Source organism: Cupressus sempervirens, chromosome 3 (assembly GCF_028749045.1).
Source record: "Cupressus sempervirens isolate cs-2001-9-10 chromosome 3, ASM2874904v1, whole genome shotgun sequence".
In the NCBI taxonomy this organism is placed as follows: Eukaryota; Viridiplantae; Streptophyta; class Pinopsida; order Cupressales; family Cupressaceae; genus Cupressus; species Cupressus sempervirens.
The window spans coordinates 43,076,780-43,148,868 of NC_143120.1; the positions used below are offsets into that span (position 1 = coordinate 43,076,780).

The following is a 72,089-nucleotide window of genomic DNA, read 5'->3' on the forward strand; positions in this document are numbered from 1 at the left end:
AAAAGAGTGACAACTTTGAGCTTAAAGTTTACACAGATGTTGATTGGGAAGGAAATATTGATGATAGAAAGAGTACAAGTGGAGGCATTTTCTTTCTAGGTAGGAGACTAAATTCATGGAAAAGCAAGAAGAAAAACTATATTTCTCAATCCACAATTGACATTGAGTATGTTTCTGCGGCAGTTAATTGTTCTAACATTGTGTGGATCAAGCAATTGTTGAAAGGTAAGAAGGAACAGGTTATTGAAGTTGTGATGTATTGTGATAACACAAGTGTTATAAACATATCAAAGATTCATGTGATGCATAAAAATACAACATTGCTATCAAGTATCATTACTTGAGAGAGTTTGTACAAGACAAAAAAAGTAAGATTGGAGTATGTGAACACAAAGGAGAAGATAGATGATATATTCACTAAGGTGTTAACTAAGGATGCATTTGAGTATCTGAGAGGTAAGTTAGGGGTCATTATCCTATCTAAAGCAAGCTTAGAAGTGATGTTGCATTGCATCAAATGTTACCAAAATATCTTACACATCGATGCAAGAATTCACACTAGAAGCTACCTAAATATTATGAAAAAATAAACTAAAGCATAAGTAGGTGAGACTACAAGGAGTCAAGGTAAATATGAAAGAGGAAATGATCTTGCAATATGAGTTAGACAGTGACATAGAGATGATGTTATGTATGTGAATGGATGATGTCTTTGGCATTGTTATCAATGAGGGAGATATATGTGAAGTTACCATTGTATATCAGAATAAGAGAGGGAGAATATATGCAGTATCTAGAGGAAGAGTATGTGCTAAGATATAAGAGGGAGAATGTATGATCATAGTTAGAAGTTGAATCAAAAGATGAATCAAAAGCGAAGAGATATGATGGAGCAAATCAATACAATTGGTATTACAACTAGTGTTAGTATTGAAAAATATACAATTGGTATCATAGAGGGAGAAGTGTAAGTGAATGCAAGATGAGAATTTGAATGAAATTAAGGGTATTAATGAATATCTATATCAAATCAAAGAGGGATCTCTTAATGACAAATCAAGTGATTTCTTTTGCATTTGCATGGTAACTAGAGGTGTTGTCATCAATGTCAAAGAGGGAGATTGTAAGAAACTACAATTAGAACAATTTTTATCTTGTTATTGATGCCAAACCTACTAGAGAGACATTTACTAATAGTGTAGAGTGTCGTATATGTTGATTGATGAAAAGGATTTGAAAAGAGAGAAAACTAGATGAACTAATGAAGTTATTGAGTGAAGAGGAGCAAGTATGTTAGAATTACAATAGGCACTTCATTAGTTACTCTTTCACAAGATAATGTGTTGTCTAATCATCATATGAAGTGAAGAAGATAGTTGAGCTGATGTTAAGAAGAGAAAATAAGAAGTTGAGTAAAATACTAACTTTAGCCGAATGAAAATTTTACTAGGTTAATGAAGCATAAGATTAAGGAACTAAAGAGTTGGCCGAGTAAATAGTATTAGTTGAGTATTAGTTACAGCCAAGCAAGATGAAAAAGGAAATATTGTACCAACCAAGCAAGTTAGTGTAAGCCAAGCAAGACAGAATAGTAGAGAACAAGCTACACAGTGTTGACCAAGCAGAGGAACACAGTGATGACCGAGTGTCAGCAAAATAATAGTTTGTAAAAAAATTGAGCTTGAGGTCGACAGTTGAATTTTTAGATTAACCAAAATGCATGGATGATAAGGATTGATGAGCTAGCATATTTCATGCATGAATTGAGTTTGTTATGCGATCAAAGGCAAGAATTTAAAGAGAAGTTTCTAGAAGTATCAAGAAAGTAGTTGAAGGACTAAAAGATGAATAGATTTGTTGAATCTAACCAAACCCTAAGATCTACAATGATATTCTAAGTGGAAAAAGATCATAACTACCTATTTAAGGAGGCATAAGAGATGTTTTCTAAGGTTGATTCATTTTTTATTGGCAATTTTGAGGAAAACTTGTTAAGAACATACTAGAAAAGTCGAAGTGAGAAGATTGGTGAAGTGTGATTGCTTGAAGGATTGCCAAGCATATCAGAGAAGGAGATTATAATGAAGTCTAGTCAATGAACTAACAAATGAGTTGGATGGAGATCTAAATTTGCAAGTGATTTGTATATAAACATATTAAATCTGTTATTACTTTCTAACCATTGTGGCAGTCAAAATCTTTTAATCAGGATTGACCTAATAGTCATTTTGTAAATCCTTTAATCAAGGTAACATTATAATGGAATGATCCAAAGTCCTCTAATAAGGCCAATCCTAGCAAGTTTATTAAATCATTTAAAAGGGTCACACCTAACAACATGTTTTGTAACCTTTAATAGGGTTGGCTCTTAATCGAGCTCACTTCAAAAGAGTGAAAAATGATAGCATGTTACTTGCTAGTTTTTTCCGAATTGAGTTTCTACGTTAAATCTTGGTGTCATAAATGTGTGAATGTTATATGTGTGATGCATGTTATTTACTGTTAGTTGGCATATACTGATTTGAGAGTTAAGTGATGAATGAATATGTTAAGTTGTTGATGAGTTTTCATATGGACCAAGTGGTTTTATGTGTTTGAATTTCATAAAAGTTGAATTGGTATATCTAGACCTGAGGATAATTGTAATGTAATAATGAAGAGATATAAGGTAGATAATTGAATAAGGGGGATTATGTATAATGTAAAGATGGTATATAGTAAAAAAGATCCACATTTTGAAAATTTTGCATCTCCACGTGAAGAACTTCACAATTTTGAAATTTTGCATTTTGGGACTTGGCCAATTTTCTCATATGTTGTAATCAATGCCGAAGGGGGAGATTGTTGAAAATTTGGCTAAGAGGTTAGTATGGAAATGTATTGAGGTTTTCATTCATGAAAACATATCATCCCTATTAGTCAGCATATCATGAAGACAAAATTTTGGTTTGAAGACTTCAAAATTTGTCCAAGTGTCACAGAGTTTAACTGTCAACATAGACACCTTTTTGGTTGGTGAGCTTTACAGACAAAGTTTTGGCACGTGCCAAGTTACCTGGAGGAAGTATTGAGTGTCGAGATTTTGTATCTATGTGTGCTAGTCATTATGAGAAGCACTAACGAAGATTAATAATTGAAGGTTTAATAGTTATAGGTTTGCACAGGCAGAACAAAATAGAGTTCAGGAAAGTGGTAATTTAAGTTATTTAATAAAGGACAGCATCCTAGATATTAACTCTAAGTGAGAAAATTTTAATTTTTTGTTTTGGGACACGTGTGAAGACATGAAGGTCGACAAAACATAATAACTTGATATAGAGGATAGAATTGGATATGGGAAGTTTTGTAATGTTTTTGTGATTAAAATGCTATTGTATTGTGATGCAAACTTGATGTTAAAGAAAAGTAAAGGTAGAGTATGTGAAGTTATGTGTGTATACACTAATCTAATATGCTAAAAATACTAGTTTAATGAAAACAAAAGCATTTACACATTAAACTACTATAACATATATGAGAGACTAAAGAGGAACCCCTAATTAGGAATGTGAGCCAAATGAATGGACTCTCCCAATAGGATTTCACTCTTTACTTGGTAGATGAGTCTAAGTAAAGGACTGGTATGTATGCTCAAAGGGCTTCAAATTTGCTTCAATGGATGTTGGAATTTGGATGTGGATGTATGTAAAAAGTATGGATTTTGGCTTCTCAAAATATCATTATAACTTTAGTTTAAGGATTGTGATTGAAATGGCTTGGGAGGGGATTCAATTTATAGGCTAAGGGCTTGAGGGCTTGAGGGCTAAGATGCAAAGATGGGGAAAAGCTCATGAAGGGCTCAGATTGCATGATAGGAGAGCACATGGATTGTGCTTCCTTACAGCCAATCAGGGAGTGATACATGTCACAAGGTGAGTGGGTGGAGAAAAGGGCAAGGATGAGTCAACAAAGGAGGCTCAAGGCCTTAAAGACCCTCATAATGGCTTGTAAGAGCAATGAATGGGTTTGTAAGAGTATTTTATGGCTTTGTAAGAGCATTTATGGCTTGGTGGTTGGGATATTTTGAGGGAAGACTTTGGCTTGGCTTAGAAAAGTCTTAAGCTTGTTTAGGATTGTGCAAATGATTAAGGGTAGGATTAGAGGTGGTTTAGGATTAGATTAGGGATGTTAGAGATGGGCAAGTGGATGGCATTTAATGAGGGTGGGTGAGTTAGTAGCTAAACTTGGTTAGTATGGGTGGATGGGGTGGATTAGGCTAAATGGGGAATTAGAGATAGGCTTAGGATGAGGATGAAGACTTTCTAAAAGAGTCTAGAACTTCCTAGGATGAGGATAAATAAGGTTTATTTATCTCAAAAGTTTGGGTTGAGGAGATATTCATTAAAACATTTTTAATAAACATGAGGATTAATATTTAATCTTAATTAAATATTTTGAGTTGGTATTAGGGGTAGGAAATGATGGGATTAGCCTTTAATCGAAATTAAAGAAGGATTAGAAGATTTTGGAAGAGGTTAGTGGTCTTAAAAAAATTGGCCAAGTTTTGGGCAAAAAATAAATAAATTATTTATTTTGGGATTTTTGGTCAATTTATTAATTAAATAATTAATAAATAAGGAAATAATCTTTAAATAAGATTTAAATATTTTTGGGAAGGATTCCTTAATTAAATTTTTTAATTAAGATAAAGGGATTTAATGGCATAAAAATTAATTAATTAATGATGATGTCATCAGGGATTTTTCATAAAATAAAAATACTTTATTTTCTAAAGGATTTTTAGGTGTCTTCATTTTGCCCCTCTTTGATGTGATGCCGCAAGTGGCATGGCATCAAAGATAAGAAAATAAGATGCCCAAGGCTAGAGCAGAAGAGGAGAGAATAGACTGCGAGATGCCCCCTCAAGAAGGTGACGGGGAGAGAAAGCGAGGCTCGATGGCTTCTTGAAAAGTACAAGAATCTTGGCGGGTGGGAGGACGAAGAGTGGCTTAAGAGAAGAGGTTTAGTTAGCTCAAACTCTCACTATGGGAGAATGATAAAGGCGAATCAGATGCACAAGAGGAAGCAAGCTTAAGACTTTAGGGAAGGTGGAGGATGAAGGAGCGAAGCACTATTAAAAGGAATCCAGGATAGGGAGAAGGATGAGGAGATTTAAAAAGCTGATGCAACAGGATTTCAAAGAGTTAGATTGGCAGAATATGGGTTTCAGAGATCCCTAGGACTAGGATTGTGGATCTCGAAAGATGAGGCTTGGTGGATTGATTGGATTGGTGGATCCCTAAGACTAGGATGGTGGATCCCTAAAGCTAAGAGTGATGATTGAGTTCAAAGAGATACTGATGCACAAGCTGGGGTAGGAGAGACAGATGTCGGATATGGATGGGGGATAATGGAGATGAAGGGAATCCATTGAAGCTTTTTGAGTGGGAGGATACTTCAAAGAGAAGTACCACCATGTAGTTGAGCACTAGATTTTCTATAGGACTGTTGGTTAATTGCCAAGGTTACCAAGAACATCAAGGCCTTTTCACCAACTATCCAGAGGACTGACTGACTGACTCAAAACAAACACGCAAGGATTGCCCCAGTATCACACATGAATCTCGAAAGAATCAGAGTGGAACCAACACTGGGTAACCCACAAGCAGAAAAGAAAAACAAAAAAAAGACTTGATCAAGACCTTATGCCCAGATTGCCTCATTCATAGTATACCATGATATGGAAGATCGTGGCAACCTTGAGGAGGGAACAAAAAGATTGTTTGGAAAAGATACTTCAAGACCCAAAAGGGAAGATTCCAAATCAAAAGAAAGTAAAAATCCAAAAGAGAACCATTTTCCAACGAGATGGGTAGCACGAGGTACTAACGGACCAAGATCAAACATGAGTAAAGCTGTATCCTGCAAAGATCTATCAGAGAGCACCTAGGCTGATGGATCTGGATGAGTGATGTGTTTGGCAAGCTGAACTAAGAAGGATAACACTTTTGTGACAGGAGATCTAGCTAAAGGATGCATTGGAATAGCTAACCAAGGGTTGTGCGATGTGTGCAAGATGTTGATCAAGGAGGAACTAACACGAAAGCTGGATAGATACAATGGTACTAAGCTAAAGAGGATGTACAAGCTAATAGACCAAGATATGTTACAAATGTACAATGTTTTTCATGTTTTGGTTTTGTGAGATGGAAATGTTTGTGAAGGGTGGGATGTCTGTAATAGTTGATAGGCGGATAGGTAGATGGTTTGATAAAAACTTAAGTGAGAATGGGGTTCTTTGTGTGCATGTGATAGGATACAAGCTTTGGTATATAATACAAGCTAGAATATGGTACAAGTGTTGGACAAGATTTGGATATACAAGCTATGATACAAGGAGGATACAAGATTTACAAGCTAAGGTACAAGATTTACAAGCTATACAGGAGGTATTTACAAGCTTCATTAGATTTTGGATATTTGGTTGGAACACCAAGGGAACAAGCAGGTGTTTTATGGGATGGTGGGTGAATGGATGAGGGATAGGATAGTGATAGATAATGGATTAGTCTTAGTACACAAGGCACCTGAATTACCAAGTTTTCACCAAGGTACCTATCCAAGGTGCTGGAATTGCCAAGTTTTCACCATTGGACGCTTATTTCTCTTTACTATTTTTTTGTATTTTTCAAAAGCTGGGTACCAAGGAACTTCAAGCATAGAACTTCTTTAGATGAATGATGTTAGTAGGATCATTCAAGAGTTCTCCTTCCGGTGTAGATAGCTGATAGGCTCCAGAGCCAAAAGATGCAATGACAATATAAGGACCAAGCCATGTAGGTTCAAACTTGCCTTTCTTTTCTCGATCGGCTTGGACTTTCATATTTTCTTTGAGGACCATGTCGCCTGGCTGAAAGTGTCATGGGAGAACCTTCTTGTTGAAATTCCTTTTGAGATGAGTTTGATAGACTGTGAGATGATCATAGGCTTGTTGTCGCTTCTCGTCTAAGAGATCTAGCTGGGTGAGCCGAGCTACTCTGTATTCTTCATCTAATATTTTCCCTCGAAAAGATATGCACAAGGAGGGAAGTTCAACCTCTATGGGTAGTACCGCTTTAGCGCCATAGACTAGGGAGTATGGATTTATTCCTGTGAATGTACGGAAGGAGGTTCGATAGGCCCATAGGGCTGGATTTATTTGTAGGTGCCAATCGCAGCCGAAATCATTGACAACTTTCTTTAGGATTTTGAGGAGGGTTTTATTAGTTGCCTCTACCTGGCTGTTACCTTGTGGGAAATATGGGCTAGAAAAGTGGTGATGGATGCGGAGGGAAGTGCATAGTTCTTCCATGTTGAGATTTTCAAAGTTACCTCCGTGGTCGATAAAGATGGTGGATGGGATGCCAAAGTGGCAAACAATGTGGTACAAGATGAACTTGGAGACCTGAACTCCTGTAGCTGAGACTAGGGGGACTGCTTCCACCCACTTAATGAAATAGTCTATAGTTGTTATTATCCATTTATGTCCATCAGATGAGAGAGGTGTGATAGTTCCAACTAGATCAAGGCCCTAACAAGCGAAAGGCCAAGATGGTGCAATAGGCTGTAGATCTTGTGTTGGAGTGTGCACAAGATTTGTGTGCTACTGACATGGGAGACACTTTCTAACAAATTCACAAGAGTCTTCTTCAATGGTAGGCCAAGAGTAGCCTGCTCTAAGGATTTTTCATGCTAAGACAATATCACTCGTGTGGGCACCACAAAGTTTGGAGTGTACTTCTTTTAACACCATCGTGGCTTCATTTTCATCTAAACATCTAGAGAGAGTATCATGATAACCCCGACGATATAGGGTATTGGCTATGATAACATAGCGGGATGATTTTCGAATGAGTTTTTAGCATTGGGTACGTGTGATGTGAGGGGATATGATACCATCGTTAAGGTAAGCGTGAATCTCATGGTACCAAGGGGATTGGGGACCAACCAAGATACAAACACGGTTTGAATCCTCATTCGCATAGGCGGGTGTGAGGAGCTGTTCGACTAAAAACTCATACTGTGTAGCTGCTTGGGGAATTTCCAACAGCAAGCCGATAGTAGCCATAGCATTCGTTGCTTTGTTCTGCATTCGAGGCACTTGTGTAAATTGAAGCTTTGTAAAATGTTGGATTAGCTGATCAACTAGCTCTTTGTAGGGTAAGAGCTTTTCGTCTTTGGTTTGATATTCATTGAGGACTTGCTTGATGATGAGCTGAGAATCGCAAAAGATTTGTAACTCAGTGATGTTCCATTCTACAGCTATCTTTAATCCTGCTATGAGAGCCTTATATTCAGCTATATTGTTGGTGCTAGGGAATTTTAGCTTGAAGGCTTTTGGAATGTAATCTCCTTGAGGTGTGACCAACAATATTCCTGCCCCTGATCCATGAGATGTGTATGAGCCATCAAATTAAAGTTTCCATGGGGGTTGTTCTTTAATTAGACAGATATGCTTATCTGGAAATTCTGTGATCAAAGGATATGTATCTACTAGAGGCGCATCAGCTAGGTGATCCGCTATAGCTTGCCCTTTGATTGCCTTTCTGTCCACATACTGGATGTCAAATGTTTTAAGGATCATAACCCATTTGGCCAAATGGCCTATAAGTTCTATTCTAGAGAGCATATACTTGAGAGGGTCGATCTTGGAGACTAGTTGGATGGTATAACTTAGCATGTAGTGGCGAAGCTTTTCAGTTGAGAAAACAACTGCCAAACAAGCTTTTTCTATAGGAGTATAATTGAGTTCATAACCAACTAGGGTTCTACTAATGTAATAGATGGCTCTTTCTGTGTCGTAGTCATCGAGCTATTCTAGAAGTGGCCCTAGAGCAGTAGGCATTGCTGATATGTACAAGATCAAGGGACGACCAAGAACTGGTGGAACCAAGATAGGGGGATTGATGAGATACTGCTTGAGATGATCGAAGCTACATTGACATAAAGGATCCCACTTGAAGTTTTCATCCTTCTTTAGTAAATGTGCAAATGGTGTACACTTATCTACAAGCTGGGAGATGAAGTGTCGGACGGATTGAAGCTTTCCTTGAAGAGTGTGAAGTTGTCGCAGTTTATGGAGAGGAGGCATGTCCAAGATAGCCTTGACCTTCTTGGGGTTGATCTCTATACTTCGTTTAGAAACTATAAAGCCTAGAAGCTTGCTAGATGTGACCCCAAAGACACACTTTGGGATTCAACATGAGATGATATTTGGCTAACCTATCAAAGCCTTTCTCTAGGTCAGCAAGATGATCCATGAAGGTATGATATTTGACCAAGATATCATCTACATAATCCTCCAAAATGCTATGGATAAGATCATGGAAAATGGTTTTCATAGCTCTTTGATAGGTAGCCCCAGCATTCTTTAGGCCAAAAGGCATCATGTTGTAGCAAAAGGTTCTCCAAGGGGTAGTGAATGTTGTCTTATGTTGATCCTCTTCTACAATCTTGATTTGATTATACTCAGAAAATCCACCCATGAAGGACATAATTTCATGTCTAGCCGTAAGGTCTACGATCATATCTATGTTGGGCAAGGGAAAATCATCCTTTGGACAAGCTTTGTTAAGATCTCTGAAATCGGTGCAGATTCTGATGTCACCAGAAGGCTTAGTGATGGGGACCATGTTGGAGATCCACTCTGAGTAGTGGATAGGTCGGATAACCTTAGCAGCTAAAATTATTTCTAATTTAGCTTTGACCAGTAATGCCACCTTGGGATGCATTTTTCTAAGCTTTTTTCTGACGGGCTTGATCTTTGGATCGACTGCAAGATGATGAACTACAAGCTTTGGATCAAGTCCTGGCATGTCCTGATATGACCATGCAAATCAGCCAATGTTCTCTCTTAAGACCTCAAAGAGGAGGTTAGCTTGGTCTTGTGATAGGGATGCAGCAATGTGAACAAGTTTGGGGATCTCTGAAGAACCAATGTTGACTTCTCTAGTATCCTCAATTAGAATAGAAGACACCTTTGGTCGATTATCTTGAGGAGGCAATGCTAAATCCTCATGTTCTGCTTGTGACTCTGGATTTTCTTACTGAGGGGTTCTCTTCGCTGCCTTAGCTAGTTCCGGATTCACCTTACTTCCAATTTTGGGTGTATCGGAACTAGGTTGGGGATTTTCTCCAAAATACCCCTTAGGATCTAGCTTATAGATATAAGCAGAATCTAGCTTTGTTTTCTTGTGAGGAGTTTCGGCTCCCATGAATCTCAGAAGTGCTTCCTCTGATGTGAACTCATCAATGTGCATGACGCTTGGTTGGTCCCAATCTATGAGTTGTGGATGGGTGAGTGGTAGATCAATGAAATGGATGGATAGTTCTTGGAGAATAGAGTCTTTGAGGGAGATTTGGTCTGGGAAATTGTCATAGGCTCTCTTTTCAACTTCCTCAGGAATGTCTTCAATTTCAACAAGGTTGCGATGAATGTTCGAAAAAGCGTGACCGTTCTCATTGGTGCCCCCAGTTGTGGGTATGCCAAAGCCAAGACCTAACTTCATTTCCCACTTGTGTGCTTCAATGGGGCACTGCATGCCTCTTTCTTCTGGTCCTAGACCACCACCTTAATAGTTCCATTTGTTAGTGATGATTTTATGTTCTTGGGGATACTTCTGGCTGATGTGATCAAGGCGTGCTTGATTTCTTGGAGGTGCATCCTTATGTAACCAATTGTTGATATCTGGAGTGAGCTCCTCATGAAGAGGGATTTTCGAGGATACAAAAGGTTTTTGGGCCAAATTGTTTGTATCGAGGAGGTGGAATCTCCTTAGCTTTGTGATATGTCAGTCATCCATGGGCATGTGGATCAAGTGGGAGTGCCCCGACAGCAAATGCATCTGACAAACTATACTCTCCACAGCCTTTGTTATTGATCTTCACAGTGGATAGGGTGGAGGTGAGGATGGTTTCTAGGTCATTACAAGTGTGGGATGAATTGGCGATGGTTGTGCCGATATCAATTCTAGGGAAATAGTTTGCATATGAAGCTTCAACCGCATTACAGTAAGCAAAAGGTTTTGGATTGGCATGGATGGTTACCTCAGTGCCCTGATGCAAAAATTTGACGCACTGATGGTAAGTGGATGGAACAACTTTCACAGCATGAATCCATGGGCGACCGAGGAGGATGTTAAATGGTAGGTTTAGATCAATAACATGGTAGGGTGTTTCTTGGATGACTGGCCCAACCTTGATTGGTAGCAAAATAGTTCCTTCTGTGGTTCTTTCCAAGTTGTCATAAGCTTTGATGGTGATAACCTCGCTGATGATATTTGCCTCAGTATACCCAGCTTGTTTTATGAATTTTAGGGTACAAATATTCAAGACTGATCCATTATCTATCATTACACTTTTTACGGAAAAATTGGATACCATAATGGCTATGCGAAGCGGAAGGGTGTGATATGGCTCGACCATGGGTATGTCGGTGGGTTTGAATGATAAGGCACATGAGGAGGATAGGTGTCCAACGAGATTACAAAAATCAGTAGCGTTGATATCTGAAGGCACACAAGATTTTATGAGAGCACTGTCAAGGATGCTTTTGTACATAGGATTGATGTGGAGAAGGTCTAAAATGGAGATTTGGGCTAGCATGTTCCTAAGGTGTTCCAAGATATTGTGCTGGATTTTTGATGGAGTTGATGGTGTTGGTGAAATGGGTGGGCCTGCGACGTTAAATTGTGCTCTTCAAGTGGTGACTGCACACTCATTGTTTGGTCCTTCGATATTGATAACATTGACAGAAGGCTCTTTTGTGGATATACAACCTATGAGGCTACCATAGTCTATATAGGATGGAGTGTGGTCATTGTTCTTCCCATGCTGTTGGTTTAGCTAGCGGTTGTTGGTGTTGTTGGTGTTGGTTTGGGTAGGTGCTTTTTCAGGATTTTGGTTGTTGTGAGGAGGAAAAGCATTTTGATAGATCTATAAGCTTGCATTGGGAGAGGTTTGGGCACCAACAGTGATTTCTTTCCAATCAATGAGGTCCTACACATAATCTTTCAGTTTCATGCATCTGAGGGTAGTGTGACCTTTTACCCTATGAAATTTGCAGTACTCATTATCGTTGTACCATGCAGCTTTGGATTGACCTGGGTCAATTTGCTAGGTAGGAGGAAATTTGATGAGGTTTTCCTTAGTCAATTTCTCAAAAATGACATCCAAAGGCTCACTAAGGGGTGTATAATTTCTAAGTGCAGGTTGGAATCTGGGCTTTGGTCCTGCAGCTACATTGATGGCATTAGCTTGATTGCTAGACCCTTGAAAGTTGGGTCTTGGATTGTGACTTCAATAGCTTTGGTGATTCTGTTGTTGGTAGTTGATAGCTTTTTGATTGTTTGGTTGATACGGTGGGTTGGGCTGACTTTGGGAAGGACTAACAATATTCACATGTCTCGTATCGGTAACCCCATCTGTTGCAACATGCTTGTTTTTGTTCCAATACCTAGACTTGTCATTGGAATGTGATTGATTTTGGTTGGCCTCCTTGTAAATCTTGACCACACCATCTTTAATGAGTCCTTTCTCAAGGATCATTCTTTTCTCTTTGATATCCTTATAGGTCTACAAACAGTTCATGGTCATGTGGTGAGCCAAGCTATGATGGACATTATCAATGAACATTTTCACCAAATGGCGTTCTGGCAAGGTGCAAGATATGCGGGTGGTAAGAGTTTGCCATCTTTGCAGATATTTGAGAAGGTTTTCTCCACCTTTTTGCTTAGTGTGGACAAGATCAACTACTGATAGCTCTGTTTCAACAAGATGGGCATATTGGGCTACAAATGCCTCAAACAATTCAGCAAAGTTTTTAATTGTGCCATATGGGATTCTATAAAACCATTCAAGAGCTGGTCCGGCCAAGGTTTTGGGAAAGAGGTGCAAGAGGAAGACGTCACTGTATGCCACTTCTTGGCAGTACATGTAAAATTCTTTGATATGTGTGACAGGGTCTCCTTTTCCTCTGAATTTGTCAAACTTCGATATCTCAAAATGCTCGGGGAATGGGGTCATAGTAATGGCTCTATAAAATGGGTAAGGACACACATTCTCAAACTTGAAGATTTTTGGATCATTTCCCTCCTGGATGTTCTTCAAAGCTACCTTCGTGACTTCCCATTCTGAATTAATGGGTGATGGCTAGGGTGCCCCCAATGTAGGAGTGCCCTAAGGTAGGTATGTGCCAGATGGGGCAATGGAATATGCATGGCTTTGAGGTATGGGCTAGTAGGGATTGTACATGGCTTGGGCAACTGAATGGTGGATGATGGGTTGCTGAGGTGGAGGTGGCACATATTGCTACATGTGTTGCGAGGCTTGTTGCTGATATTGGATTTGAGGTTGGGATTGAGGAACATAAGCTGGCTGTGGGATAAATGGATTTCTTTGTGGAGGCAAGGTGTAAGATGGTTGTGAAGCTTTGGGAAAGGATTGGGGAGCTTGTGGAACTTGACTTTGGATTTGAGGAGTTTGACCAATATATGTGGGTTGTGCCCCCATCTGGGAAGGTATCTGCATGGCAAAAGAGGCCAAGTAATTGGTGGTTGGTGGTGGTGGATTTCCTCCTAGAAGTGGCATAGAAAAATAGTTAGTAATAAGAGGTAATGGATTAGTTGATGGTGGAGGTGGTGGGAATTGAAAGCTTGGAAATGGAACTGATGGGGTTTGATAGCTTGGTGGCTAGATTTGAAATCTTGGTAGAGTGGTGGCAGGAGCTTGGGTCACTTGAGAGCTTGGTAGAACATTAGTAGTAGCTTGTGGGGTTTGATAGCTTTGTGAAGCGAGGGCAGTAGCTTTTGGATTTGTGGTTGATGGCACTGAGCTCCAAGGTCCTAGTGGAAATGATGGAATTGTGCTCTGAGCTGAGGTAAACAAGCTAGGGGTGATGAAAGGTTGATTACTTGGCCCCATGGGTGGCATCCCGGTTGTATATTGCTGAGGTTGGCCAAAGATGCTAGCACTAATTTGGGAGATGGGTGGATTTGGAAGGCTGGGTTGGAGAGTAGCAGTAGCAATAGTGAAGGGAGTTAATGATGAGGTGTTTTGGGCGAAGGGGGTTTGGGATGGATTGGTATGGACCAATGGTGGAGTGGTGGTGGCTGGATTGGCTTGCGGAAGGGAGATTTCAACTTGAGTGGAGGCTGGTATGTTTGGATCTATTGGATCATAAGGATTAGCTTGAGGCTCTTCTTTTGGCACATATTGAGGATAATTTGAATCATAAGATCCTATCGGGAGTGGTAGTTGCCCAAACAACAAGTGAGATGGATCCAATAAGGGAGGAGGTCTTCCAAATTCGAAGGCTCCTATGTTGTGCCTTCAAAAGTTAGCCATGATTGTTTCTTTATTCTTGTCTATAATGGCATTCACCAATACTACATTTTTTGGTTGGTTTATGAAAGCTTCAATGTAAGTAGGTGATGGTATAGCGTTCTTTGGGCTAAAGGATGGTTGAGTGCTCAAGGGGAGCGATGTTGTTTGATCCAAATGATAGGGCTCCATTATTTCCTTCTTCTTCTTGGCTAATCGAGTGACAGGTGGCATGAAAATGCAGAATGTTTCCTAGGGATGAGATGCAACAATGTTGATGGGTGCAAAGAGGGAAGGCTTTTCTATGCAAATAATTTCCTAAGTTGAGGCAAAGCTATATGAAAAACCTAAGGAGAATTGGGTTGGGGATTCTAACTTCAAAGATATGTTGCCAAAGCATGAAAGGTCTGCTTTCTTATGTGCAAGCTTAGTGGTGATTGTGTCAACTTTAAGGATAGACTGATGATCTTTTAGGAAAAACATGAGATTGAACACTTATGGATCCCAACCTTTAGCTCAAGGTGATGAGGGATAACAAGTGACAAAGCTAGATTACCCTAGACAAAACTCTGTTAGAGGGATAACCTCAGTGAGGCTGGTGGATTTGCAAGATGGTCGGAATAACAGAATCTTAGCAAGGTGACAACAATTTTGAAGGCTTGGATGTGAGATTTAGGCTTTTGGGATGCTAGCTAGGTTTGAGGGGATTGGTTTGATTCTAAGGCAAAGACCTAGATGAGATGAATGAGCTAAAATGCTTAATGGGATGACTAAGAATGGTTGGCTTACCTACAAGGATGACTCTAAAGTGAAACTTATGCAAGAAGATGTGAAGAAACAAGGGGGTCTAATCATAGAAATCATGCCTAGTTGGTAAGGCATAAGCAGGGTTAACTCCTAGATGCTTGCTAAATTTGATAGTGCGATCTAACCAGGCGTCTTGAAAGGCTTCGTCAGCAGCTTTGTCTTTTGCTTTGTGGAGTTTGGCAATTCGAGGGCTTGGTGTTACTTCCTTTCTCTTGGCTGAAATTTCTTGGTATGCCTGAGATGGCTTGAGTTTGTCTTTGTGAAACTTCTGTTTGGGTTTGGGTTGTTCTGACATAAATTCTTGAATCTGCTTGGCTTTGAGAGATCTTGGTTGTTTTGCTTCAACTTGTTCAACTTCTAAAATAGGTAGTGACTACGCTAAGTGTGCCCTAAGCTAAGATTGACCAATTTTGGAAAACATTCATTCAACAAGTAAAAGATCAAGCAATAGATAGGAACAACCATATAGAATTTTTTGATTCTCAGAATGTGATACTTGCGTCAAAGAGTGTGTATGTTTTACAAATGTTTTGATCAGTCACTTCAAACACATTAACACCCTAGATGGTTGTCTGCAAGGCTGACAGTTGGTTTAGCTAGGGAGTCCTCGATATACCCAAGGTACGTGAGGTCCAAATTCGTAGATGAAACCAAAAAGATGTCATATAGCGGAGAGGAGCGGTAACCCACTTCTCCTCTTTCACTTCTCAAGGGTATAAAGTTCCTTGAGGCTTAGCCCGAGTGACAAAATCTTAATTCCAAGAGAGGTGTCTTTGGATTCAGCTCGCGATCTTTATACTCCGTCAAAATGCTGGAGTTGAGGTCATCCCAAGGGGTGATGAAATCCCCAAGAAAGCCTCCTAAAACTTAAACAAGATTTTGGATTCTAATCTTATGCACCCAAGATGGCCTCGAAAGACGACAAAGGGAGAGAAGACTTGGATGATCTTGGGCTAAAAGACAGAATTCTTTTCCAACTGACGCTTAAGTTTTCTGATCTAAACCTTGCAAAAACACATGTTTAGGATGCAAGTGTTCAATTCCAACTTGAAGCGTTAACAAAAGTAAAATCGATCGAAGAATGAATACACCAAGAAGATTTAGGGTCAACAAAAGTAAACTCGTGCACGCGAAGGCCCTCCACGTCAAGTATCGATTGATTTTTCTTTAAGGCATTCAAGATTGAGTGTGAGTTTGTTTTAAGCCCAAAACAAAGATGTGTGAAATTTGATTTCAAACACGCGCCCGGAGGCCCTCCACGTCAAGATTTGTTCAATTTTTTTATGCCCAAATGAAGTGTTAGCGAGACTAATATGCATTCAAGAAAATTTTTAACTTAGAAAAACTAATAAAAATACAAGTAAGTGGAGTTTGATTTTTGTGGAGCACTTAACACCCTCTTAGGTAGACCCATCCCCATATATGGCGCTGAGATTGCAACCAATGGTTAGAATGATGGGTGATTAAATGAGGTGAGTCCAACAACAAACTCACTCAAAGTGCCTTTATTTGGTTTTTATAACTTAGAATTTTTTTTAAATGTGGATTCTTTTTATACTTCAAAAGATGAAGTGTGAGATATTGTAATGATTAATTGACCTTTTGCATTCAAAATTGTGTTTGTTGTTTTAAGCATGCATTCCAAAAAAAATTTGATTTTAATCCATGGCATTCAAGATTGATTTAAGCGACATATATTCAAAGACAAGTGTTTAAACATTCAAGTTCATTTTAGCAACATGCATTCAAAGACAAGTGTTTAAACATTCAAGTTCATTTTTCAAGAGCATTAAACCATGTAAGGAGAACCTACAAGAAACATGGTTAGTGGTTTCATAGATGCTCCAACCTGCAAAGCTACAAAAGCCAATTTAATTAGTCACCCAAAAATCTCAAAAATTGAAGCTTAACTATGGAGAAAATAAAATCAACTTTTTTTGTTCTTTTTCATAGGCGTAAAAATGCTTAAAAAAACTTCTACTCTATGGAACTACCAAAAATTATAATTTGATTTATACTCTTTTTTTTTTTTTCAAAAAATAAAAATAAAAAGTGCAGGGATTAGTAAGTCATAGAGATGCTAAAACAAAAATGATGATGGTGCAGTTAGACAACAATAACAAGCGGAGACGATAGTTCACCAGGCGGAGACGCTGAACTACGGAGACGCTAATCTGTGCAGACAACAGAGAACTAGGCAGAGATGAAAATTAATATGGTGACACAAAAAATAGGAAACCAGGCGGAGATGCTGAATAGCGGAGACGACAGTTAGGTTGGCGGCGCAGACAACAGGAAACCAGGCGAAGACGACAGTTTGGTTGGCAGCGCAGACAACAGGAAACCAGGCGGAGACACCAAACTGTAGAGATAACAGTTTGTCGGGCAGAGACACCAGTTGTTCTGACAAAGATGACAATTCACCAGGTGGAGACGCCAAACTACGGAGATGACACTGGGCGAATAGAACGGATGGGCACGGGTTTTTTCAGAATTTTTTTTTTTTTTGTATTTTTTGGATTTTTGAGGATATGTTTTCTTCCCAAGTGCGTCCCTCAACCTGCTAACATAAGAAAAACACCCTACAACTTACTCAAACAACAACAAACATTAGATGGTTAATTTATAAGAACAAAACATGGATTGAAATGGATGAATGAATGACCCATAATGGAGTCCCACTGGGCGTGCCAAAATGTATACACTAATCTAATATGCTAAAAACACTAATTAAATGAAAACAAAAGCATTTATACATTAAACTATTATAACATATATGAGAGACTAAAGAGGAACCCATAATTAGGAATGTGAGCCAAATGAATGGACTCTCTCAATAGGATTTCACTCTTTACTTGGTAGATGAGTCTAAGTAAAGGATTGGTATGTATGCTCAAAGGGCTTCAAATTTGCTTCAATGGATGTTGGAATTTGGATGTGGATGTATGTAAAAAGTATGGATTTTGGCTTCTCAAAATAACATTATAACTTTAGCTTAAAGATTTTGATTGAAATGGCTTGGGAGGGGATTCAATTTATAGGCTAAGGGCTTGAGGGCTTGAGAGCTAAGATGCAAGGATGGGAAAAAGCTCATGGAGGGCTCAGATTGCATGAGAGGAGAGCACATGGATTGTACTTCTTTACAGCCAATCAAAGAGTGGCACATGTCACAGGGTGAGTGGGTGGAAGAAAAGGCAAGGATGAGTCAACAAAGGAGGCTCAAGGCCTTAAACACCATCACAATGGCTTGTAAGAGCAATGAATGGGTTTGTAAGAGTCTTTTATGGCTTTGTAAGAGCATTTATGGCTTGGTGGTTGGGATATTTTAAGGGAAGACTTTGGCTTGGCTTAGGAAAGTCTTAAGCTTGTTTAGGACTGTGCAAATGATTAAGGGTGGGATTAGAGGTGGTTTAGGATTAGATTATGGATGTTAGAGATGGGCAAGTGGATGGCATTTAATGAGGGTGGGTGAGTTAGTAGCTAAACTTGGTTAGTATGGGTGGATGGGGTGGATTAGGCTAAATGGGGGATTAGAGATAGGCTTAGGATGAGGATGAAGACTTTCTAGAAGAGTCTAAAACTTCCTAGGATGAGGATAAATAAGGTTTATTTATCTCAAAGGTTTGGGTTGAGGAGATATTCATTAAAACATTTTTAATAAACATGAGGATTAACATTTAATCTTAATTAAATATTTTGAGTTGGGATTAGGGGTAAGAAATGATGGGATTAGCCTTTAATCGAAATTAAAAAAGGATTAAAAGATTTTGGAAGAGGTTAGTGGTCTTAAGGAAATTGGCCAAGTTTTGGGTAAAAAATAAATAAATAAATTATTTTAGAATTTTTGGTCAATTTATTAATTAAATAATTAATAAATAAGGAACTAATGTTTAAATAAGATTTAAACATTTTTGGGAGGGATTCCTTAATTAAATTTTTAAATTAAGATAAAGGGATTTAATGGCATAAAAACAAATAAATTAATTAAATAAATAATTAATTAATAAATGATGATGTCATTAGGAATTTTTCAGAAAATAAAAATACTTTATTTTCTAAAGGATTTTTAGGTGTCTACAATGTGTAAAGAGCTACAAAGAAAAATTCAGATATTGCAAATATCAGCATTGCAAAAGGTTTTTGTATCTATGCCTTTTGTCTACAAAATATCATTATAATTGCATATTTGAGCAACGGGCTCATCTTGCATACATTTTGTAATTGTAATAACAACTCCTAACACGGTTGAGCCTTTTAACAAGGCTTAGTCCTCTAACAAGGAAAAAAACACTATCTAGATGTAATAGACTCCTAATAGGGTCAATATCTTTCAAGAGATACTTTTGATTAGTGGATCATTTTGTGGGTACCATCTCCACCAGGGTTTTCTCTTGGTCAGGGTTTCTCTCGTTAACAAATAATGGTGTTATGAGTTACATTGTTTTGTTTCTATGTTTACTTTTCAGTATAATCATGTGTGCAAGTTTTGAGGTTGTAAAAGATATCCATAGTTGGGGGAAAAAATTGTGAAATATTGATTCAACCCCCTCCCCTCTTAGTATTTCCTATTTCTAACCAAACCCCCTCCTTCCAACAATAAAAAGACAATCCCTTTATTTTGTAGGTTTTGGATCTCAAATCAAACCAATAGGTTGCAGATTTGGATACCCTTTCGGCTTTCTTCGTAAGTGTGAAATCAAAATCAACAACACTCACAGTCAATTAGGGTCATACTACACCCTTGATGCACCAATTCACCCCTGATAGATCATTGGAGGATTTTTGGGTTATGTTTGCCTTATAGATTTCAGCCTAGATCTCTTATTACAATGACTTCCTACATTAACCGATAGCCGATTTTCAAGTTTTTGTTCTACAAGGTACTATCTTCTCCCTTCTATTTCCATGCTTTCCATTTCATTATTTCTCTATTTACATATCCTTTCTAAAATCCTCATAAGGTGGGGGTGATCATGAAGTAAATCTGAGTCATTCATTCTCTTGTACATTAGGTTTCATATTGATACTCCTTGGGTCAATCAAACCTAATTTTAAAAAAAGGGTGGATCTTGGTATTCCCCCTTCTCATTAATGTAGGGTAGGGCTTTCTTCCATTTTCCTACCTCACAGAAAACCTTGAACTGAGATGAATAATCAAGTCATACAACAAACCAAACAGCAATGTCCATGCTTACCTCAATTGAAGATTATAGGAAGTGGTAGAAAAATCATAAAGACAGACTCTAGTGATACATCATGGGGTGTTGTGCTACTCAAAGTAGTCAAACAAGGAGATAAAACCAAAGAAAAAATAATAAGGTATGAATCTGGTTCATTTAAAGGTGCAGAATTAAATTATCATTTCACAAATATTATTAGCTATTTAAGAAGTTTGAATTGTGTAATGGGGATTAGAAGTTCCTTCTCAGAAGTGAGTTGTGCAGGTAAGATTATTGAGCGGGCACATTTTCTTGATACCTTTGATTTTTAAATACAACATCTTGAAGGCACTAAGAATGTATTAGCAAATTTTCTCATGAGAGAAGGGTATGAACCTAAAAGAATTGTTCAAAGTATAAATCAAACAATTGGACATGAAGATGGCATTACAATTTTCTAGCCACATCTCCAAAATAATTGAGACTTAGCTCAAGAAGATATTTTGATATATTAATTGGGTTTTATGGGAATTGCAAGGACCAATTAAATATTATGTGCAAAAAAGAGAAGTCATTTTGAGATAATTTTCTATAGGAGATAAGATAAGATAAGATAATATATTATTATTAATGTCCAACAAAAGACCACAATGAGAGTCTATGGGACTAGAAGCTTACATCAAGAAAATAGCAGACAAACAGAGCACCAAATGGTGACCACAAAAGAACAAGTGCAACAAACGAAGAAGAAGAAGAAAGCAGGAGACATCATGGAAAAGATTAGGTATTCGTTCTCGCAAGGAAAAATTCCAATAGTGACTAATCAATGCAGCTACCAGAGGCCCTGTGATGAAGTTGAGTGCTACGAGAGGAGTGTCATTGGCAAAGAGGTCCCCTACGGGGTCTCACAGATCTGGAATGGCCTGTATTAGGGAGATTGTATGGACGCTTCACACCCCGAGTTAAGGGTGAGAAGAAGGTTGTAATAAGCTATGTCTGGGCCTAACTCCTGGCAAATGAAAGCTGCAAAGTATGATCATGAAGCTACAAGGACTCACGGAGATAGAGTGCAATGCAACGCTAATCGGTGTACCTAAAAAAATTTGAGAGGGATCTACAATCTTTAAACAGATAGTAAAATCCCCCTCTAATCTTGTACTTTATGGGGCATCTAAAAAGAAAATGAGTCTCAAATTCTGCCTTAGTTAAGGTACAAAGTGTGCACACCCGATCCTCTCTAGCAATATGTTGATCGACCTGGATCTAGAGTCTGTGCGAACCCATCCTAAAGGAGCCAAGGGAGATACATAGGGCATGTGTCCAATGTCTGTGTAAGTACTTAAGGCGAACAATAATCTCATCCCAAATATCTAAGAAGTGCTTGGCATAGAAAGTCATCCTCAGACATAGTCCCCCTAGAGGATCCACTGAGGTTTGTATCATATACTGCCTATAGATGTCAAGTTTAACATGCCTATTCAACTCCTACCAAGAGGGGAGTAGATGAGTAGGAGCGTTTAATGAGAACTGGTATGGAGGCTGAACTCAGTAGGATAGTAGCCTGAGCATACCAACAGCGAGCTCTAGTAGTTGGATCAAATTTTGCAATAGCAACTGAGGAGTAGTAGGCTAAGTAAGGATATATGTGTTGGCCTTCAACCGAGTCTGCAAAACCACGAAGACGGTGAAGAAACCAGATTAGGTCAAAAATGGTTGCAAGCTTGAATGGGTGAGCTCCAAACTCAGCCAAAATAATATTGTGGGGGGTAGATCTATGACATTTGATAATCTAATGGAGGAGTAGAGTCTGGGTACACTTGATCATGGCCTCATCTAAGTCTAAAAGGGAAGGACCCCAAACCACCGCACCAAAGAGCATTGTGGGTCTTACTAAGGAATCTAGGAGGGATAGCTTAGATGATGTGTTCTGAAAGTGGTGTCTAAAGCACAGTCTCTCAAGCATGGCAAGGGAACCCAACCCTTTACTGATCTAAGGCTAAATGGTTGATCTCAAGCTGAAACGAGATCCGAAAAACTTAACCCCAAGGTATGTGTAAGATGATGCAATCTCAACTTCCTAACCCTGGAAGTGAAAATGGAGATGTGAGGTCTTCAAACCATTGAAGGCCATAACATGAGTCTTCTCAAGGTTCACGACCAGCTGTCTCATGTCAGAAAAAGATGCAAGTCTATCCAAAATCTTCTGAAGCCCCTCAAGAGAAGAAGCAAGAAGAACCACATCATTAACAAAGAGAAGGATGGAGATCAATACCTGGTGTAGATGAAAACCATCACCTAGAAGTGAGGAGTCACTGAGAAAAGCCTCGAGCTCATCAATGTAGATCCCAAACAAGGTGGGAAAGAGAGGGCAGCCCTACTTCACCCCAATGGTGCTCTGGATAGGGTCAAAGAAGCCCTCTGTGGTCCCGCTGAGTCTACCAATCACTGTCTCATATAACCCCATGATAGTAGTCAGTAAGATCTCAGAAATAACAATATCTCTCAGTCTCTGAAAAAGGGCCACTCTGGGGATGGAATCAAAAGCCTTACAAAAATCCACAAAATAGCAATAGACTTTCTTTGAGTGGTGTCGAGCCTCCTCAATAATAGCCCATAGTGTAAAGATATGATCCATGGTTTGGTAGTCTACCCTGAATCCTACTTGACCCTTAGCCCTGCAATTCCCCTATCGAGCTCACTAGATAAAATAGAATTCAATGTTGTAGCATAAAGTTTAACAAGTGTATGCCTAATCATGATGGTCCTATAGTTTCTAGGATCAAAGGTCAGCCCGGACTTATGGATCGGGTGAATAATGTATCTCAACCAAGAATCTGGAAAACCAAAACAAATCACTCTATTAAAGAGTGTAGAGAGATAAGGGCCTAGGATTGTGGTGTCAAGCTTGAAGAGCTCAACCTGAAAACCCTCCTCATCGGACGCCCTATTGCATCTCATAAGTCTAATGGCCTCATAAATGTTGGAGGTGGAGAATAAGTGACAATAAGGGGAGTGAGCTAGGAAAGGGAGCGAGTTGACTCAAAATATCATACAATGTAGAGACATGAGAGGCAAGGAGGCGAAGGTCAAGGGTGGATTGGGGTTGGCTACGCCGGGGGAACATGATGCACCAAAACAACTTGGGATACTAAATAAGCATGTCACGGAGGGATCTACCCTGTGAAGTAATAAATAATTGCTTCTTATGGTGAAGAAAGCATTTGTAGGAGAGTCGTAAATTGGTGAAAGTGGGGGAATGAGTATCAAAAGCCAAGCGTAAAGAGTGGTGGAAAGTTTTATAGGCCTCATCAAACCACTGGTTCATGGGACAAGTATTTTGTCGAATGGATCTGGGAGTGCTAGGAATGGAGCGGTGAGGGATAGAGAAGAGAGCTAACTCATAGATCACGACAGCTAGTGAGTGAAACATGGTAGACACATAGGAGAATAATTGGACCAACAAAGACAACAAAATCAACATTATGTTTGTAGTCTAAACCATATTGAACTTGGTGAAGGAGATCGACAAGTTGTCTATCAGTCAAACCTTCCTATAGAGCGGGAGCAGTCTCAAGAAGATGTAATTTATAACTGAAATTGCTTATTTAGAGACTTTGAAGATAGATGTACTTGGACTTCATGTGTAGAAGACTTATATGAAGGACAAAGAAGAGTTCTAGTCGAAGATTTCATCAATGCACAACATTAGAATCAACGTCATGTGTGAATGATCAAAGAAAGGAAGATAGAATATAATTTCACAAGTAACACTCCTTGGCAAGAGGATTTAGAAGCCCTCGTATATCATCTATATCAGGAACAAAGGGATGATCATTTTCAAGCCTCTAGGAAACTCTTAACAAATTATGTGATTCAACAACAACCTTGTCAACCAATAGATGATGAGATAAAAGTATATCTTTGTCACACAACTACAAGTCCAACATCTTTCAAATTGTGTACACAACTTATGGGTAGTACTCACATTCCATGGCAAGAAAGGTGGTTAAGCACTAATCCATTAGAAATGTATTTTAGAGTTATTTTCCCCCATGGCCATTGATTACAACCTACTACTTGTAATTATGGGTATTTACACAAAGTAACCTTTCATTTGTATATTTCAAACTCAATAAACAACTATATGTTTGATTCGTATTGTCTAGAACAACAACAACAACAACCAAACACAATTGAACTTTGAAATCTGCATCAATTGGTGCATCTTGAAACTAGAAAACCACTCTAGATTTTTACAATCTATCAAACAAAATCACAACCCTAACACAACAAAATTGGAAAATATCACGCTCACATCCCACCTATAGTAAAGAATTCTATCGAAAGAATAAATGCTCAAAGAAAGACTATGAGTTTGTAAAGCACACCTCTCGAAAAAGTTCTTATGATGAAATTGTGACTCTAAGTCACATGCACCACCCAAGTACCCTAGGTTGGTTTATCTAATCTCTGGGTTCGTCACTCATCCAATTCATCCACCACTTGGTTAGGAAATAACAAACATGCACCTAATCATGGTTTAAAGAGGCAAAGTTATCACCTTATTGTAACAACGTGTTAGCCTTCCAGTGATCAAAAAGAAATTTTACAAAGAATCTATCAGCATCTAGTCATCGTGTATTATTGTACAATATGATTTATTGATAAGACTTATAGATAAGAGTCATGTGTCAACTCCACATGAACAGACCTCAAAATTTATGTAAATTGCTTGAATTGTCGAGAGCACACTCCCTCTATATTAAGAGGTAAGAGCCTACACTCAAGGCAAGTAGTTTTAAGAGAACTCTTAGTATGTGAGTTAGAGTCTATAGTCTCCATAAGTCCCCATTAGTCTACGAGTGTCATGAACAAGGTAGAAAGTATGGTCTCTTCTTTCTGAGAGGATCAGAAATAAAACCCTTCTATAGATATTGTTTGTACTCATTATCCTATGTATAAGCATTCATACTATAAGATTTGTGTTGAAAAACATATGGTTTAAGTGATGATTGTCGATCCCAATCATCATTACATTACTTAAATCATGCAATGTTCAGCATGAATTTTACAGTGTGAATGCTTATACATAGGATAATGAGTACAAACAATATCCATACAAGGTCAAATTTCTAATCCTCTCAAAAAGAGGAGAGCATACTCCCTACCTTGTTGATGAAACTTGTAGATTGATGGGGACTTATGGAGTCTAAAGACTCTAACTCACAAACTATGAGCTCTCTTAAAACTACATGCCTTGAGTGTAGGTTTTGCCTCTTTAAATAGAGGGAGTGTACCCTAGGCAACTCAAGTAATTTACATAAACTTTGAGGTATGTTTTTCTAGAGTTGACACATGGATCTTATCTATAAGCCTTGTCAATAAAAGCACGATGTACAATATACAAGATGACAAGACACCGATGCATGAGGTTTTTTGGTTCCACTGTGCCAAGGTTGTAATTTGGTTTGATAGATTATAAAAATCCAAACTAGTTTTCTAGTTTCAAGATGTGTCTATTGATGCAGATGTTGAAGTTCAATTGTGCCTAGTTGTTGTTTTGGACCATACAGATCAAACATAAACTTGTTTATAGGGTTAGAAATATATAAATGAAAGGTTACCTTATGTGGATGTTGTACGGAAACTTGTAACAAAATATCAACATTTATGCATAACCCATAATAGATCTAAAACAAATTAGCAATTAAAGTCCATAAGCAAGAGAATAGACAACATACCCACAAGAATGTAATGCAAGATATATCATGGGAAACCCTCATGGAGGAAAAAACTCAGCCTCCAAAAGCTTCCATCGCCATGTATTATTCAACAATATATCATTGCAATACAATCATGGAAGCTTTCAAAGCTATAGCCACAACCAAGCAATCTATATGAACAAGCATAAACCCACACATCTTATGTCATTGCTTCCAACTTTCACAAATGCTCTCTTAGCTAACTTGTCTCGCCTATCTTGTTTGACTTTCATTTTCGCCTTTCCTTTACAACTACCCTTGTGGTTACTTTTATAGTAGAAACCTCCCACAAAACCACCAAGTGGTATTACATAAACCATGTGCTACCAAACCCCACATTGACCAACATTTAATATTGGGCATTTAATTATAGTTTCCCAATATTAAATAATTACATCAAATATTATCACAATGTGTCAATATAACTCATCAAAAATATTCCATGGGAATCTCTACATGTTGCACATCCATCTAGGTGGTCCTACGTGCAATATTACATAATAAAATAAAATAATACATATAAGTAGTATTATGCAATGTATGCAACACACATAATCTCAAAAATCTTCCACTTATTGTATATATTGCAAAGAGTCAATTTGTAGCCTCATAGATGAACAAGGGAACAATCCCTCCTAACAAATCCACTAACATGGATCAAAGTACACCATGTGCTCAATCCTTATGCTTGTAACAAAATCAAACAACTCAACATCTCAAACATGAATGACCTCACCTCCTATTATGTCACTACCACCGGACATACATAGAAGCCATCCAACCTATCATATAAGAATCATAAAATCTTGTACCAACTAAAATGTCAAGCACAAAGACATGATCTAAAGGTAATCACGTGTATTTGTATCTTTCACAATTCATGGCTAAGAGAGAACCCACAGCAAGTGCTAACCTATCCAACCATGCATACCTCTAAAAGTATACTAAGTGAATCTCACATCATCAACATATCCAATCTGTACCTACAATCACAAGCCTCAAGAACAATATATGTCAAATATACACCAAGAAGCTCCCAGTGCAAAATATAATGTAACAAATCCACTCACAACATCTCATAGAAGTAAATCATGTAGTATCAAGGACATCTATAACACATCAACCAATAACATGCAAGAACAAGTCTCCAACACTCTCCCAAATTCTTCACAAATGACAAGGGAAAGAGATAAAGGAATAACCATGGCATCTCTCACATGACATACATGAGCACAAATCAATGATCACAAGCTCCAACAAGTCCCAAATCCAATGTAAGTGGCACCGCACATCCAGGAAGATAACCAAGACCAAAGAAAAAGAATGCAAATCATAACATGTACCATTTCCTTCTACACACACCTTTAGATGCAAATTGTGCCAAGTATGATAAAAACCTCAACCAAGAAGCCACAACAACACCTAGACCATACCATATAATTAATTATGGATGTAGGTCTCTCACAAGAAGATCGAACTCATGAACTATTCCTATACCAAAAACAACTATTGCTAATTCAAAGAATATGCTCAATAAAACCATCTCCCAAACTCAACCAACATAACAACAATATATGCACAATGAGATAATTAATGTTAAGTCATCTTTCAAATGAACCCTCTAGGACTAACTTATGTACCATAGCACAACATCCATATCTTATGAAAGACGAACATAAATATAATGCACCTGAGAGAAACAATAGGTTATACCTCTCAAGTAGTAAACTGTCAAGTAGACCAAGAGTGGAGAATGAGAATGCTCATCAAGATATCCAAATCTCCAAACAAGACTAATACAAGAAAAATTTCCTCTCAAGTCCATATTAGCTTAATGCCCCTCGAACTTCTTGTTGAAACTATCAATTGTCCCAAAAAAACCTCTAATCACAAGAGAAATCAGCATCACCATCATCTCTAAGTATCCATGAGAACGTGTAACCAATTGATGAGCTTAAGGGGCTTTCTAACGAATGGTTCATAAGGCACAACACTTAGTGAAGGTTTTGCAAATGGGGTTGCAAGTAGAGTGGGTTTAACCATGGAGAAAACTTCATAGTTAAGCACACTCAAGTTAGAGTAGTACTGGAATGTGTGACCTCATAGGAAGTCTCGGTGCTTCACCTCTGTAAGCATCACCTAGATCTAATGAGTGCTAAGTGTTCCATTTATTCTCATGAGAGATGGATTCGTGTTGAATCACTACTCATGAAATATGGGTCAATGAGTTTGACTGAAAAACTACACAATTAAATCATAATATCAATATCACAATTTAACTTGCAGAAATTATCTCTTGCATATCAATTGATGAGCTTAAGGGGCTTTCTAATGAATGGTTCATAAGGCACAACACTTGGTGAAGGTTTTGCAAATGAGATTGCAAGAAAAGTGGGATTAACCATGGATGAAACTTCATAGTTAAGCACACTCAAGCTGGAGTAGTATTGGGATTGGTGACCTCTCAGGAAATCCTGGTGCTTCACCTCTGTGAGCATCACCTAGATCCAATGAGTGCAAGTGTTCCATTTATTCTCATGAGAGATGGATTCGTGTTGAATCAGTACTCATGAAATATGAGTTAATGAGTTTGACTCAAAAACTACACAATTAAATCCTAATAGCAATATCACAAGTATAATTCTTGTTTCACCATATTTATAGAATGTTATTTGCCTGTGTATTTATTAAATTCTTGTGGCTTAGGCTTGAAAACATCTAATATTAATGATTTCACATAATGTTGTCTTTAAATATTTCCAAAACTTCATTAGTACATTAAAAATTCTATTTTTTAAGCTAGGGCTTCTTAAGAGCTACTTTTAATTCATCTAACCAATAAATAACAACCTTTTCAACATTCTCAGGGTTGCTAAAAGGCTATACTTTTAATTCACTTAACGGACAAATAACAACCTTTTCAAGCTTCTCAATGGTTGTGGACATAGTATGCATGAAATGTTGATTATTCGCATATTGTTGGGAGTGAGCTTGCTTGACCGCTCTTTGCACTTAAGAAGTAGTTTTCTGAATTTGCTACAACTATTAAGACTGCTTGGCTTGGTTAGCCCACCAAGCTTCTGTTGTGATTTTGGAATCATAATAGTCTTTACGCAAAGCAATAATGTCTTAAAATGAGGTCATAAACATAACACTAGCAAGAGAACTTTCTAAAGCTTCAATGAAAACTAAAATGTCCTAGAAATTCTTATTTTGACTAGCTTTCATCTTTTGATGCTAAAGTCAATATACTTACACAAACACATATTAGCATAATTAAGCATCTTAGATTGGATAGTTGAATTAGGTTGTCCTTGCACAATTAAATGCTAAGACCAGTATGGGATAATGTATTTCTCATTTAAGGAACTAAGCATGAAATCATGAAATGGAGGAATGATGTATGAAAGTACTAGTTAAGCACTTGTAAATGCTTGCTCAGATGTTATAATGTTAGTCTCAAAAAATAAGGCCATGTAACAAAATCATGCATACTTGAAGAAGATGCTTGGCATATTTACAATTATTATGTTGAGGCTACCATCATCTAATTCGCTAAACTAAGGATGTGCTCACAATGATTGGTAGTTTGAATGAGAAGATTAAAGATAGACAATGCAGGTTCTCAAAAGGACTCTTTACACACTAATATAAAGATCCTTAAGGATCAAGGGAACAATCCATATGTTGGCATTGTAATATTGGTTTGGTAGACAAATTAGACTCATATCTTTGTAAACTTTAGTTGCTAGAGTTGAAAAAGACTAGAACTTTGAGGACTAGATTCTTCAAAAAGTATGCATGCTTTACCTATGTAATGTCAATTGAGCACATTTACTTGTAGTTTTCCATAATAATGAATACCTAGCCTTGGACTTGTCAAATCTAAGATCTTTTACAATTGGAAAACAATTGTCCATACAAGTCAAAGTATGAAAGCATGAGTTCTAGAGCAAGTCTTCGTATCTAGATAATGGGTGCCAAACTAGAACATTAGGACTTTATCTAGATGATCATCTAACAAGCTAACAACAAAATTTGCAACAACATCAAAGGTTGTTACTCATGTTATCATAGAGGCAAAGAGGTCACCCATTAGCATATCGTAATACCTACTATCTAGCATCAAGCAAAGTCACAAAGACCATTAAAAAATACCTTTCCTATACAGAACTTCTCCTCAATGGATAAAATTTTGATAAAATTATGGACTTCATCATTTTTCACCATGACTTGCAACTCTATTAACCCAAATTAGAATAGGTTTCATTCCATTGTTTAATAGGAAGTTTGAATTATTTTTCAAGTAATTCAAACTCATCCCTACCACCAACATGTATACTAGTTAGAAAGTTAAGTAAGAGGGGTGATCAATTAATTATGCATTTAAAACAACTCTCAATGTCTTTATTAATTTTGAAACATGTGAACCATAGAAAGATATCCATACATTACCAAACACCAAATATGTTAACTAGGGAAGCCCTTGATGATAGGGAAAAACCTAGTGAGAATGATGCCCACGAGATGATGTACTATATAAGAGTTCCTCGTGAAAGGATGTAATCAGTTAAGAGCCAAATGTAATAAGTACATGTAAGACCTTGTTATGAGACTTTAAATCCTTCTTATAGGAGATTCCAACCCTGTTAGAAGTTGTACCGACTTTACTAGGAATTGAAAGCGTTGAAAGTGGAACAATCGAACCCACTATTCAAATAAGGATATCATATACAAGTTATGAACTAGCTAATACAATTCCTTTGAAGCTCACAATACATCATTAACATCAACCTTTGCTCTAATCATAGCCAATTTCACATTCAAGCCATGCATACTCAATAATCATCCGTTGAATATTGATCCTCAAGGAAGCAATCTTTCATTTATACCAATTCCTAAAACAAGTGTTCAATTGGCCTTGAGACTTTCTCAATTTACGATGAATAATATAAAACATCATTAACAAGCATGTTGAACAGACTTCACAAGTCAACTCAAATTGAATATATAATTTTGACATCTTCAACATAGCTTCTTGACATTGTCTCTATTCTTCCTCTAATCATTTTAAACAAGACTTTCATCCCTACTACAAGATATAACCAATTCACTAGTACTCACTTTCCAACATAATTCGGACATATCTTCACCTCTGTTTCTGTGTACATGTTTGTAGCAATTGTACACATCACTAAATATTTTCCTAAGCACATAGACTCCAACTTATTGATCGGTGACCGCACCATTCGTTTCTTCCTCTGCAATTTTGGAAATGTTCATATAACATCATATATGTTGACATCAATGACAAACACGATCATGAATGCAACACATAAGCACATAAACATCTCTCCAACAATGCTAACACTCCCCCATAGGAATATCGTCAACATTCATGCTAACACTACTTTCATCAAATGTAACATCATTTAAAGGATGAAAGGCAAAACCAAGACTCAAGTTCTTCAATTTCATTGCCTTTGAATTTGTCAACAATATATTGTGCTCCTACCATTTTGTTCTACTTCACCGCAATTGTCTTTTAAAGCTACTCTCCCTACTTCTAATAATACCTTACAACAACTTCCTTTGTAGTATATTGTGCTCCTACCATCCTATTTTGCTTCACACCAATTATCTTTTTGGGCTACTCCCCTTGCAAGAAATCAAGAATACAATATTTAATCATACACAAACAAATACAATAGAATCAAATTTTATTATCTTTTATTTCTTGCGATCAATTTTAATTATATATACATACATAAGATTTAACAATACTATAACCCCTACTCTTACATATAAAAATAAATTGCTAACATTGAATTTTTCACAAAGATTTTTAAAAATTGAAAAAGAAAAATTAGACAAACAAATTACTAGCATTTAATTTTTGACAAAGGTTTCTGAAAATTAGAAAGAAAAAAATTTATATGCATAGAAAATGGACCGCGAATAGCTTTTTTATTCTTTAATAATACTCATGATTTGCAAATAATTTTTAGAAAAACTACTAGAAGTTTAACTAATTTCTCTCATTTAATATAACAACTCCAAACTTGACTAGTTTCTCCCATTTAAGATGGAAGTTCTAAACTTCTATAGATCATGTCCTTACATATTTTGGGGAGTAAGTTTAAGTCACTAATAAGACCAAACCAACTTCATTTTTACTAGATAAGGATATACCAACTTCACTATCACTAGATTTGGAAACCCTTTGTAGATAATGTACATAATATAATTAACAAAGCTCATTGAGCTTGACGCTCTAAACTATTGTGGGTCAAGTGGCAATTCGCGTAGAGAGGGGTCCCATGGGAGGGGCTTGAGCTCTAAGGGGGTCTCTCAATTTGAGGGAGCGAAAATGGTATGAGGCTAGATTTAGTCCCACCAACTTAGGGATTTTTTTGTCACATGTCAACAATTTACTAATTATGTTAGAGATTTAATTATGATAGTAATAAAATAATACATCATAAATTTAAATTTTCATGGGATCACTAGCTTCCTTAAAATTAATAAGCTAAAATTTTGAAGCTGAAATAAATTTTAAAAAATCATAGATCCACTCACCTTTAAATTTTTCCAAAAACTCTTATCAATCACCCACTCTATTTTGAAAGAAGGGCCCCTCCATGAGACCACAGCCTTAGTTTGAATTACTAAAACTAAACCAAAACTAAATTATCCTTTAAAAATAATTTGTGTTTCATTTTACCATTTTAGTGCTATGACAATTGGGCAATTGTGAAGAAAAGCAAACTCTATTATATCATAATGAAGTAACATTCAAATCTCCCACGGCCCGTTCACGGGCATCTGTTCATGGGTGTATTGGGGTTGCTCCATGAGGAGGAAGGGGTTAAAATTAATTTTAACAAGATGGCAAGGGGTAACCCAAGTGTATCAGGATGTGGATGTGCAGCAAGAGACCATAAGAGCAACATACTTGCATTTACAACAAAACGCTTGTAGAATGGTACAAATAACAAATAACAAATAACATTGCAAACTGTTTTGCTGCCAGAGAAGCTTTAGGATTATGAACAAATTTTGAATGTAAACGTATACATTTGGAAGGAGACTCGGACATCATTATCAATAGTATTAAAAGAGGAAAAATGGAGGCTATAGTGTACTCTCTTTATCAATATCAATAACAAATATTACCTATCAATAAAAAAAATTGAGCTCATCAACATTGAAATCTCCCAATTGAACTCGTATGAAGCCTTGGTGTGTCCGATAAGCCCATACCCAACAATCCTAGACCTGGAGTTGTTCCGAATTGATGGTCAAACTGTCAACATTTATCCTTGATGGTTATTTCAGATATATGCTTCTACTTCTTTAACAACGTGTAGAAGTTTTAATATGATTGAGACAATTCTTTTTGATCCGCTGTAAACATGGTTAGTACTTGGACAAGTGTACTCAGTTGGAGTCAGAACAATGTGTTTGACAGTTGCAATGGAGTATCACAACGATCCCTACTGGCAATGACGTGTAGTTTTGTTTTCATGTGGTCCGTGAAATTTATGTCTGCATACGCACAGAGTTTGAGAGATTGCATGCTAACGATCCCTACTGGCAATGACGTGTAGTTTTGTTTTCATGTGGTCCGTGAAATTTATGTCTGCATACGCGCAGAGTTTGAGAGATTGCATGCTATCGCTAATTGAGTACATGCCACTAAGACCATTAAGACCCTCCTATAGTACATTTTGTACAAAGGTATCTATAATTGAAGGTTTGAACATGGTAACAATGCATTCAGCAACTGGACTTACTTCCCTATTGAATGATAGATAGAAAGAAAAGAGGTAGTTGGAATGATGATATATTTACTTCTGCTTCGAACACGTTATTTAGTATTTTTACAGCCATCAATATTACCCAAGCAAGTGCAACTTTCTACCCACTTTATTTAGAGATATCTGGACTAAATTTTTTGTTTCGCTACAAGTTACAGTTTTTGTCAAAAACTGACAATTTTCTCCAAATTTATTATTCAGACCTTGGAGAGGGAGAGCTTTCCCACTTTGGCAAGTCTTCTAACCTCAAAATTGGAGGTTTTGACATGCCAACAATGCATACATGATAGGCAACTGGCTTATTTCTCTTATTAGTTATTAATAGATGGAAGGGAAACATGTAATTGGAACAGTGATATATTTACTTTTTAGTTTGAATAAATTATTTACTATTTCACTTACAGCCATCAGTATTATTCAAGCAAGTACAATTTTCTACCCACTTGGTTTATAGATATATCTAGACTAATTTTTTTTTTTTGTTTTCCTACAAGTTACAGAGTTTTTGTCAAAACTGACAGAATTTTCTCCAAATTTATTATTTAGACCTTCGAGAATTTTCTCCAAATTTATTATTCAGTCCTTAGACAGCAAGAACTTTCTGGCTTTGGCAAGTTTTTGGCAAGATTTCTAACCATATTGTGTAAGGCATCTGAGAGAATTAAAAAATCTGCAAATGAGTCCTTCCAGCAGATCAATGTGGTTATGATTTTGAAGCAGAGAGCAAGGACTTTCCAACTTTAGCAAGTTTTTGGCAAATTTCCTAGACTGTGTAAGGCATCTGAGAGAATAACCATACTGTGTGAAGCATCTGAGAGAACTAAAATATCTGCAAATGAGTTCTTCCAGCAGAACAATGTGGTTATGTTTTGAAGCAGAGGCGTCAATTTAAGGCTCTCAGTTTTTAAATGTTGAGCAATTATTTATGGGACACATGATTTAAGTTGGACATCGTTTTAATGTTGCACAATTATTTGGGGGTCACATGATTTAAGTTGGGCATCATTTTAAGGCTCTCGGGCTCTCAGGTTTCTAATGTTTGAGCAAATTATTTTGAAGACACATGATTTAAGTTGGGCATCATTTCAAGGCTCTCAGTTTTCAAATGTTGAGCAATTATTTGGGGGATACATTATTTGAGTTGTTTGTTATGAAAACTCTCAATTGAAAAGACAAATGCAGTCCAGAGTTTTACATCATGCAGAAAACATTATATGGGAGTACACAGCTCTATGCATTGTACATTGTAGTCTATGCTTTTTCAGTCCAGAGTTTTACATCATGCAGAAAACATTATTGAACCTATGTTGTATTTGGAGTATATATGGGAGTACACAGCTCTATTCAATGTACATTGTAGTCTATGTTTTTTCAGACGATATATTGTATTGGACATTGTAATCTGTCTGTTCACAGACCGTATGTTGTACATTGTAGTCTATGCTTTTTCAGACCATATATTGTATTGGACATTGTAATCTGTCTGTTCACAGACCGTATGTTGTATTTGGAGTATATATGGGATTACACAGCTCTATTCATTGTACTAGATAGTAGCTGTTATTTGGAGATTTGGGTTTTCCATTCTTTTTATGAAAAGATTTGTTTTTGTCAAAAAAAAACGATTTCCACGTGACCACATGATAAATTTGAGTCTTTTTTGTCTAAATTCAACTACTGATTCAACCTCCACTATTTTCATTATCAAAGGTGTTTCCAGCAGATTCGTCTTGATTTGTCTAATTGTGTCCGTTTAATTTGGTTTAAAATACAGATAAAACCACTCATTGAGCAATTTTTGAACTTTCACCAAATTCATATAATAACATTAATTATCAGCAGCCCTGAACCTGAAGTTCATCCAAAATGATGGTTAAACTTAAACTATCATCGTATTAATATAATCACATAATTGACTTAAACTCACATCGCTTAAAATTTCCATTGAGAATAAACGGTTAGCAAAATATGCAATTAATTGGAGCTTTAATTTGTCCCAAAGACATATACCAGACACCTAAGAAGAGCCATAGCATTTTTTCACTTAATGTTCAGATAATATAGCAACTTGTTCGAGGCTCCTTACGAACAGTTTATCGTAAAAGCACGGAGAATTGCCCAATTATTGTTGCCACCCTTCAAGACAAATGGACCATGTTAAGCATCGGCCTGTTTGTTCTGCTAAGTGGCAAAGTAACAACTTTAATGCGTATCACATTCAAAAATAATCACTATTGAAAAACAGACAATGGGAAAACTGTGCCTCAGACATCCAAGGAAGAAATTTGACAGCACTAGCTCTCAAGCCCAGCAAAGGCGAAAACTCTTGGGCGGCTACTGCGAATGTTTTGAGAAACGAGCCTTTAGTTTTATCATCACAGGCAACTTTCCTAGTCTTTCACGAAAGCACTACATTGATCAGATTGATATATTCGATCATCAATTTCAAAAACCTTGAAAATATTCAATCAGCAAAACCCTCAACTTAACAACGAGTCTCAATGCAAACCCTATATGCTTGACAATCTATACCATTTATAGCTAACAAGGAAAAAATACAGTTCAATTGAAGCTTTTCCATAAATAATATCATAAAATTGTTACTAGCCATAAATTTGAGATTTTTTCATACAGAGATAACAAAAACCATTTCCTATAAAGAGGTAATTAAATATAAATGTAACTTATTTCCTGTAAAAGAGGTATGATGTCAAAATTATTCATGACTTGATCTAAATATTATCTCAATCTAATCTAAATATTATCTCAATCTATCTAAATGGAACTGCACTAAGTACTTGGGTGGAGGGGCGTCAGAGCTTTGTATAATAAGTATCGTACACCTCTGATTTATTAGGGCATATTTTTCTTTCAAAACTCCGTTTAAGATTTGCCGTCGGCATGGCTTCTTATGAGAGCAAAGGAACCCTTTTCCTATGGAAGAGCAGGTGGATAACCAACTGAATGCGGTGAATTTCATTGTTTCAGATGTAGAGGAATCCAAGGAAAATGAAACTACAACAATAAACCTATCTCAACAACCCCTCGCAGATAGGCCTACAAATTTCGTCATATGGGCAAACTGATTTTAAACTCCAATTGGGGTGCCTGTGTTCTATTTGAAAGAAAGAGGTGAAACCCTGATTTCGGTCCTAGTTTGAAAAGATCTATTCCTGAGAAAACTAGGTACAAGGTAAAGGCTGCTACACAACCTAACAACGCCATCGGAAATAATCCTCTTTTTGTCTTAGATACCTAAGCAAAGCAATACCGCCTTATAAGGCTAATGTTTAAATATAGCAATTTGTTCGAGGCTCCTTACGAACAGTTAATCGTAAAAGCACGGAGAACTGCCACATTATTGTTGCCACCCTTCAAGACAAATGGGCCACGCTAAGCATCGGCATGTTTGTTCTGCTAAGTGGCAAACCAACATATACAACACACGTTACATACAAAATCAAAATCATGCAAAACCAGAAAGGGGGAAAGTCATGCCTCAGACATCCAAGGAAGATATTTGACAGCATTAGCTCTCAAGCCCGGCAAAGGCGAAAGCTCTTGGGCGGCTACTGCGAATGTTTTGAGAAACGAGCCTTTAGTTTTATCATCACAGGCAGCTTCCCCGATACTATAAACAGGCAAATTTATTTACGCCCGTCAATCACATTGCTCAGATTAATAAATACGATCGGCATGCCCTCGGTAAATAAAGGACGATTCGAACTGTTGAGCTTGAACTTTACAAAATCTTCATTGCAACTTCGGAAAAAAACGAAAAGAAAAAAACCGTAAAGAAACTACATACAAAACTCAGCATCAATTCGAAATTACAGATCGCTCATACTGCGTTCCATTGAAAAGACCTGCTTTGATATCCAGACTGCAATCGCACCTTCACTTATAAACAGCCGCTCTTCGTTTCTAAAACCCTAAAGCGCTGATATTTTAACAAACCCTAACCCTAGAAAATGTATGCTTGTCTCCACGTAAGTTCGACTCTATTTACCAAACCGGTTGAAATCCCCGCGTTAATTTGGGTAATTGGAATTTTCTTTTCTTTTCCGATAAATACGAACATATTTTCAGATTTTTTATTTTCTTATAATTTTTATTTTTTTTTATTATTATGATTAGATTGTTATAGATATTAGATTTTCCCAATTTATAAGAATGGTTTTTTTTATTATTATTATGATTAGATTGTTATAGATATTAGATTTTCACAATTTATAAGAATGTGAATGGGAATTTTCAACATCGATGTTTTAGATCAGTCTCGATGGAAGAGATTCCCAAGATACCTCATATGTGTGTCCTTTCTTCCTTTTGATTGAGATGTTTGGTTTTGAGTTAGTGTCAAAGCCAGTTCAAGCCACTTCATCAAGTTGATCGAGATTAGGAAGATGTTCTTTAGGCTGAGAAGGGGAGACCACATTGGGAGCACAAATGGGTTGAGAGAAGAGCAACTCTATAGGAGTGGAATCAAGAGCAAGATACTCAAAAGAATGATCAGGAACCTAGTGAGAAGCGATAAATTTCCCTTGATTGTGCCAAATAAAATAACATGTGGACTATTAGGTGGTGCAGGAGCACCCACATAAAGTATTTAGGTCAAAGTTTTATATAAAGTATTTAGGTCAAGTTTTATGTATTTAGGTCAAGTAGGTCAAGTTTTATGTATTTAGGTCAAGTTTTATGCATGAGCCGACTTGAGAAATTTATCTTGATTTCGTAATTAGGATAAGATAATTTTCTTGGGATTTGTACAGATCATTGTGGGGTCATTCTTCCCCATTCTATACTAATCTATAATTTTCTATTTTGTAATAATCTAGAATTTTCCGTAGACCGTCTTAGCAAGTATAAGTAGAGTCTTAGGTTTAGGTTTAGGTCAGGCTTGAGAGCAAAGTTTCTGGAAACAAAGTTACGAAGAGAAGAAATCTGTAGGAAGAGCTAATGTATGTACGGTTCATTTGATAAATTAAATAGAAGAATTTTATAATCTATCTCTTGCTGGTGCTAGTTCCTATTGCTATTGTGTTTGCTTCCGTTGTGTTTTACCTCTGCATCATTTTTGGTATCAGAGCTTGGGGAAAGCTCTTGAGGCAATTAGATTTTATGTCTAGATCAGAGTCAGAAGCTGAAACATCAAACATGGTCACTAATGCTGAACTGGCAAAAAAGATGCAAGAACAAGAGAAAATCAATAAGTGGTTATTAGATGAATTTGAGAAGATGAAGGGCCGAACGGAAAAGAAAGCAAAGGTCTCCTCAGAGCAAGAGGAAGAAAGGGAAGAAGAGGATACCCCAGAGCAGGAGGTGGTTAACTTACTTGCAGATCAGAGATACTTTATAGAAGCCCTTGAGAGAGTTGGTAAGAAGGATGCCAAAGGTGACCTACCCATCTTCTCAGGAAAGATGGATGTTGATGTTGTTGTGGATTGGATAGAAGCCTTGAACAACCATTTTGAATGTGAAAATATAGCAGAGAAGGATAAGGTAAAAATTGCCAAGTCAAAGTTGAAGGAACCAGCCCTCACTTGGTGGAATTTCATTCAAGGAGAAAGGGTCAAAGAAGGTAAGAACATGATAACTTCATGGGAAAGGATGTGTGCCAAGGTGAGAGAAACATACTTACCTGAGGATTATGAAATCCAACTTCATCGAAGGAGACAAAGTTTAAGACAAAAGGAGCTAGATGTCACTGCCTATACTGAAGAATTTCAAAAATTAAGCCTAAGGTCAAAGCAAAGTGAATGTGAAAGTATAAAAGTTGCTAGATATCTCAATGGATTGAGGTTGAACATTCAAGAAGAACTTAATTTATTATGTCCACATACAGTACAAAAATGTTATCAACTAGCATTGAAGGTGGAAGCCAAATTGAAAAGAAGACAAGCACAAAATAGCAGAGGAAGAGGAAGAAATCAAAGGGGAAGAGGAAATTTTCAAGGAAGAGGACAAAACCATGAAGATCATAAGGAGATAAAGCAAGAAACCAGTCAAAGTGAAAGAAATTTCAGAGGTAACTTCAGAGGTAGAAGAGGAAATTCAAGAGGTGGATTTGGTGGTAGAAGGGCAAGTTCAATTGTTTGTTTCAATTGTAATAAGGAGGGACATTATGCATCTAGGTGTCTAGATAGAGCAAGTTCAAGTTCACAAGGTGAAAGAAGAACCCATTTGGTACAAGATGATGACTACCAAGAGAAGGAGATGACTGACTCAGATAGTGTACCTGAAAGAGGAGAAAGTTTAATGATGAGAAGAACACTTTTGAAAGTGCCTACTACCATGGAACCACCACAAAGGAAAACTATCTTTAGGACTGCTTGCAAATCTGGAGGTAAGGTATGTAAAGTCATTATTGATTCAGGATCTACTAAGAATTTAGTTTCTCTCGAGATGGTTGAGAAGTTAAAACTTAGGAGAATACCTCATCCTTTTCCTTATAAGGTTTTATGGCTAACAAAGGGTCAACAAACTCTCATAAATGAGCAAGCATGGGTTGATTTTCAGATTAGAAAGTATAAGGACAGAATTTTGTGTGATATAGTTTATATGGATGCATGCCACCTATTATTTGGTAGGCCCTGGCAGTATGATTTACAGGCACAACATGATGGAAAACTCAATATATACACCATCAAGAAGGATGGAAAGGTGATTAGATTGATTCCATTTGATGATCATGAGGAAGTTGAAGAAAATAAGGAGAGGGAAGCCAACATTATGACGATTAATAAAAAGGAATTCTTACGAGACATGAAGGATGAATCTAAGCCTTGTTTTCTTTTGATGCCTAACCCACAACCACAAGAACTCATTGGAAAAGACAGAAAGGAGGTTGAAACAAAGAAGGCAATTCCTAATGAAGTGAAAGAACTTTTGCATAAATATGAAGGTTTGATTTCAGAAGGTATGCCAAAATCTTTACCACCTATACAAGACATTAGTCATTGTGTTGATTTAATTCCTGGAGCTACTTTACCCAATAAGGCTGCATACAAGATGACACCACAACAAAATGAAGAGATTGCCAGACAAGTAAAGGAGTTACTCGATTCTGGCTTGATTGCGAAAAGCTTAAGCCCATGTGTTGTACCTACTATTTTGGCACCTAAGAAGGAAGGAACCTGGAGGTTATGCATTGATTCTAGAGCCATTAATAAGATTACAATCAAATATAGGTTTCCAATGCCAAGAATTGAAGATTTGCTTGATTGTTTGGGAGGTGCAAAGTATTTCTCCAAGATTGACTTAAAAAGTGGGTACCATCGAATAAGGATAAGAGCTGGAGATGAGTGGAAGACAGCATTCAAAACCAATGATGGATTATATGAATGGAAGGTAATGCCATTTGGACTCTCTAACGCTCCTAGTACCTTTATGAGACTTATGAATGAAATACTCAAGGACTTCAATGGCAAGTTTGTCATAGTATATTTAGATGACATATTAATTTTTAGCAAGACAAAGGAAGAACACCTAGAGCACATTGACATGGTTTTGAGAAGACTTCATGAGGAGAAATTGGTAATAAATTTAGAAAAATGTTTGTTTATGCAAGAGGAGCTAACATATCTAGGTTTTGTGATCTCTCAAGGTTGCTTGAAGATGGATAAAGAAAAGGTAAGTGCTATACTATCTTGGCTGCCCCCAAAAATAGTTGGAGATGTTAGAAGCTTTCATGGTCTTGCTACATTTTATAGGAAATTCATAAGAAATTGTAGTCATATATGTGCTCCAATGTTAGAAACTATTAAAGGAGGAAGGAAGTGTAAGTTTGCATGGAGTCAATTAGCAAATGAAGCTTTTGAGTTGCTTAAGAAAAAGGTTAGTGAGCAGCCAATTCTTTCTTTACCTGATTTTATCAAAGTTTTCCAAGTAGAATGTGATGCTAGCAAGGTTGCTATAGGGGCAGTTCTTAGTCAAGAAGGAAAACCAGTGGCTTTTTCAAGTGAAAAACTCAATGAAGCCAAGCAGAAATACTCTTCATATGACTTAGAAATGTATGCATTGGTTCAAGCTCTCAAAAGGTGGAGACATTACTTATTGCCAAAGGAGTTTGTTGTGTATACCGATAACTAAGCACTTAGTTTTCTAAATAGCCAAGACAAATTAAGTCATAGGCACATGAAATGGATGGAGTATTTACAGGCCTATACCTTCACCATCAAGCATAAGAAGGGCATATCAAATAAGGTTGCTGATGCTCTTAGTAGAAGGAATCTGACTGTCTCCCAGATACAGCTAGAAAGTGTGGGCATTGAAGCACTCAAGGACATGTATGTAGCAGATCCAGATTTTGGTGACATCTACAAGGTATGTATGGAGTTTGGTGAGAGATACCATTCTGATTTTCCTAATTTCTTGATACAAGATAGACTTCTTTTCAAAGGAGGACAACTATGTGTACCCAGGTGCTCTATGAGGACAAACATTATCAAAGAGAAGCATAGTGGAACAATGGGTGGACATTTTGGTTTGGATAAAACCTTAGAATTGGTTAGAAGGTACTACTATTGGCCTAAACTTCAGATTGATGTGAGAAACTTTGTGGCAACATGTATGATTTGTCAAAGGGCCAAAGGAAGGACTACAAATGTTGGGCTTTATCAACCTTTGCCAATACCATCTAGACCTTGGGAAAGCATAACAATGGATTTTGTAATGGGGCTGCCATGGACACAAAAGGGGTATGATAGTGTATTTGTTGTAGTAGATAGGTTCAGCAAAATGGCTCACTTCTTACCCTGTAAGTCAACCAATGATGCTTCTCATATAGAAAATCTCTTTTTCAAGGGAGTCATAAGGATTCATGGGCTACCCCTCAATATAGTTTCAGACAGGAATGTGAAGTTCGTAGGACACTTTTGGAGAACTTTATGGAGGAAACTTGGAACCAATTTATCATTTTCATCAGCCTACCACCCTCAAACTGATGGCCAAACAGAGGTAGTTAATAGAACATTGGGCAATTTGTTAAGAACCCTCACAAGACAACATGCAACAAAATGGGATGTAATCCTACCCCAAGCTAAATTTGCATATAATGACTCCATCAATAGAAGTATAGGAAAATCACCATTCCAAGTGGTATATGGAATTTATCCTAGAGGGATTTTTGAGTTAAGGGATATGAGTTCACAACAACAAGTTAGTGCACAAGGAGAAGAATTTTCTATTGCCATAAAAGAAATCCATGATGAAGTCAAAGCAAAACTCCAAAACAGCTCTAACAAGTATAAGAAGCATGCAGATCAGAAACGAAGACATTTAGAATTTGAAGTGGGAGATTTAGTATGGGAAAATCTCAAGAAGGAGAGGCTACCAAAAGGTAAATCTACCAAACTTATGTTGAGAAAACTAGGTCCTTGTAAAATATTAAAGAAGTTTGGACCAAATGTTTATGAGATTCAATTGCCACCTAAGATTGGCATTTCTCTCATCTTCAGCATAGCAGACGTCACACCATTCAAAGCAACCATTGAAGAAATTGATACAGGAAATATTGCTGATACAAAAGACATTCAACATCTACCATTTAAGCAAACACCACAACTAGACATGATACTTGACACCAAAGTCATTAAGCAGCAAAAAGGACATGAGTCCAATCAGTATTTGGTAAAACTCAAAGGTTATTCGGATGTAGATGTTGTGTGGATGACTGAACGAGATATCAAGAAGCAAGGTACCACTCTACAAGAGCTCATCTCAAGTGAGCTTGAGATAAAAATTTATGGGGAGTATGGTGCAGGAGCACCCACATAAAGTATTTAGGTCAAAGTTTTATATAAAGTATTTAGGTCAAGTTTTATGCATGAGCCGACTTGAGAAATTTATCTTGATTTCGTAATTAGGATAAGATAATTTTCTTGGTATTTGTACAAATCATTGTGGGGTCATTCTTCCCCATTCTATACTAATCTAGAATTTTCTATTTTGTAATAATCTAGAATTTTCCGTAGACCGTCTTAGCAAGTATAAGTAGAGTCTTAGGTTTAGGTTTAGGTCAGGCTTGAGAGCAAAGTTTCTGGAAACAAAGTTACGGAGAGAAGAAATCTGCAGGAAGAGCTAATGTATGTATGGTTCATTTGATAAATTAAATAGAAAAATTTTATAATATGTCTCTTGCTAGTGCTATTTCCTATTGCTATTGTGTTTTCTTCCGTTGTGTTTTACCTCTACATCATTAGGCTTCTTGACCCATTTCTCAACATTAAATTTCCTAGAAGTGATTGTTCTAGAAATATAACACCCACCAACCATGTGAGCAGTCATGTGGTGTTGAAAGCATATGAAGGGAAGTTGTTCATAATTTAATATTGGGTTTAGTGCTAAATGAAGAGTGAATCAAAACATAATGGTGTGTCTGTTAATATCAATGATGTTACAGAGCCTAAAAAAATTGCAATGAGGACCCACATAAGCAATAAGCATCTTCATAGAGGAATCCATTTGATCAATCATATCCTTAATCAAACCTATATTGCACATGACTAAAGGGAGCTTATATCTAGTATGATCCAAATGGGAATAAAAGTTTTTTTTGGTCGCAGTAAGATTGAAGAAGGGAAGTGAAGGAGAAGTAAAAAGGCCCAACTGGTCATCAAACCATGGGACAATATGCTTCACATGATTACAATCTGCCATGGAAACGAAGTGTAGAAGAAAAAAATACAATCAAATAAATCTATATAGCCCAGATGCCTAAATTACTCTAAGAGTTTTTCATCCTAGTAACAAATTGATCTAACGGTAGTCCCTTGTTCATATATCATATGAGAAGGGGGTGGTTTCCAATCGTAAAGGATAGTTATTCAATACATGTCTTTATGTTTGAAATTTTATAGGATCCTATTGAAGCAAAACCTTAAAGTCCCCAACATGATGATGGTCATGTTTGATAAAAGTGCTAATGTCCTAGAAGTATTAGAGACCTATAAGACTAAATCAGGTGACAAGCTAGAGCTTTTAGCAATAATCTAGCTCTTGCAAAAATGGTTGCACTCATAATAAGGGTTGTGATGATTTTTGTGGTCCTTTGTGGGGAGGGGTAAAAGCACAAGGGGCAACAAAAGATGAATCTAGAAATAGAAACCCTAGAAGGGGCATGACTAGATAAGGACTGAAATCCTTCAAACCAATAAGCTCAAACAACACTTTAGAGAGAGCAGTATGTGTGGCATCAACAATGATGGTTTAAGGCACATTAGGAAAGGGGATTTTTGTAGAGACAAAAAATTTGGCCTTTCCAATTATGACAACTTTGAAAAACCAAAAATGAAAAATGACTTAGTGCCAAAAATTTCTGAAATTGTCAAAATTGAACACTCAGTGTTATGGGAGAATATCAAGGTGATCTTTGTGAAACATCTCTATTACTTCTTAGACTTCCTCAAATCTTAGTAATTCCATGGATTTCATCTCCTCTTGGTGCTCCTTCACAAACCTCAAAAGGTGTGCGCCAAACTTCTACATGCAAAAGTAATTTTCAATAATAGTTTATTGGAAACAAAAACCAAACTACCTAGAGAAGCTAATCTAATTGTGATCCAAGTTATGAATCTATACAATGTCTACTGGATCTCAAGACCCACCACTATTTCTTGGAGATGAAAAAATTAAGGTGCAAACAACATTTATAAAATAAACTTCCAAAACTATACAAATCTTATTTTGATAAAATATGAAAAGAACACAAAAATAATAAACAAAGAAACACATGAAGAAAGCAAAACAAAAAAAAACAAAACAAGGAACAAGCTAGGATTATAAGATCAAAAGGACACAAGGGGCTACCTAAGACCACTAGAAAATTATTGATGTGGGAGCATCTTGGGTACTTCAACAATCTTGCATCAACTAAAAAGATTTTATGTTTATTGTTCATGTCTGTTGTTCATAGAACAACCCTTATTGTTCCTATTTTCTCTTTTCACATAGTTGGCTCCTTAATGTAGACCTATCTTGGATCTTGTTCCTATTGCATTCTCGATTTGAGTACCATTCCAAATTTTTGAGTCACTTTGATCCCTATAAGCGCATTTTCTTGCTTATGTACTCGGCTGTCATTTTAAGGTCTAAGAGGTGTTTAATATTTCTAACACCTTGCATTCAACATATTCATGCATTTGATAATGATAAACTATTATTCTGAGTCATTATGTGAAGTTTTGTTTTGAGCATTGTTTAATTCTGCATTTCCGCCAAAGTGTCAAACAATGACAGAAGGCCTAGTTTATATTTGAATATCTTGCACCCAGTTATGTTTAATGATTTGCTGCTTTGTGATTGTTTAGTATACATATCAGTGAACCTATGTTTCAATTTTCAAGTCATTTCGATATGTTTTGACTAGGTTTTGAGTCCCTCAAATTTGGTTACTTATCTCTGTCATGTTGATGCAAATCTCTGTCATGTTTAATGACTTGCTGCTTTGGGATTGTTTAGTATACATATCAATGAACCTATGTGTCAATTTTCAAGTCATTTCAATATGTTTTGACTAGGTTTTGAGTCCCTCAAATTTGGTTACTTATCTCTATCATGCTGATGCAAATTGCCCTGAATTCCAAGAGGCCCTATTTGACCAATTGCAACTTTGAACTAGTTGACCATACTGAGAAAATTCCTTTTGCATTGTATTCTAGAGATCAAACACTTTATATGTACCATATTTTAGCCTATGATGAATCCATTTGATCGATTTTCAAATGTGATTCCAAATGCAGTTTACAATGTTTTACTAGTGTCATAAAAGGCAGATTGATTGGTACCCCTATTTGGGATGTAATAACTTTGAATCCATGAATGATGGGATCAAATGGTTTATACCACTATGTTCCACCCTGAAAATTCTTCAAGTGTGCCTATTTCCAAATCTTGACGAATCCATTTGCACACTTTCCTAGGCCCATTCCGTTTGAGGAAATCACTATTATGTTGATGTTTTTAGTCCTGCAATTCTAAGTACCTAACTTCAACCTCTTGCCAAATCGCGCTGTTATTCATCATAAGCCCAAATCACATAATTATATTCTCCTCATGGCAATGAACTATTTCCCCAATTTTTTGTACCCTCAAGTATCTACTTGCCCTATTTCTGAAGCCAAATCCAAATGCACTTTCCTATTTTCTAACATGTTTATTTGTAGACATTTTTAACTTAGCAACTTTGATGGTCAATATCTTTTGACCCCAAATTTGTCATGAGACAAGATTTGACAAGGTGAAAGAATGAGGAATAGAGTATCAACATGTCATGTTGTAGAGCCCTGTTATCTATTTATGTCAGTTTTTAAAGCCAGCCTATAAGCCTCCCCGGTTAGAAAATCATAGTTTGCAAGAACAGGGTAAACAAATTCTAAATAATGGATAAGTGGTCGAGTTTGATCTTGATCGATACCTAATGTTCATCAGATCAGTTTGAATTATCAATTTTTTGAACACAAAAAAAAATTAGCTGGACCCACTTTGGGGCCTGACTAATTCCATCAGATGGATAAGGCCTACTAGGTTTTAGAGATTTTTCAAGCAAGGGGTTATAATTGTTGTAATAATTATAAATCTTAAATCTTTAGTATGAGTGCTTCATTTTAACGCTCAATTAGATATGTGTTTCCAAGATTTGGTTAGAAATGAAGGGAAGTGGATATATTTGGAGGATCCTAAGGCTTACACAGGATGATATTGTGGTATCTCTACTGCACCATTTTATTGGCATAGCCCAAACTCCATCCAAAGCATTCTATTAATCCCTCTATATTTCATTGTCCTCCTTACTTGTTGAATTTCATGCTTCTTGCCCCTCCCCTACTTTAACAATAGAGAGGCAAGCTCCAGTGGATGGAAAAAGCATGTGTGGAAATAGAGCATATCAAGTCGTGAGAATTTAAATTTTGCACAATGAAGTAAGTCATCCATGTCAACAACTACCTGTTGTGCTCAAAGAGTCCTTGACCTCTTGGGTCTACCGCTCAAATCACTCTTAATGCTCATTAATTCATAGGTTTGAAATTACTACCTATGGAAAGCGTGGGAGGAAACTAGAAATAGGCGGGAATGTTTCCAGTAATGAGAGGATATGTAAGGCTTGAAATCCCAAATATGGCATAGAAACTCACAAGAGCAAGTCAATTAAGGCCATGAGTTGTGATATATGTGGCATTGAATTTGGATTTTGTTGTGAATGCTCTTGTTTTCTTTGTATGAAGACTACTGACCAAGTAGAGAGGAGTATACTTCTATTTATTACGAAGGGAAACTGAATGAAGAGTTTGTTTGTGAGCATGTTGCCCGCCTAGAGTATGCTCTTCTTTGTCACATGGCAAGTGTTTATGCCCTTTTCCATGACACGAAGGCAATATGTGGGTTGTTCTAGCTTCATTTTAATAAAAATGGGGATAGCTTACAGGAAGGTGCACCACAACTTGCCTCAAATTGTGCATTGATCACCAATCATAATGGCTAGATTTGAAAGCTACTTGAAAGTGGATAAGAACAAATTAATTTCTCCTCACCTTAGACATAATCACATCCTCCTTGAGGTTAAGAGTTGGAGGCAAAAGAATTTTGTTGGAGGGGCGTTGTAGGGGCATTATCTCTATGGAAAGGATAAGCCATAGCTTGCACATTGCATAGGAAAGAGGTGACCAAAACTAGCATGACATCGAGAGTGAGAGAGCTCCACAACAAAAAAAGGAGCAGAGGAGTCATCCACAGTAGGAGAGAGCATCCACAATAGTTGGTACTTAGCATCCATGGAGGCAGAGTACCCCACGACAAAGACAACGGGTAGCAGCAAGTGCTTGAACTGCAGGAACACTACATGAGGAGGCAGTAATAGTAGATGTGAAGCATGTGAGAGACAACAACAAGGAGAAGTATGCATGGAAAACCAAGAGGTTTTCTCTAATCCCAACAAAGCAAGTCATGGTTGTATGTAGAAGGTCTATTGTAACATGTATGCAGGGGTCTCCAAGATGACCGGTGCACAAGATGAAGATCAGAAGCATCTCTCATTACCTAAAATTGCAAAAACACTATAAAATGAGCATGGTTGTGTGCATGATAGTTTCATATGCCAATTTGGAGTGGAAAGACCATTAAATCAATGCAAGAAGATGACCACACGAACCCATTAACCAGGATAAGAAAGGTTGTTTCTATGAGGGTTTTTACTCTTACATTGACTACGTAGTTGGTCTCTTCAAGGTTTTTAAACACAAAGACACAGTTAACAAGTATCTTAAGTAGTCCATGCTTATGGACAATTTGGAGCTCATGTGGTGGAGCTCACCTAGCCAATTGAATGGCAAAGTCAGCATAGCTTAGACCACCCAAACAAAGGGTGACGCATGGCATCAACCTGGGAGTCCATTGTATGATCGAAGAAGGTTGAGGAAAGGCTCGCGATGCTATGAAGTGGAGTCCTTCCATGAGATCAAGAGATAAGGTAATTGATGCTACGATTAGTGAAGTTGTCGTAGGATCATAATAATGAAATTGGACCCTTGAGATATTACGAAGCTATCGTTCGATCAGGGAATTGAAGATTAAGGCTTGAGATATTACGATCGGGAGTCCATCGTAGGGTATGCTATGAGATTGAAAAATGGGGTAATCGTATAGTCAGAGAAGGGAAGATTTAAAGATAAGATGATATGATATGTTGTAATATTGCATTGTCATAAGGTCAAGAAGATTTCAAATTTCAAATGTTGCATTGAGTGTGTGGGGCCCACCCTCGTGAAGTGGCAAATAGGATTTTAACAAGTGGCATAGGATAAAGCATAAAATGAGATATTGAAATTGAAATGCTCCTAGATGTGCATTCATTCTGAAGCTAAAATATTTATATTAATTTAATGATATGATATAGTTTTTACTATATAGTTTATTATTTTTTCAATTTAATGCCCAGTTCATGGCACGGGCATGGATTTTTCAAATGCAACTTAGAGGCACAATTTCTACCTAAAATATACAACGTGATATACCGTTGGAACCAATAGAAGATGTACTCTTCATTTCCAAGGTTATATTTTACACAGGTATTCATTAGAAGAAGCTACAAGCAGTTTTGCATTCTTGGGGGATTCTTAGTGATATTGAAGATCTATTGTTTCAAATGAGATAGAATCATATTTTGATTAGTTTGAGATAAGATCAAACACACTGAGTAGCTATAAAGAGTAAATTGAATGTCTTAAAGGCAAATGCAAAGGATGAGGTCTTGTCGGCAGGAGTAGTTGAAAAGTTTTCATTGTTGAGTGCACTTGAAGACAGTACAAGATCAGATTGAGTCCCTGCATATTATGATGAGCATCAAATTTTCCTTTAGGGGAGAGTTTTTCTAATTACTTTTTAGGGATATATCAGGTATTTCTACAAATAGCAATTAATGAGTTTTGATTATTGATAGATGGAGAAAGAAGAGAAGTTTCTACAACAACAGGAATGAAGGGCTTCAATAGGACACATGTCACTATCAGGATCTAATTCGGAAGCCTTGTTCTTCTCTATGTATTCTTCTTCTTTGCTCTTTGTAAGGGTTCCAAGGTTGGAGATTTTTTCTAACTATTGTGATACCTTAGTTGGTTCCAGTTTATGACTATGATACTATTTCTTAGTATTCCTTTGTTATGAATAGTAGTAGTGTAGTTTTCTTCTAAGCATTAGCTAATACAATCACTCATTTTTTATCCTTTGATTTTTCTGCTTACATTTGATGTATTGATTTTAAGGAAATGAATACAGAGTTTTATTGAAAGTTTCATTTTGAAGTTTGTCTCCTCTGTATGGGTTTGTAGTTCTATGTTTGACTATGTACAAAGTGCATACTGTCCAATTGCAACTTTTTTTTGAAGTAGTATGTCATTATGTATCTTGTTTTTGAGTCGAGGACTTGAGTAATTTGCTTGATATACATCGACAGGATTGCAAGGATCATAAGAGGATTTGATAAGTACGAATTTCATTTGAAGATAGATGTCTACTTGCGAGGTAGATAGATAGATATGATATTAGGATATATGAGTATTTCTTGGGTATCTTGGTGTATGTTCTGATTTAGTTTATGCCCAATGGATAAGGGACTGATCAACTTGAGAGTTTGCATGTTCTTTGTTATCGCATATCAAGGTTATGTTGATTCAATCATTAATCATGTTACCCCATTTTTATGCAATATGCAATGTTGTCGGCCAAGAGTCCTTTTTGTAACTTGAAGTTTTAACCTTCTTCAACTTCAAGTTCAGGTCCACCCACTTTTCATCACCCGACAAAGTCTTTGTCCTTTGGCCTGAGTTCACACCCTCAAAGTTGAAGTTGAAGTCGGAGTTGATTCAAACAAACTTCAACTTCAACCTCAACTTCATGATTTTCTAATGATTTCTTGTTTTCTCACAGGTGACATATGCAATTCCCAAAACAAAAAATGGGCCCCACCTATGGTGATCTTGAAGGCATGTAAAGCAATAAATGTGACAGCTAAGAAATTTTGTGCCTAAGTACAATTGGTTTTATGGGAAAAAGTGGAGTCTAGATCTCATGATATCATGAGGAATTGATCCACATGTGGATTTGATGGGTATGAATTGCAAATAAACTTGCAAGTCTTGTTAGGTATAGGTGACACACCCGTTATTAATGTTTTTGCTCGCTCATATCTACCTTGAGATTTCTTAGAAATCATTTCTTAAATTTACCTTTCTAGCTAGTATAATTGCTCATTTGATCCTTCTGAGCTCTCGACATCAATTGGTAAGAAAAAAAGGTGAAGGGTTGAGCTCTATTGAAAACTATAAGTACATTATATTATTTCCTCTATAATTTTTATTGTGCCTAGTTTTGGTTTAAAGTGTTTTGGTTTATCTCTAAAAATCCTTCTTTTTCAAACCAAACCATGATGCTCTTCCGCCCTAAGATGCCTAAGCTAGAAAATCCATGCCTCTTAAGTTCCCTCCTAGAAATCTAGGATACTTTCCTGGTAAATAGAAACCTAGTTGATATAATAAAATGGGAAAAAAAATGCTCAGTCTGGACCCATATATCATAAATTGGCCAGTAGTGGATTACTCTAAGCCGCCACCTTTCCATCATCCATAGGGTGTCCAAAATTGGTTGTTGAATGTGCAAATCATTATGACCCCAACACTAAGTGCATAAAGAAGGTTTTTGGAGAGGTGTTGGTCAGGATAAACAGGGCTAGTATCAATTTGGCTTTGAAATTCCTCACAAAGAGCCTTATGAACCCTGGACGTTTGAGGAAGCAGAATGTCTATATGGTGATAGAAAGAAGGACTATGATTCTATTGTAGCTTAAACCTAGCTTTTAAAACCAGCTGAGGGAGGCTCTAGGTTGCCCAAACCCTTGACTATTGAGCATTTCATTAGAGAAATTGCAAACATTGTGCTACTCTTAAACATAGTTGAGGATAATGGCCATGCCTTTCACTAGGAGAGTTGGATGTACTTCTTTATTCAGAAGATTGTCAAAGGTGAAAATTTCATTGATTGGGCTGATTTAATTGTTGAAAATTTACATAAGGGCCTGAGTAGTTTCAGCTCATTATTTTTATCTTCCTTCTTAATCTACATTTTAGCAACATCTAAGGAGTGGGAAGGACTTCCATACATGCCTTGGACTGATGAAATGACTATTTATTAGTACTACAAAGATCTCCAGGAAATTGAATTTTGCAAAGAATTCAGGAGGGTGAATGATGTATTTCTCAAAAGGTTGGTGTTTGAACTCCAAGGGCATGAAAATCATAGATTATCTAAAGAATCAATGCAAGCCATCAAGATTTATGGTTATTTCTACATCTAGTTTCCCAAATTCACATATCTCAAAGTTGAAGGTTTTTCTGGTGAACCTCTTAGGTTACCACGTTATTGTTTAGACAACATTATCTTCTCTAAGATATGCAAACAATTAGTTTATTTGATAGCGTCTCCTGAAAACACCAAAAAGTCATCTTCTTTCATATTTCCCATAGAAATTGGTCATTAAAGATGCTCAAATTTCAAGCAAGCTCTATTAACAAAAACAACATTGTCAAACTTATGCTTCAAACCCTACTCTCTCAAAGAAGATTTTGATTACACGAGTTTTGCTAGAAATAATTTCAAACATGCAGTTTCACTAGTCCATGTCCCACATTTGGAAGATTACCGAGCTAATTGTTCTAATGAATTTGAAGTTAGAAAAGGGTTCTGGTCTAGGTTAACAGTTAGCTAAATTAATATGTTTGAAGTTGACCTCAACACTAATGGAATAAAAGAAGATGAAGTCAAAGAAGTGATTGACCCATTTTATGTTAATCAAATTGAGTGTATGCCAATTCCTAAAAATGATTGGAGTAGAAGGGAAGAGGATGATTTGCTTTCACGTACCTTAGACATGTTGAGAAGAATTGAAAATTGGTTGAAATCAAAGACTATTAAATCAACTATCCCTAGTGTCCCAAAAAAATACTCAAGAGCCAAACATAAAAAGGCACACCCAAAGCCAAAGGTCTTCACAAACTATAGTATTAATGATCTTATTGCAAGTTCACCCGAGGTTGAAGCTGAAATAACTTCACAGCCACTTCAACTTCAAGTTCATAAAGAGGTGATGAAGGTCAGAAGAGTAACCCATTCAAGTGCTAGGAAAGCAACACCAAGCAAAGGGAAAGATACAATGATGGTTGATCTAGATCCTGTAGAAGCAAAGTCAAGTCCAGAGCAACCTCCCAATTCTCCCATGGAAGATAATGCATTGGATCCTCAAAAGTTACCTAAAAGCATTGATATCCAATCAGGTATCTTCACTTTAACTAAGGTTTCTCCCATCACTAGAAAAGACCCTATCACGCCCAAGTGGCTGGAGACTTCCATTGAGAAGAAAAGAAGTATGGCACCCCTATCTATGCCTATTGATGATTTGGTTAGCAAGTGTCTGGGAAAATCTTTGAAAACCAAAAAGGCTAGAACTGAATCTAGAATAAAGTTCGATAAAACTTCAGGGGATTGGTCTATCGAGATTGCCAAGCCACTAGAAGATAGCTCACATGAGGAGCTCACTCCTCAAGATTATCAAGTGTTAAGGATTGACCTTGGGAAGGGAAGTCGTGTAGTGGATATGAAGATCTTTGAAGCTTGAAATAAAAAGATTGCGGACATAGTCTGAAAGATGCTCAGGATAAACAAGATATGAAAGAAGCAATGAGGAGCATGACACAATATATCAATGACATCCTGCACCCAAAACCTAAGCCTTTAAATGAGATGTTTGTAATTGTGGATGTATTATCTTTGGCCAATCAACAGTTTCTTGATAATTTGTAAAAATGTAAAGCTGTTGCAAGGACATCTAAAGAATGGTTGTAGTTTGTCCTTAGCAAAATTGTGAAACAGATAAGTCTTTTAGACAAAGCTTCAAAGGAAACTACTACCATCATAAAAAAAGGTGGAGTCCAATGATGAAGGCTTTGAGAAAGAGAGAAACAACTGGGTAAAAGTGGTGCTCTAGATAGAAGAAATTCAAGGATTCAGGTTGCAAAGGTTCCAAGCTAAATGCCCTATGGCTAGCTTTGATGATAAGACTCTATATGTGAATAAAGATTGTATCGAATGGTGGAATGAGGAACTAGTCCAGGGGGTAATTGAGATCAAAGAAATCCTAGATGGTCTCAAGCTTATGGATGAGATAATCCAAGGTGATCTAAAGTCATTCAGCAATAATTGCACAGGTAAGGAAAATGACTCCGTAGCCCAGATGGAGGAAACAATAAATGAAGTACAGAAGAAGTTTCAACAAATTTAGGAGAAGAAAATGTCATCCAAATAGGATTTTTCAAATGTCGCTCATATTGAGACTATGTTGATAATAAACCTGAAACATTTGGAAATGCATGAAGAAAAAGTAACAAAGCTGAAGAGGGAAAATGAAGTATGGAAATAGAGAATTGCCTACATCAGTTTACCTCATCAGTCAGTTATTTCTACATTTACCATTGCTTACGAAATATGGAAGGCCGTAAGAATTGTGATGGGTGTGGACAATTCTTCCTGATATGGCACGTGGTCGTTGGATAGTTGCATTTTATTTTTCCCTATTTATTTCCTTTATGCATTTCAGTTAACACAGTTGTGTTAACTAAAAGACAATTTACTCTTGGTGGGGTAATTTTGGATAGTTATATAGCCCTATACCTTATAAATATGTAATAGATATTATCTAATAGGGCTCGTCTCTCCATAGACACCTAGACATAATTTTTTTAATTTTAAAGTTTTGCATTTTGGATTTCAAAGACTCTTTTTTGAATTATCAACAAACTTAATAAAATTCTATAGTTTTATGCATTGAAGCTTTTTGAAGTAGATATTATTATCTGCTTTACAATAATTTGCATTCTTGAGAATGTTAGTTATGAGTGGAAGTTAAGTTATGTTTTGTTGTGTATTCTGAAATTATTTTCTTTGAAGTTTGAAGGTTGTGGGAGGTGGAATCCATACTATTCACCTACTTATCTATTTTAACATTCAATCATGTGGATGATATTGATTGGTAAAATTAAGTGGTTTTTTAGTATTCACATTTATCTTATATTCATGAGATAACTTAAGCTTTGTAGTATTTTTAGTGAAATGCTCATTGGGAAGATTTTCCCTCAATAGAGGACTTAATGATTATCTTTTCATAAAAGGTTAGTTGCACATTATATAACATAAAGCAAATTTTCCCTAAACATTATAAATATGCTCAATGAAAAAACACCAAGAAGATGGACTATAGAGGATAGTATAATGGAAATTAAAGCTCTAATGGCTAATTTTGAAAAAGTCACCTTTTCCCATTCTTACCAAGAAGGCAATATTGTTGTTGATTAGCTTGCTAGCAGGGCTGTGCAAGGGGGTAGTACACTGAGGTGGCACAACGATCTCAAAAAAAATGTGGATTTAAAATCAGTCATTAAGTATGATGGTACATATGTGATAGAGGGAAAGGTCTTCCAAGATTAGTAATTTAATGATAAATTAAAAGAGGGTCTATGGAGAGGTGTGTTACAATCCCTGGGATGTACTTTATTGCTATTATTATCTGGGCATGGCACGTAGGAAGATTAATGAAATCCTTGTTAACTTTTGTGAGTATTTTGGCTTGCTTTATTTTGTCTTTTTTTTGGGATTAGCTACTCTATTCATTCTTAGAGACACACATTGTTTGAAAATAGGGGGAGAGCCGAGGAAACAAGAGCCCAAAAATTGCAAAAATTGGAAGGCTAAAGCCTCTGTTTAGCAAATTTTTGAGAAAGGTAATGTGACTCCTTACCTGGAGTGATTGCATGGTTTTAAACTGCATGTTATAGATGATTTCTTTAAGAATTAGTTCGAGGATAGGGTAACTTTGCATGGCATCATAGTTCATCTCACAGAGGACTTCATTGTTGAAGTGACTGGTCTCCCGAAGGATGGACTGAAATACGCAAGGAAATGAGCATTTCTAATATTGCTTTCAAAAAAAATTCAAAAACTAAGGAGGAAGAGAAAAAAATTGGAGAAGAATGGGGGCTTTTACGAGCTTAACCAGATTAAGGTAATATGGAGGGATGTTTTATCTTGTCTTTGTGAATATTTTATTTTAGATGGAAGATCCAAAAGAGTTCACAAGTTCCATTTTGTTTTTCTAAACCATTTTCGGTATAAAGATAGGATTTCCTTTCCTTTCTACCTGAGGTTCTTGTTATTACCTAGCCTCCATGCCCATAGGAAGAAAGACACTCGCCCTATCCTTCATGAAGGTCTCATTCTCTTAATCGAGAATTATTACAAGACTAAGGCGATTATCATTTCCCCTATTTTAGAGAAGAAAAGGGGGTCGACGAGGGAATCCCAATCAAAAAAGAGCAAAGGGGATGAAGGATAGAGCATAAAGAAGAAATTAGTGATTAAGGATACCCCCCCAAAAAAATGTTGAGGATATTACTGAGTCCTCTGATAAACATGAAGATAAAAATGTGGAGACAAAGGAAGACATAGAGATGGGGGATATTAGCTCTAATTTAGAGGGTTATCCTGGTAGTAAAGATGAGATTGGGAAGAATGACGTGGAGGAAAGTCTGGATAAAAGTGAAAGGTCGGATAACACTGGTAATGAAGAAAACCAGGGTGGAGAAATCTAGAGATTTGGAGAGGAAAATGTGAAGGAGGAAATGGGAAGGGAGAAAGATTTAGGAAAAGAAGAAGAGAAGGGCACGAAGATCCCTAGGGAGAAGGAAGTGGATGATCCAAGTTTGGAGATTTCACTCTCCTTCCTTAATATTGCAAAGATTAAAGTCGACTTCTCTGGAGATTCATAGACTTACAATGAGATTATGCAATTAAAGAAAAAATTGGGTAAAGTGCAGAAGGATCAGGAGAATGATCAGGCCAAACTTGTGTTGCTAGAAACCTAGGTGGGAAATATACCTAAAAACTGAAGGAATATGGACAAGGTCTCTGACATATGATCAAGGAAAGTGGCAACAATATGGAACAAGTGACTTCTAGTTTGTGTGCGGCTATGACAAGTTTGGGGAAGAAGATCAATGAGGGTATTATGTCTCCTGAAGGACCAAGTAAAAGGACCAGATTGAGCTCACGGAAGAAGGATCCTGATGTTTCTATTGGTACTAGTTTTTCCCCTCTTGATACTAATCTTAGTACAACAGAAGTGGGGAAGGAGGTTGCTAGGATGATCAAGGAACTGCAATAGTGGTCTGGTTTATTTTGTTTATGGTTTTAGTTTCATTTTAAAAGCTTTGTAAAACTTGTAGGTTCCAGGTCCTTGTAAAACTTGGTCACATTTTTGGGTTACATTCTGTGGTTTCAGGTCCCTGTAAAACTTGATTTTGTGTCTATTTTTTGGTCTCAAGATTTTGTTTTCTGGTTATGCTTTGATTGAACATCTTTTTTTCTATTGTTAGGGGATTCGGGTCCCCACAAAACCTATTTTTACCTCAATCTAAAACATAAAGCAAATTTCAAGCAGAGATTTCCTTATTTGCACTTAGGAATTCAACCTGTTAGTGTACAGATATTTCCCTGATCAAAAGTGTTAAAATCTTTGGGAAAAACTATTTACTAACAAATTCAATATCAATTTACCATTTTATGTAATGAAGAACTGAAAGTATCAATCATTACTTCTTTTTTTTACCTACTCTTTGGTTATAGTTAGCTACTTTATATGTTCCTTACCTAGAAAGAACTCCAACAAAATGGTGACTCTATTAGGGAGAGACATAATGAAACGACTACAATATAAGTTGCTTCTCATATCCTTGTTGGATTTGTGTCTCTTGGTTATGCCTTGTTCTTGACAATAGTAACTTTGAAGATTAGTAATAAATAAGTGAACATGAAGTGTTTTGTGAATCTAAGGGTCAAGAATATAAGTTTCTTTCACTTTGTTAAGGGTGTGAAATTCCAAGTTTGTTGTGTAAGTTTTTGAATACCTGTTATAAATTCTGGACCAACTTGTTATGTTGTGCAAGTTAGGAAAATTATTTCTCACATTAGTGAGTGGAGACTCAAAGTTATATCTATGTACCAGTGCAATTGTGAAGTTAAGGGTATTGTGAAGGTTACAACAGTTGGAATGTATATTTGAAGAAGTCGTCTCAGGCCCTAGGCAATGGTTGTAAAGAAAATGTGGGATGTTATGCAAGAGCTACTGAATCAAGACAAGATTTGAATATGTTGTTGTTCATAACATTGAAGAGGTTTGCAAGCATCACATTTAAGGTATTTTCCACTTTCATGAGATTTATTTTTCATGAAAGTAAGTTATACAAAAAATTTCTCCATCAAGTGATATTTTCGACATTAAGTAGGAGACTTTTTAAATGCATCTCGACACGCTCTATGAAGGATAGATTCAACAAATATGTTTACATTTTGGAGTATGTTAGAGATTGAATTGGTAAATGAGTTTTTAGATCTAATGCAAGATATAAATTCTGAAAGTTATTTTGGTGAGTTGTAAGTTTGCAAGAAATGGTAGATTTCTTTTCACCTAGTATGTAGTCCATCGACAAAAATCATAGATCTATTTCTAACAAGAGGTACATGGCATTAATTTTTGATGGCATTCATGGTTTCCCAAACACCGTGTCGTATGATCTTAGAAAAAAATTGCTTAAGTTCAATGGGAACCATTTGGGTTCAGCCAATTAGCATGTTCACATGTTCAATGATTTGATTGGTGACTTTGAAATTGCTCATGAAGATGTGCACATGGAGTTGTTTGTTCAAACTTTAGAAGGTGATGCTAGAGATTGGTCATCCTTTCTACTAGCATGATCTAAATCATCTTGGGGTGAGTTACATTCAACTTTCATGCAAGAATTCAAGGAAAGGGTAAGCATCTCTGATTCTTTTGAGAAGTTCTTGAAAATTCAAATTAGGAATGATGAACTTATTCTTGCTTTCAATATCAAATTTGCAAGAACCTTGAATGAGATTCCTGATAATTATAGACTAGATGATCAAGTGTGTTTAATAGTTTATCTTGATGCATTTGATGAAAAAATGAGTTATCAATTGCAAGATAAAGAGCCCACAACTTTGTATCAGGCATTCATGACATCAATAGAGATTGAAAGCAATGAAATATATGGACTAACTAGAAGCCATTTCTCTAAGGGTGTTTGCCTTCATGATGAAGTCAAAAATAAAGACCAGTGTCATGTAGATTATTCAAATATGGATCAACATATAGGTTCACTTGCTATTGTAGATAATCTTATTAAAATTTCAAAATAAAAAACATGTGAAGTTGAAGTTGAAGTCTCTTTGTTTCAAAGAAAAGATGATCCTGTTCTTGCTAAATAGAGTGCACATGTTTTTAGTATTTCAGCAGTAAATGATAAGGTTGATTGACTTGATAAGTTATATATGCAAGATTTAATTTTAGTTGCTGCTTCTCCTATTGATAATTTGCTTTGTGTTGAGAATGTAACTAATCATGAATTTCCAAGGCATTCATCTCAGTTTTATGTGGGTGAAGAGGCTAAAAGTTGTGTTTCAAGTGATGTGAACAATGTTGTTGATCCAAAAAGTTATGAAGAAGCATCATATGAAGAAGATGATGAGAGTGATTACTTGAATTAGAGTGAGGATGATGACATTGCATGTTTATCTTCAGATGAGTTTGATGCAAATTGGGAAGAAGAGAGAAATGAAGAAAGTAAGTGTCCTTATTCAAGTAAAGGTACAACCTTTTCTTCTAGATCTAAAAATGAAAGTGAAATTCCATCTTTGACTTGTATAAATCAACATGTAGTTGAAAGTTTTGGAGAGGAATTGTGTACACAATATGAGGACAAATTAATTATTTACAAAGATGAACTACCTAGTTGTGTAGATGAATATCATGGGGCTATATGTAGTTGTAATTAGTAGTATATAAGTAATTCTAGGATTACTGCATCAACACCTAGTGATAAAATAAGAGATGATTAGTGGGCAAGTCATATGAATTATCTTAGTGAAGACAATGTGAGTAATATTGATTTATATTCCACATGCTTAGTTGATGAAGTGGATGTTGTGTCTTCAAGTAATGATGATGATGATTCTAATTTTTCATCTTCACATGCTGAAAGTTTTCATGACAATGATGTTGGAAATAGTTTCAAGGTTTTCCCTAATCTGTTGTATCATGAAGAGTTTGATGTTGATTAGCACATCACTTGTTGTAATATTTACAAGGGATCTCTACATGGAATTATCAACCTACTTTTTGAAGAGCACATGGGATGTTTAGATTTGGTTGAGACTGAGCTTGATGGTGATACATTGTCTTACTGCTATTAGGGATCAGATTGTTCTTCTTCTAAGTACGATAGTGCTTGTAATGATGATATTGCATTTTGTGATGATGATAGCGAGGTGTTGGATGAAGTTGTTATTGAAAATTAGTCTGCACCTTGCAAGAGATTTTATGATGAACTAATATTTTCCTTATTGTACATGCACTACTCTGATAAAGTGCCATGGGGGGTTGATGTTTTGCCTTTGTTTGCCATCTTCCTTTGTCCAATGAGTGTCCCTTCCGTGAAATTAGCCTCATGACATGTCTGAGATCAATCACCTCAGTACCCACATATGTACTCTTTTATGCATCTTGATCGTGGTTCCTTGACTTGTAGTTCTTTTGGCCCACTTTTCTACTTGCCTGTCACCTCACTCATGTTTACATTAGGGGGGGTTCTTATGTTGTTCCTCATGCTTCCTTGGTTTAATTGATCAACTCTTCAGGCTTTGGTGTTTCATGTCATCTGTATCTTCAAGTTTAGTTATTTGCCTTTGTGTACCTCCTGATTTGATGTAGATTATAGTCTTCTCTACCTAGTCAGGTTCCATTTTAGTGGAGGTTCTTCAGATTAGTAGTTACTTTTGACAGAGCTTTTTAGCTTCTGCATGCTTCAATGATGTTCTTCATGATCATATTTTGTTCCTATCTTCTAGGAAATTCCCTAGTTTGGAGGCTTCTTCAGTCCTTCACTAGTCTGTTCAGCATGTTTCCCATCTCTTTTAGGAGTAGGGTTTTTCCCATGTGGTTTTCTCTATTTCTCCTCTTTTCATAGATTTGGTTGTGCTTGGGTACCTCATCAGACATTGTTTTCTATAACCCATTTTTACTTTCAGTAGTAGTTTCTAGGTTTTTAGCTACTCCCTAAGTTTATCTTAAGGGGGGGTGTTAGAGTAATTAGATATTTTCTAATTAACTCTAGTTGCTTAAGCTAAACTTTAGGCATCTAGTAATTAATTTCTTTTATTAATTATTATGATGCAACCTAGGTTAGACCTTTTTAGGGTTTTGATCTCCTTTATAAGGATGATCTCTCATTGTACCCATTTTTTAGTTTTTATAGCAATCTCTTTTTTTCTCATCAAGAATGTCTCATTTATGGATCTGGCAATTTCAGCCTCCATAGTTTTCTGCCTTTCTCTTTTGTAAGAGGTGTTTGCATGTAGGTGATTCTTGGGATCTGTGGGGTTGATCATTCATCAACTTTAACAAAATTCACCCAAGACCAAGAAGCACAATAACTAGCACAATAGGCCAATAGAGTATGATCAAAATAACAATATGATATTCAATTCCATGTATAGTACACTAGAGGTCCATGTATATAAAGGCCTCTATGATGCATCTAGAATGTCTAGGAGTTAGCAACATGATAAGTCTTACAACTAGACACATGTCCACCAGGAATGGGTTATCCTCCATTATACACAGGAGTTAGTTCGATGATGAGAGGATAAGCCTACAAAGGTGTAGCACGTACAATTATGTTATAGATACAATGTACTAAAATAATAGTGTGAACAACTGTGTTGTCAACATGATGACTTAGTTGTTTACGCAAACTCTAGTGTTGTAGACACCATGTGCTAAATTAGAGTTGCCTACTCCAGTGTTGTCAACATGACAACTCAAATGAGTACACAAACTCCTATGTGTCTGACATAAGAAATAATAAAATAATGCATTTATCTTAAGTAAACTTCAGTGAAAATAACAATTATTTACACTAACACCCCCCCTTAAGTGCAACTTAGGGGAATGCACTTAAACTCACAAAAGCTATGATGAAATGCATAATGGGTCCTAGCTACTTGGCCATGTTAGGTACCCAAGTATATTGCAATGTTGAAATGCAATGAAATCTCTCTACAAATAGAGAAAGAGGGAAAACGTCATGGGAAAAACCCTCCTCAAAAAGAGAGATATGTACAATAGAGAAGAGAAGGATTATGTGACCCCCCTGGGTGAAAAATCCCTCACCTCCAAGAGATCTCACAAATGAATATACTTGACCTCCATGAAGGGCTTGGTGAAGATATCAGCTACTTGTTTCTCAGTAGGACGATACTGCAATGTGATGACTTGCTCATGGATTAGCTCTCTGATGTAGTGCATATGAACCTTAATGTATTTGGTACACTAATGTTGCACTGGATGTTTTGAGATTTCAACAGCACTCTGATTATCACAATGGATGACTATGGGTCTGGGTAGATCAAATCCAAACTCCTTCAAAATCTTCTATAGCCAAATAGCCTCTATCACTATATTCATAGCTCCTCGATACTCAGCCTCAGTTGATGAAAGAGCAATGGTGTTTTGCTTTTTACTTTTCCAACAAATGGGGCCAGAACCAAGATGAAACACATATCTTGAAGTAGACTTGTGAGAATCAAGGTCCCCTGCATAGTTTGAGTTTGAATATCCTACTAACTGAAGTCCTATACTAGCTACATTGTGTATTCCATGTGTATGTGTACCCTGGATGTAATGTAGGATGCATTTGGCTACCTTCCAATGAAGTTCATGTAGCTTTTGCATGAAGCGAGAAACCATGCCAACTGCAAATGAGATGTCAAGGCATGTATGTGTCAAGTAGATAAGGCTTCCTACCAACTATCTATAAAAAGTTGCACCAACAAGTGGAGTGGAACACTTTGTTTCTAATTTAACACCTGAAAGGAATGGTGTGGATGTAGCCTTGCAGTCACTCATGTGAAACCAAGCTAGTAGATCAAGAGCATACTTGGGCTATGATAGTGTGATCCCTGATTAGGATTGATGTATCTCTATACCAAGGAAATAGTGTAGTAGACCCAAGTTTGTCATTGAAAACCTATCTTGCAAAGTAGCCTTAACATTATCGATGATGGATGTAGTACTTCCTATAATGATCAAGCCATCCACATAAAGTACAAGGAGAAAATGTGAATCATCCCTTTGAAGAATGTAGACATTCAGATTAGAATGAAACTAGTGAAGCCTTTGGAGAGAAGGAAGGAATCCATCTTGGCATACCAAGCTTTGGGCGCTTGTTTAAGTCCATAGATAGACTTCTTCAATTTGTAAACCAAAGTAGCATCCTATATGAATCCCTATGGCTGCTCCATATATATCTCCCCATATAGATTACCATTCAAAAAAGCGCTCTTCACATCCATTTGATGAACAACCCATCTCTAAGTAGCTGTTATAGCTATTGTCAAGCGAATGGAGTTCATCTTTGCCAGTAGTGTAAAGGTCTCAATATAGTCAATGCCTGGCACTTGAGAAAAACCTTTTGCAACCTTTTGCAACAAATCGAGCTTTATGCTTATCAACACTTCCATCCACTACAAATTTGGTTTGATAGATCCACTTACACCGAACCAATTTTCTTCCCTTAGGAAGAGAGACTAAGTCCCATGTATCATTTCTCATAAAAGAGTTATACTCTTCCTCCATTGCTCTATCCCATTCTAGAATACTTGATGCTTCTTTAAATGATTGTAGATCTGAAGCAACTATAATATAAGCATGTGGGAGTGAATTGTGTTGTGATCTTGTCCTCCTAGAATCTGAAGGACTTCCTACCAATGGTCCAGCCACATCCAATATCTTCTTGGCCCATCTAGGTCTAGTGGAAGAAGATGTAGTAGGAGTGTCCTCAACTTCCACTGGTCAATGCCTTTGTTTTGGTTAGGGACAAACATCTTCCAAGTCACTATTGTCACTATCACTCTCTTCAATGAAGGAGGAAGAAGGAGGAGTTGAAAAAGAAAAGCTTGGACAACTTTCTTCAAAATGAACACTCCTCTCATAGAATAAATCATGTGCCTCTAGATCCATCAATTTGTAGGCTTTATGTAAGTCTGTATATCCAATAAAGATGCAAGGTTTACTTTCTGCTTCTAATGCCTTGCATTCCTATGGATGAATTCTAGCCCATGCTGGACAACAAAGACTCTGAAGTGCTTAACTATAGGTTTCTTGCCAGTCCATGCTTCAAAAGGATTTATACCATCCAAAGCTTTGTGAGGACTCCTATTCTTAATATAATTAGCACAATTCATCACTCTCGCCCAAAAGACTTGATCAAGAGACTTGTTTAATAACATGCAAGTGGTTATCTCTTTGAGAGTTCTATTTTTCTTTTAGCAACACCATGCTATGGCATATATGGTAGTGAATGCTGAAGATCAATACCCTCTTGAGTGCAAAAGTCTATTAGTCTTGTGTTCACATACTCCCCCCCATCATCTATTCGAAGAACTTTGATGAATTTCCCTGATTGCTTTTCCACTTGAGCCTTGAAGCTGAGAAATTTTTCATACACTTCACTCTTGTGAGCCATGAAGAAAACCCAAGTAAAGTGAGAGTAGTCATCTATGAAGGTGAATGCATAGCAAGACTTTCCAAATGATGGCACTAGAAATGGTCTTGCCACATCACTATCAACTAATTCAAGAACACATTGTGTTCTCCAAGACTTCCCCTTTTCATACAAATTTTCTAGATGTTTTGCAAGTGAGCAACTTGAACAAACATCTTCTAAAAATTGAATTTGAGGTAGATCATTGACCATTTTCTTGCTGCTAAGTTGCTGAAGATATATGTAGTTGAGATGTCCAAATCTCTCATGCCACAATTTGCTTTCTGCATTTGAATGGAATAACAAGGCTTGTGCATTTGATGTAGGAACAAAGGAGGAGAAAGTGTAAAAGCCTTGGATCATGATTGGCTTCTCCAATTGCAATCATAGAGTCATCCTTAATGCTTTTCACTACTAATGAGTTAGGAAGAAATTCCACTTTATTTCCACCTCCATAGTGAGTCATTTGGTAGACTAAAAGAAGATTAGAGGTAAGGTTAGGAACATATAGAACATCCTTGAAGGTTAGGAACATATAGAACATCCTTGAACATTCCATTGTTCATCTCAATTTTTGCTTTACCTTCAACTTCCACCTTAGTGTCATCACCTACAAAGATGTGTGGTACCTCTGAATGTGTCATGGAAGAAAAATCTCACTTTGATGCACCCATATGATGTGTGGTGCCCGAATCTATGATCCATTCTCCTTGAATACTAGTGTTTGTGAGTAAAGCATGCCCTTTGCCCTTAGAATTTGAAGATGAAGATCCTTTCTCCTTATAAGTATTAGGCAGAGGAACATTGTGTTTCTTCATGATGTTCTTCAACTCATCAATCTATTTGTGGTAACACTCATGTTCATCATGACCCAAATTCTTGCAATAGGCACACTTTTTCTTCTCGTTATTAGTGTCCCACTTCTTTTTTGTATTCGAGGAAGACTTGCCTTGTTGATTTGATGTTGGTGTTGTCTTTTCTATATCCTCTTATTTGTTGTTCTTCCACTTCTTCTTCTTGCCCTTTCCTTTGTTTGAACTTTGACCAACTAAATTTTGAGAACCCCCATTATTATCCACCAATGCCTTAGAGTTATATAAATTGATAATTTCCATTGATTGTAACTTCTTTTCTTCATCATCCAACAGTTGAGCATAACCATCGAAAGTGACTTTCTGATAGATAGTCCCTAATGTAGTCTTGGTGGTGTTGTAAGAAGAAACAATTGTAGAGTACTCAAATGGCAACTTATTATGAATGAGATAGATTAACCTATCATCTTTAATAGGACTTCCACAATCATCAAGCTTTGTTCTTAATTCATTCACCTTAATGATGAAATCTTGTATAGAATCAAATGTCTTAGGATCTAGGGAGACAAGGTGATCTTCAATTTTATAAACATCCTCCTTAGTAACTTTAGCATATAGGTTTTTAAGGGCATCCCAAGCTTCCTTAGATGTCTTATGCTTTTGGATCTGATAGAAGATCTTGTCTTCAACCCCCATCATAATATCACCTAGGGCTTTCCTATCTATCATTTCTCAAGCAGTAATATCACTTTTAAATACTTGATCACCTGTTGGTTTAGGAAGGGTACTATCTACATATTGAGAAACTTCATTATGCATTAATTGACACCACATTTTAATTGACCATGTAGCATAGTTATGTGGTGTTAATTTTGCAAACTTAAGATTTCCCATGATGTAAGAAATGAAACATAACAACAGAAAAAGAGGAACACAATACCAAGAGACACCCCCCTTTTCACTCAATCAAGAAATCCCCCAAATGAAATATTTTGACACTTTATACTCAATGCATTTACAATAGCCACTTGCTAATTTTGGCCTTTGTGGTCTTCTAATTTACTGTTTACAACCTCCTTTTGGAGTCCAAATCTGAAACTAAGCAATGTACAACAAATTTGAAGCAATACAATGCAAAGAAAGGACCTAATTCTAAAAGTGATATTTTTTTCCACACAAGCCTATAATTTTATTGCAAATCTAGAAAGTAGAGTAAAAATTATGCACTTTCAAAAAAAAAAAATGGAACTTGATTTGGAGTCTAGATGAGCCTGTACAGAGCATTTAAAGTTGCAAAATGCAAGATTGGATAGGTACAGTTACCAAAAACTACAATTTTTGACAAATGCGTGCATGAAAACTAAAAAATAACTACACCACTAAAAAGTTCAGGAAATTCTACCAAAAAAAAATTGCACCTGATTTGGAGCCCAGATGATTGAGATATGGCTTCCCAAATTTGAATTGTCTAATAAAAAATGAATATGGAGAGGGATCTGATTAGCAAAACATGAGGTTAAATTTGATGTCCAAATAGTTGTCACAACATTTCAAATTTACCAATGGATGACGGTCATACAATCGTCAATTTTAAACAAGTGAAATGATGATGTCAGCAAAAATGGGACACCTAGATGACATCATCGCTAATGTGTCTTGTACAAACTATATGGATAGTATGGAAAAAATGACATGGCCTATCATGTAAGGGGGTTGCTAATGTGTCTGTTGTACATTGAGTTGGTGGGGTTGATGTCACCACGAACATTGCAGTTTGCGTGTCGCTACCTTCTACAGACGTGTCCTAGGTCCATGTCGACAAAGCTGTGGGACTCCATGTGGTAGACTATCTGGTGTGGAATGTGTGGTGACTATGCATGTTGGCCAGTAGTCATAATTTTAGTGTTGGCGAGAATTGTGTAGACTATCAATGGTAAGGCTTTGCCACTAGGGTGTTTTTGTTGCTATTACTGGGGAAACTATTATTGGCGATGGGATTTTAAAATTTCCAGTGGAGGGTGGGACTTAGTTTTGTCCCACATGCACTACTCCAAGGATATTTGAGTGGTATAAAAACCAAAAATGTTGGCAATATAAAACAAGTATGAGGGCCACTAGTTGTGAAGAACTTGCTAGATGTTATGTTGGCCTGCTCATCGAGAATTGTGGTTAGTGTCGGTTGCATGGTGTTATGGCTAGATTTGTGTGGCGTCCACTATAAATTGTAGAGGTGCAACTTAAATTAGAATATTCACCAAATATTCTCTACAGAGGCCAAGGTTTCACCACCTGGTTCCTACAAAAAAAATTTCTCTGCAAGCTTGATGGCCTAACAAATTTTTGAACAAATTGCTCCGACTATACAGATTTGAAATTGCAAAGAAAAATAAAATTTAGATCTAAAAAAAGATAATTTGTAGATCTAATAGATCATATCGTACTTGCAAATTGAGCCTTTGGGTGTCGATTTGCAAAAAAATTTTGCTTCAAATTTGACTATAGCCCACTATAGGCAAATTTATTGTCGATTTTCATTGAACTGACACTCCAGACACAATGGTGAGGTCCACTTTGGCTCTAGACACTCCCAATGTCTATGGATGCTCTAGATCTAAGTTGAGGTGTCCTTAGAGAGGTGAAGCAAGATCAGTCTCCAATGGCTATGAAATAACGCCTCTATGGTTTTGATACCATGTAAGAATTTTCCTTAGGGAAAAATTCACCCAACACCAAGAAGCATAATAACTAGCACAACAAACCAACATATTATGATTAGAATAACAATATGATATTCAATTTCATGTATAGTACATTGGAGGTGCCTGTATATAAAGGCCTCTATGATGCATCTAGAATGTCTAGGGGTTAGCAACATGATAAGTCTTACAACCAGGCACATGTCCACCAGGAATGGGTTATCCTCCATTACACATAGGAGTTAGTGTGATGATAAGAGGATAAGCCTACAAAGGTGTAGCACATACAATTATGTTGTAGACACCATGTGCTAAAATAATAGTGCAAACAATTGTGTTGTCAACATGACAACTCAATTTTTTATGCAAACTCTAGTGTTGTAGACACCATGTGCTAAATTAGAGTTGCTTGCTCTAGTGTTGTCAACATGACAAATCAAATGAGTATGCAAACTCCTAGGTGTCTAACCTAAGAAATAATAAAATAATGAATTTATTTGAAGTAAACTTAAGTAAAGTGTAAATAATAATTATTTCCACTAATATATACTGCCTCTTTAACTTGATTCTTTTCAATCTTCCCAAGATTTTCAAACTCAATGTGAGAGAATCTAGATAAATCAACATGATTTCTAATATTCTCACATAAGTTATATGAATCTAAAGAAGAACTATGACTTACCACTTGAAACTAACTATTGTCATTAGATTTAGTCTTCTCTTCATCAAATCCAGCTGGAGCAACATATTTCCTCCTTGGTCTCTTCCAAGATTCTTCACCCTTGCTAGCTTGACTAGCTCTTTTCTCCTTTGGCTTGGATACTTCCTTAGCCTTTTGTGGTGTGGCCCTTGTGCAAGCCCTAGTTGTAGGTATTGTAAGATAAGTAGGTTTTTCAACTTTCTTTGGTTTGTTTACTATAGGTGCTTTAGCTTTTCTTTTCTTCTGTTCAGTAGTTGTAGGTGTGTCATTGGCTTCTTCTCCCTAGACCCCTTCTACAATTTCTACTTCCTCTTCTTGTTGGTCCTCTCCTTGACCTTGGGTGATGGAAACTGGTGCTTGGGTAGGTGCATTCTATTCTTCTTCTTCTTCATAATCATCATCTTCTTCTTTTGCCCCTTCACCAAATTTATCTTTCAATTTCTTTACTATCTTATTCTTCTTTCTAATGACTAAAGTAGTCTTCAAGCCTATTGTGATTTTTGACTTGGCTATATCATAGTTCCCAAAAGTTGTAGCCTCCTTGTCCACTTCTTTTGCAAGTAATGATATTATTGCTACAAAGACTCCATCAATGTTGATTTCATAACCTAATGGTCTTAGCCATCTAACTCTAGGAACTGTTGTCCGAGCATATGTACTAAAGTCAGTGTCAACTAGGAAGAAAACATCATCAAAATGTTTCTCCACTAGTGAAATTGGTATCCTTAGTCTTTTCTTCATTGTCTGCTTGAAGTCTTCAAAAAATCTTGTCATGACTAACTCAAAGTTATCACCTAGTTGCTCAATGAATTCACCTATTTGCACTACAATAGATCTATTTACCTTCCATGCAACTTTACCAAAAGTAGGAAATGTATTCTGCACATAAAAGGATATACATACAAGAATAGGTCCAAATTTATATTGTGCACTTTTGGTCTTCCTTATGGCTTCCAAATTCTCGATCAATTGTTGCAACTACAACTCAGCAAGATCATAAGTATGATCTTTCTTCACTATTTTGTATCCCACATCTACTACAATACATTGAACATTGTTAAGCTTGTTGGATTGATAAAACTTATGTGCTATTTTCTTTGCCTTAGTTGAACTCACTTTTTGGTGCCTTTGACCTTGTTGGACAATTTCTACTTATGTGACCAGTCTTAAAACAACTAAAACATGTGGTTTGACACAACCATCTACTGTAGTCACTTATGAATTGTGTTCTTATGTAATTTCAACAACATGTCCATATTCTTGACAGTAATGACAACTATGCCTTGTATTATAATCCAAATTATAAGAGTTGCCATTATGCCTTACCTTTGTCTACTTGTTGATGACCATTTAGGCTTGGATCTGCACTCATATGCTCTATGTCCATACTTCTGATAGTTATAGTAGTATCCTTCAAATCTTTGTGAGCTTGTGGTCTTGGTTCCACATCCATGTGCCTAATGTCCTTGTTTGTTACATTTATGGAAATGAACCATGAATTTCTTCTTAGGATTCTAATTTGTAGTCTTGCTCCTACAAACATTAGCAGTACAACCTATCGTACCACAAATATGACAAGTAGGTTGGGATTTCTTACCTTTGTTACCTCTCTCTTCACCACTTTTGGGTGTTTCTCCTTCTTCAGTACTAGTGTATCCCAATCTAGAAGTATCACTATTGGATCTAGGGGATCTCATCAATTGTTCAAAGTATTTGATGGCTTCACTACATTTTTTGAAACTATTAGCAAACTCCTTTTCTCTTTTTAGGTCATTTCTCCATTGTTCATTCTCCAACTTCAATGTTGTGATTTGAATATCCTTTGCATTTGGTTCATGATTTAGAGTCATCATTTGACCTTCTAATTGCATGTTAGCAATCGTAGTTAACTCTGATGTTTTCTCTTCCAATCTATTGGTCAAAATCCTTTTGTCATATTCAATCATGACTTTGTCCTCTTCAACTTTCTTTTTACACTTAGCCACTTCACATAGCAATACTGATTGGATCTCTTGTTCTCTTTTTAGATTTTTGACCTCTTCAATTAGGGTTCCATTCTTTTCCATCAGATTTGTAACTACTGCATCAAATTCATTGAAATTTCCATTTGAAAATAATTTAGTAGTGTTAATCTCTTGGTATTGTGTGTCATTCTCTTGAGTAGCAATTTTTTCCTTCCTTCTCTTCAATGATCTCTTTAACTCATCTCTTGCTTCATTCAAATGATGTAGGGCAAGTTGTATTTCAATTGTCTAGTTCTTAATAGTCTTTCCCAATTTGTAGACTTCCATTTCCAAGATCTTTCCTCGAAGTTGCAAAGCTTTTCTTCTAGAGAACCGTGCTATAATACCAATTGTTGGAAATACAATAGGAAAGTAAACTCTAAGAGGTGCGGGGTGTGGGGGTGAATCAACACTAAAAACTACCTCTAAAACTATTCACCACACATCCATCTCACAGTCTACACATATAATCTGAAATACCAAATTAAGCATATACATTCATAACATAAAAGTAAATATTCAACACATGTATGACACAAGATATTTGGTTACCCAAAAACCCTCCAAGGAGAAAGTAAAATTGGGGTACAGATGACACCCACAAATCTTCACTATTGTAGTAATAAAGTGTATCCAATGAAGGCTACAATGTTTGACCACGAAACATGATCTACTCTATGAAAGTTCTGCCTTGTTAAAGGCTTACAAGATTCTTAGATCTTACCCTATTAAAGGATTTGAAAAAACCCTACTGAAAGTGTGCATGGTAAGAGGACTTTAAATTA

General features: G+C 36.6%; 1 long non-coding RNA gene and 4 other non-coding genes across 7 annotated transcripts; all 5 read right to left on the bottom strand.

Moving 5' to 3' along the window:
* Positions 1-31,039: 31,039 nt before the first annotated feature.
* Positions 31,040-37,980, bottom strand: LOC149564698 (uncharacterized). Of its 3 annotated transcripts, none has more exons than XR_016361896.1 (2): positions 37,694-37,980; positions 31,040-36,275 (listed from the first exon to the last, which is right to left on the bottom strand). It is a non-coding gene; the product is annotated as an uncharacterized LOC149564698 (long non-coding RNA). The 3 variants fall into 3 exon arrangements; XR_016361895.1 differs by having other exon boundaries at positions 31,040-36,280; XR_016361894.1 differs by having other exon boundaries at positions 35,798-37,516.
* Positions 35,943-36,064, bottom strand: LOC149564699 (small nucleolar RNA snoR86). Its single transcript, XR_016363055.1, has one exon. It is a non-coding gene; the product is annotated as a small nucleolar RNA snoR86 (small nucleolar RNA).
* LOC149564700 (small nucleolar RNA SNORD14) lies at positions 36,146-36,269 on the bottom strand. The gene has a single exon (XR_016363088.1). It is a non-coding gene; the product is annotated as a small nucleolar RNA SNORD14 (small nucleolar RNA).
* On the bottom strand, positions 37,179-37,300 carry LOC149564701 (small nucleolar RNA snoR86). Its single transcript, XR_016363066.1, has one exon. It is a non-coding gene; the product is annotated as a small nucleolar RNA snoR86 (small nucleolar RNA).
* On the bottom strand, positions 37,381-37,504 carry LOC149564702 (small nucleolar RNA SNORD14). Its single transcript, XR_016363077.1, has one exon. It is a non-coding gene; the product is annotated as a small nucleolar RNA SNORD14 (small nucleolar RNA).
* Positions 37,981-72,089: the final 34,109 nt, after the last annotated feature.